The 72,089-nt window shown below is 42.6% G+C and overlaps 1 protein-coding gene across 1 annotated transcript; it reads right to left on the reverse strand.

Annotated features, from left to right (window-relative positions):
• Nucleotides 1-4,484: 4,484 nt before the first annotated feature.
• On the reverse strand, nucleotides 4,485-48,376 carry LOC142651695 (serpin B6-like). The gene is made up of 8 exons (XM_075826702.1): nucleotides 48,295-48,376; nucleotides 47,897-48,080; nucleotides 35,896-35,943; nucleotides 33,303-33,440; nucleotides 30,801-30,918; nucleotides 20,905-21,047; nucleotides 19,566-19,733; nucleotides 4,485-4,913 (listed from the first exon to the last, which is right to left on the reverse strand). The coding sequence occupies exons 2-8, from the start codon at nucleotides 48,059-48,061 to the stop codon at nucleotides 4,509-4,511; spliced, it is 1,185 nt and encodes a 394-aa protein (XP_075682817.1). The 5' UTR covers nucleotides 48,062-48,080; nucleotides 48,295-48,376; the 3' UTR covers nucleotides 4,485-4,508.
• Nucleotides 48,377-72,089: the final 23,713 nt, after the last annotated feature.

Below are 72,089 nucleotides of genomic sequence, written 5' to 3' on the forward strand. Positions count from 1 at the left end.
TTTTACATCAGTATTTGGAAGCCAAAACCAGGATTGGAAAATAAAAAGAGAGAAGTATAGTGGAAAGATTTGCACCTCTTTTGTATTTTGGACCCATTCCTGGTTTTGGCTTACAAATACTGATGCAAAATACTGACCAGAATACTGTGAGGGTATGTGCACACACACTAATTACGTCCGTAATTGACGGACGTATTTCGGCCGCAAGTCCCGGACCGAACTCAGTGCAGGGAGCCGGGCTCCTAGCATCATACATATGTACGATGCTAGGAGCCCCTGCCTCTCCGTGGAACTACTGTCCCGTACTGAAAACATGATTACAGTACGGGACAGTTGTCCTGCAGCGAGGCAGGGACTCCTAGCGTCGTATATAACTATGATGCTAGGAGCCCGGCTCCCTGCACTGTGTTCAGTCCGGTACTTGTGGCCGAAATACGTCCGTAAATTACGGACGTAATTAGTGTGTGTGCACATACCCTGACGGTGTGAAAGAGAGCTTAGACTTACACACTTTATTCTCCAGTGCTCACGTGGTCATCAAGTACCTCTATTTGTTAAAAATAAAATTTGAGTTTTGTTGCCATATTCTGAGAGTCATAACTTTTTTATTTTTCCGTTGATTTAGCGGTTTTAGGGCTTATTTATTGCGGGACGAGCTGTAGTTTCTATTGGTACCATTTTGGGGTACATGAGACTTTTTGATCACTCTTTATTTAATTTTGTGTGGGAGATGAACTGACCACCAAACAGCAATTCTGACGTTTTGAATTTTTTTATTTTTTTACGGTGTTCACAGTGCGGACTAAATATATTGTAATAGTTCAGACTTTTACGGATGTGTCGATACCAGTTATGTTAATTTTAAATTTATGTGGATCCTGGAATTAGCACAGACTAGGAAACTATTACTTTAGGGGTGGTTAGGGCGCTTCAAGGAAGGGCAACTATATTCAGAATTGGTGTAGTTAGGCTATGTTTACACATTCAGACATTCAGGATCTATCGTATACTTGTTTTTATGAAAAACGTGATTCTGAGCATAATAGATACTAGAGCATTGCTTATCAACCACTTGGCGATATCCGCCGTATATGCACAGAAGATGTCACAGGGGGAAGTATGAAGGGGCCTCAGGAGCTGAGCCCACTTGCAGACTGTATGTTACATCTGACACCCTGCTCTAGCAGCCGGGATCAGGGACAATTCCGATTTCGAGCATTTAACCACTTAAGTGCCATGGTCAATAGCAACCACGGCATCTAAGCAATTAGACAGAGTTGAGCCCCCTCAATTAGCCCTATACCCACCTGGTGACTCAATCGCGGGGTGCTGATGGGTTTATCGTGGCAGCCGGGTGACCTAGTCTGCCATCTTAGTATTCTTACTAGGGGTTAAGCCAGATGTGGTGGATTTACCACAGCAATTTTCAGTCCAGTACAAGTGGGTGGCGGAAAAATCTGCACTAAACGCAGAGCATGCTGTGTAACTGTGTAAAGGCCCATTTACACCGGCCGATAAGCGTCTGGTACAGCGAGCACCGATCAACGAGACATTGGTGATCGGCGCTCGTTTGCTCCTGTCACACGGAGCCATAGATGGGGACGAGCGGTCGTTACTCCGATCGCTCGTCCCCATCAATTATTATCATGTCGGCAGCGCGTCTCCCTGTTTACACAGGGAGATGTTCTCCCGACAACGATAATATTTCACTTTTTTAAAACGATGCGACCAGCTGATGATCAAGCGTTTACACAGGACAATTATCAGCAACGAGTGTTATACGAACACTTGTCTGCCCGATAACCGTCCAGTGTAAAACCCCCGTAAGCCCTTAATAGGATAACGCTCAGAGGACAATACATTGCAATACAGAAGTATTGCAGTATATTGTCCAAACGATCGCATGTTCAAATTAAGTGCCCTTGTGGGACTAAACAAATGTAAAAAGATGTTTAATAAAGTTTTCAAGAATTTATAAAAAAATTTTTTTAAAAAAGTACTTTCCACATTTTTTGTAAAATAATGTAAACAATATAAAAATAAGCATAATTGGTATCGCCGCATCTGTAATGATCTGAACTATTAAAATATAACATTATTTGTCCCACAAGGTGAACGCTGAAAAAAAATGCTAGAATTGCTCCACCTCCCCAAAAAAAGGAATAAAAAGTGATCAAAAGTTCCACAAAAGTTGCATGGTACCAATAAAAACTACTTCTCGCCCCATAAAAACAAGCCCTCACTCCATTCCATTAAGGGAAAAATAAAAATGTTATTGTTCTCAGAATATGGAGACACAAAAAAAAATTCATTTTTTTTACAAAGTGTTTTTATTTTGCAAAAGTAATAAACAAATATATAAAGTTGGTATCACCGTAATCGTACTGACCCGCAGAATAAAGTTAACATGTCATTTATACCTTACAGTGAATGCCGTAAAATCAGAACAAAAATAGAAGATTTGCTGTGGTTTTTTTTTTAATTTCAACCTCACAAAAAAAAAAATTTTACATTTTCAGTTCATTATATAGTATCTTAAATTGTGCCCTTAATATAGAAGTACTGATTCGGCTATATCGACGAAAAATAAAAAAGTTATGGCTCTTGGAAGGCGGGGATGAAAATATTAAAATAAAAAAAACAAAAAACTGCCTGCAGCGCCAAGAGGTTAATCAATAGTACAATTCATTAGTGTAGGTTCACTATAATAAAATGTGCACTGAACCAATCGATATGATCTTTAGGCTGGGTTCACACGACCTATTTTCAGACGTAATCGAGGCGTATTATGCCTCGTTTTACGTCTGAAAATAGGGCTACAATACGTCGGCAAACATCTGCCCATTCATTTGAATGGGTTTGCCGACGTACTGTGCAGACGACCTGTTATTTACGCGTCGTCGTTTGACAGCTGTCAAACGATGACGCGTAAAAATACAGCCCGGTCAAAAGAAGTGCAGGACACTTCTTTGGACGTTTTTGGAGCTGTTTTCTCATAGACTCCAATGAAAACAGCTCCAAAAACGGACGTAAAAAACGCCGCGAAAACGGCGCGAAAAACGCCGCAAAAAATGCGAGTTGGTCAAAAAACGTCTGAAAAGCAGGGTCTGTTTTCAGTTGAAAACAGCTCTGGATTTTCAGACGTTTTTGGTCACTACGTGTGCACATACCCTTAAAATGACACATTAAATGTATGTTAGGGCCTGTTCACATCAGCGTTTGCCTTCCGTTTCGGCTTTCTGTTCATCTGTTCCATCAGAGGAATCGTTTCCGTTTGCCTTACCATTAATTTCAATGGTATTTTTTTGCTTTCAGTTTGTTCCAGTTTGCGTCCGTTCCTACAGGTTTCCGTTTTTTTTTCACTGAACATATGAGCGGAAATCCCAAAAGGAAGGCAAATGCTGATGTGAACAGGCCCTTAAATGGCGTAAGTTATACAATAATTTCAAACAATGATACAAAAAACAAGTGTCATATGTCGTAAATGGAGTGAATATTTAAGAAAACATACACGTAGTAAACATAATAGCAATACGTGCAAACAAAATAGTTTATTAATATTTTTATCTTAATAATGAATTATAGTATATTGATAGAATAATAATAATAATAATAATATTGCTATATTGAATTTGCAAGCTACATATTCTCTTTAAAGAGGCTCTGTCACCAGATTTTGCAACCCCTATCTGCTATTGCAGCAGATAGGCGCTGCAATGTAGATTACAGTAACGTTTTTATTTTTAAAAAACGAGCATTTTTGGCCAAGATATGACCATTTTTGTATTTATGCAAATGAGGCTTGCAAAAGTCCAAGTGGGCGTGTTTAAAGTAAAAGTGCAAGTGGGCGTGTATTATGTGCGTACATCGGGGCGTTTTTACTACTTTTACTAGCTGGGCGTTCTGACGAGAAGTATCATCCACTTCTCTTCAGAACGCCCAGCTTCTGGCAGATCACGCTGTGACGTCACTTCCCCAGGTCCTGCATCGTGTCAGACGAGCGAGGACCCATCGGCACCAGAGGCTACAGATGATTCTGCAGCAGCATCAGTGTTTGCAGGTAAGTAGCTACATCGACTTACCTGCAAACGCCGATGCTGCTGCAGAATCATCTGTAGCCTCTGGTGCCGATGTGTCCTCGCTCGTCTGACACGATGCAGGACCTGTGAGTGATGTCACAGCGTGATCTGCCAGAAGCTGGGCGTTCTGAAGAGAAGTGGATGATACTTCTCGTCAGAACGCCCAGCTAGTAAAAGAAGTAAAAACGCCCCGATGTACGCACATAATACACGCCCAGTTGTACTTTTACTTTTAAACACGCCCAGTTGTACTTTTGCAAGCCTCATTTGCATAAATACAAAAATGGTCATATCTTGGCCAAAAATGCTCGTTTTTTAAAAATAAAAACGTTACTGTAATCTACATTGCAGCGCCGATCTGCTGCAATAGCAGATAGGGGTTGCAAAATCTGGTGACAGAGCCTCTTTAAGTGATTATTTTGCAATATTCTATGGGGAGGAAAATTTTCCAAGGAAAAGTATGGTATTTGTCTTGTTATGTTTTATAAGAAACAGAAAAGGGTGATCTCCGTGGAATTTCTCCACAATAGGGAGCATTCTGTTCATCATAATGGCGGCTGTAGCTGCAGCGGCCTCTGTTCCTTCTTCATTAATTTCCACAAATGCTTTGTGAAATATCTCTGACACATAAAAGTTGCCTTTATCGGATATCCCTGTGAGATCAGCTTTATCTGCATTGAAAAGGTCACCAAGTCCCATTTCAGTGAGGTATGATTTCAGGTCGTAGTTCTCCTCAAGAAGAATGCGCGGAAGATAAATCTCCACTTCAGTTTTGTCCATCATGTCAGCATTGGTCCAGTCTTTCAGCTTCTCATAGCTCAGTTCCTTTTCAAGCTAGTTGTTTTTGAGACAAAAATTAGTAAATACAAGCATCTTTGTGGAATATTATCATAACACATTCTTCCTTATATATGTTAGTTTTCCTTCACATCTGCGTCAGGATTTCGTTCATGGGTTCCGTTAGACCTTTCCATCAAGGCTACCCATGAACGGAAAGACAAACGGAAACCATAGCTTCCGTCTGCATTACCATTGATTTCAATGGTAGTGCTTCTGTTGCAAATGGTTTTTGTTTGTCTCCTTTCAGTAAGGTTTCCTTTTTTTTTTCAGAAACAATAGCACAGTCGACTACGCTATTGTTTCCGCCCAAAAAACTGAAACCTTACGGAACGGAGACAAACGGAAACCATTTGCAACAGAAGCACTACCATTGAAATCAATGGTAATGCAGACGGAAGCTTTGGTTTCCGTTTGCCTTTCCATTCCAGGGTTCCTCCGACAGAAAGGTCTAACGGAACCCATGAACGGTGGCACTGATGTGAACACACCCTTATAACTGTAATGGACATTACAGATTTTTATTTATACAGGGTACTGATGAGCCCAATAAAACTTAGAATTTTCAGAAAAGTTATTTTTTGTACAGTTTCCCAGGTGGATCGTGATAGCCTGGGATTTGAGCGAAGGGAACAGGTAAGAGTGCTTCCAATCCAGGACACCCCTTGTCTCTTCTCCTGCACCACACTATTACCCGGAGCGGACAGCATCACCAGTCAGAATACGGTGATGCCTGATCCAATCAGATGGCTATCTTAACCTGTTAGTGTCTGGCAATACGCCTTTTTACAGTGGTCACTAACGGGCTTTATTCTGATGCAGTAGCCTTTTTACGGCGCATCATCAGAATAAATATGCGCTGCTGGGAGCAGTTAAAGCTCCCTGTTCTCAGCTATCGAAAGTAGCTGAGGGCTGGGAGCAGAACTGCTCGAGCAGACTGGATTGAAATCAACATCGATCCCACCCATTTAACCCTTTAGATGCGGCGGTCAATAGCAACCGCCGCATCTGAGTGGTTTTAGAGAGAGGGAGCACCCTCTCTCACCCCATCGGCACACCCGTGAAGAGATTGCGTGGTGCCGATGGTTTCTATGGCAGCCGGGGCCTAACATAGGCCCTAAGGTCTGCCTGTAGTGAATGCCTGTTAGGTCTAACAGATGACTTTCAGTTTTACACTGACAGGCAATAATACACTGCAATACACAAGTATTGCAGTGTATTATAAAAGCGATCAAATGATCGCATAGTGCAGTCCCATAGTGGGACTAAAAAAAGGTAAAGAAAAGTTTAAGAAAGTTAATAATAAATAAAGAAATAAAAAACCCAAGTTAAAAAAATTAAAAACTTTTCCCCTTACAAAATGCTTTATTATGGAAAAATAAAAAAGTTACGCATATTTGGTATCGCTGCGTCTCTAACGACCCTAACTATAAAATTATTACATTATTTAACCTGCACGGCGTACATCGTAAAAAAATAAAATAAAAAACTATGTTGACGCAAAAAATAAAAAAAGTTCTAGCTCATTGAATGAGACCATTGAAAAATTAAAAAAATAGCTTGGTCATTAAGGCCTAAAATAGGCAGGTCACTAAGGGGTTAATAATACTACTGGAGTGTAGTTGCTTTTCATACCAATGTAGTAATCACCCTGATTGTTAATATAGATCAGATAATTATTAAATATGTCCTCTGGAGGAGATACACTTTATCTGAATCCAATTAGATAATAATAATATTATCATCATTATGTTAATTCCATAATATTAGGTTGAGTTATATTAAAGTATTTTATTCTAGTAAATATATATTTAAATATTTATATCAACATTCTAATTTCCTCATGTTTTCATATGACTTTATACAAGTTCAAGAGTTCTTCAGGACCTAGAATATTCTATATTTAAAAGCTGTCATTTTAACAGTGACCTGTATGTGGCAGTGTTTACCCAAATGAATATATAAAATAGTTCTCTAAATATAATAGTAATGGTTAGCCCAAACATAACAAAGTGATAAAAAAAAATATTTTAGATGCTAATTTGGTCTATTTATCAAGCATGGTGTCGCATTGCATGTAAATAGTCACATACACATAAGGACAAAGTGGTTAGGTTCTTATATTTAACCTACCGTCCTGTTTTTCCTGCACAGAGACAAAAGAGCTGAAATAGGACACTAGGGTAAGAATTTTTATCTTACAGAAAAAAAAGAAAAGTACCCATTGCAAAACATTTTTAAAGCTCTGCCCACAATATACAGGAGACATATATACAGACATATATATACAGACTATATACAGACATATGACAGGCCTTTAACCCCTTCCTTCTTTAGCCACTTTTGACCTTCCTGACAGAGCCTCATTTTTCAAATCTGACATGTGTCACTTTATGTGGTAATAACTCCGGAATGCTTTCACTTATCCAAGCGATTCTGAGACTGTTTTCTCGTGACACATTGCACTTTAAGTTACTAGCAAAATTTGCTCGATATGTTCAGTATTTAATTGTGAAAAACACCAAAAATTAGCGAAAAATTGCAAAAATTAGCATTTTTCTCAATTTAAATGTATCTGCTTGTAAGACAGGCAGTTATACCACACAACATTGTTGCTAATTAACATCACCCATATGTCTACTTTAGATTGGCATCGTTTTTTGAACATTCTTTTATTTTTCTATGACATCACAAGGCTTAGAATTTTAGCAGCAATTTCTCACATTTTCAAGAAAATTTCAAAAGGCCATTTTTACAGGGGCCAGTTCAGTTGTGAAGTGGTTTTGAGGGCCTTATATATTAGAAACTCACAAAAAGTCACCCCATTTTAAAAACTTCACCCTCAAAGTATTCAAAACAGCATTTAGAAAATGTCTTAACCCTTTACACATTTCACAGGAATTAAAGCAAAGTAGAGGTGAAATGTAAAAATTTCATATTTTTTTGCAGAAAGAAATTTTTAATACAATTTTTTTTATAACACAGAAGGTTTTACCAGAGAAATGCAACTCAATATTTGTTGCCCAGTTTTTGCAGTTTTAGGAAATATCCCACATGTGGCCGTAGCGTGCTACTGGAATGAAGCACCGGCTTCAGAAGCAAAGGAACACCTAGGGGATTTTGGGGCCTTATTTTTGTTAGAATATATTTTAGGCACCATGTCAGGTTTGAAGGGCTCTTGCAGTGCCAAAACAGTAAAAATCCCCAAAAAGTGACCCCATCTGGGAAACTAGACACCTCAAGGAAATTATCTAGGGGTGTAGTGAGCATTTTGACCGCACAGGTTTTTTACAGAAATTATTGAAAGTAGGCCGTGAAAATTAAAATCAACATTTCTTCAAAGAGAAGTCCACAAGGACTAAAGGAGAAAAATCACATTTGTAAAGCAATTTCTCCCGAGTAAAACAATACCCCACATGTGGTAATAAATGGATATTTGGACACACGGCAGGGCTTAGAAGGGAAAGAGCGCCATTTGGCTTTTGGAGCTCAAATTTAGCAGGAATGGTTTGAGAGGCCATGTCACATTTACAAAGCCCCTGAGGGGACAAAACAGTGGAAACCCCCCACAAGTGACCCCATTTCGGAAACTACACCCATTGAGGAAATTATCTAGGGGTATAGTGAGCGTTTTGACCCCACAGATTTTTTGCATAAATTATTGGAAGTAGGCTGTGAAAATGATAATCTAAATTTTTTCAAAGAAAATGTAGGTTTAGCTAATTTTTTCTCATTTCCACAAGGACTGAAGGAGAAAAAGCACCGTAAAATTGGTAAAGCAATTTCTCCCGAGTAAAACAATACCCCACATGTGGTAATAAACGGATGTTTGGACACACGGCAGGGCTTAGAAATGAAAGAGTGCCATTAGGCTTTTGGAGTTCACATTTAGCAGGAATGGTTTGCGGAGGCCATGTCACATTTACAAAGCCCCTGAGGGGACAAAACAGTGGAAACCCCCAACAATTGACCGCATTTTGGAAACTACACCCATTGAGGAAATTATCTAGGGGTATAGTGAGTGTTTTGACTCCACAGGTTTTTTGCATAAATTATTGGAAGTAGGCCCTGAAAATGACAATCTAAATTTTTTCAAAGAAAATGTAGGTTTAGCTAATTTTTTCTCATTTCCACAAGGACTGAAGGAGAAAAAGCACCGTAAAATTTGTAAAGCAATTTCTCCCGAGTAAAACAATGCCCCACATGTGGTAATAAACGGATGTTTGGACACACGGCAGGGCTTAGAAGGGATGGAGTGCCATTTGGCTTTTGGAGTCCACATTTAGCAGGAATGGTTTGCGGAGGCCATGTCACATTTACGAAGCCCCTGAGGGGACAAAACAGTGGAAACCCCCCACAAGTGACCCCATTTTGGAGACTACACCCATTGAGGAAATTAGCTAGGGGTATAGTGAGCGATTTGACCCCACAGTTTTTTTGCAGAAATTATTGGAAGTAGGCCCTGAAAATAATAATCTACATTTTTTCAAAAAAAATTTAGGTTTAGCTAATTTTTTCTCATTTCCAGAAGGACTGAAGGAGAAAAAGCACCACAAAATTTGTAAAGCAATTTCTCCCGAGTAAAACAATACCCCACATGTGGTAATAAACGGCTGTTTGGACACACGTCAGGGCTTAGAAGGGAAAGAGCACTATTTGGCTTTTTGAGATCACATTTAGCAGGAATGGTTTGCGGAGGCCAGGTCACATTTGCAAAGCCCCTGAGGGGACAAAACAATGAAAACGCCCAAAAAGGGACTCCATTTAGGAAACTACACCTCTTTAGGAATTCATCTAGGGGTGTAGTAAGCATTTTGACCCCACAGATGTTTCATAGAATTTATTAGAATTAGGCAGTGAAAATAAAAACAGTCCTTTTTCTTCAATAAGACGTAGCTTTAGCGCAAATTTTTTCTTTTTCTCAACAAATAAAGAAAAAAAAGAACCCAACATTTGTAAAGCAATTTCTCCCGAGTACGGCAATACCCCATATGTGGTCATAAACTGCTGTTTGGGCAAACAGCAGGGCTCAGAAGGGAAGGACCGCCATTTGGAGTGCAGATGTTGCTGGATTGGTTTCTGGGCGCCTGTGGGCCCAAAACAGTGGAAACCCCCCAGAAGTGACCCCATTTTGGAAACTACACCCCTCAATGCATTTACCAAGGGGTGTAGTAAGCATTTTAACCCTGCAGGTGTTTTGTAGAAATTAGTGTTCACTCGATGTTGCAGAGTGAAAAAGGGATTTTTTTTCCATAGATATGCCAATATGTGGTGCCCGGCTTGTGCCACCATAACAAGACAGCTCTCTAATTATTATGCGGTGTTTCCCGGTTTTAGAAACACCCTACATGTGGCCCTAATCTTTTGCCTGGACATATGACACGGCTCAGGAGTGAAGAGTACCATGCGGAGTGGAGGCCTAATTTGGCGATTTACAAAGTATTGGTTCACAACTGCAGAGGCTCAGATGTGAAATAATAAAAAGAAACCCCTGAGAAGTGACCCCATTATGGAAACTGCACCCCTCAAGGCATTTATTAAGGGGTGTAGTGAGCTTTTCCATAAATGAATGCACTGCGGATGGTGCAAATTAAAAATTTATATTTTTCCCTAGATATGCCATTCAGTGGCAAATATGTCATGCCAAGCTTATGACGCTGGAGACACACACCCCAAAAATTGTTAAAAGGGTTCTCCCGGGTATGATGATGCCATATATGTTGAAGGAAACTGCTGTTTGGGCACGCTGTAGGGTTCAGAGCCGAGGGAGAGCTTTTGGAGAGCGGATTTTGCTTGGTACTATATTTGTTTGAGTATTACTGGTGTTTCCATTTATAATGTGGGGGTACATGTAAGCGGGGCGGAGTATATAAGGGGCATAGTCAGGTGGTATAAAAAAAAAAAAAAAATCCATAGATGTGTGTTACACTGTGAAGCAATCCTTTCTGCACAGGCCGGTGTCGCACTGATAAATGGTGTCATTTCTTATCCCCCTTTTGGTCCACACTCCGCACCTTTGTAGTTTGGGGAATTTTGCTGGGAAAGTGTTGTCCTGGTATAATACGGGCACCGTCGCTTCCAGCGGATATGTTTGGGCTCTCCCCTTCCTGGTTCCCTAATTTTAGGTCCTTGATAAATCGCCTCTTGAAACAGAAGAAATGTTCCCCTCGGGCACAACTGCATATTTTTTTATTTCCTGACTTATTGGAGCCATAACTAATTTTATTTTTCATAGACGTAGCGGTATGAGGGCTGGTTTGTTGCGGGACGAGCTGTAGTTATTATTGGTACCATTTTGGGGTACATGCAACTTTTTGATCACCTTTTATCCTATTTTTTGGGATGCCAGGTAAACAAAAAAATGCAATTCTGGCACAGCTTTTTTCGTTTTTTTTATACAGCGTTCACCATGCGTTATAAATTACATGTTAACTTTATTCTGCGGGTCAGTGCGATTCCGGCAATACCTATTTTATAGGACTTTTTTATGTTTTACAACTTTTTGCACAATAAAATAACTTTTGTAAAAAGAATGTATTTTTTCTGTCGCCAAGTTGTGAGAACCATAACTTTTTAATTTTTTTGTCGACGGAGGTGTATGAGGGCTTGTTTTTTGCGGGACGAGCTATAGTTTTTATAGGTACCATTTTTGGATACGTGCGACTTTTTGATCACTTTTTATTCTAATATTTGTAGGGCAAAGTGACCAAATAACAGAAACTCTGGTAAAGTTTTTGACGTTTTTTTTTTACGCTGTTCACCGCGTGCAATAAATAATATTATATTTTGATACCTCAGGTCGTTACGGTCGTGGTGATACCAAATACATATGGTTTATTATTATTTTTCAATAATAAAGGACTTGATAAGAGTAAAAGGGGGATTGTGTTTTATTTGATTACTTGAAACTTTTATTGTTTTCAAACTTTTATTTTTTGCACTTTTTTTTACACTTTTTTTTACACTTTTTCTCTAGTCCCACTAGGGGACTTGAAGGTCCAACGGTCAGATTTTTTTTTTTATAATACATTGCACTACCTATGTAGTGCAATGTATTAGATCTGTCAGTCATTCACTGACAGCAAGCCGATTAGGCTTCGCCTCCCGGCGGGGCCTAAATCGGCTTCCGTAATGGCAGAGCAGGAGACCATTGTGTCTCCTGATGTCATAACAGCAGTCACCAGTCCTGATTGCCTGACAGGGCTGGCGATCTGCTAGTAACCGCTACGATGCAGCAATCGCTTTCGATTGCTGCATCGAAGGGGTTAATGGCAGGGATCGGAGCTAGCTCCGTTTCCTGCTGTTACAGGTGGATGTCAGCTGTAACATACAGCTGACTTCCACCGCTGATGACGCCGGATCAGCTCCTGACCCGGCGCCATCTTGCCGGCAGCTACGGAAGCCGATCAGGCTCCGCCGCCGGGCGGATCTTGACCGGCTTCGGTGCTAGGCAGACCGGGAGGCCAGTATTAGGCCTCCGGTTGCCATTGCAGCTACCGGAACCCCGGCAATTTCATTGCTGGGGCTCCGATGAGCTGCAAACACCTTAAGTGCAGCGATCGCGTTTGAGCGCCTCACTTAAGGGGTTAATGGCGGGTTAATGGCCGTGACAGTCGGATGTCAGCTGTAAGATACAGCTGAGATCCGACGATGATGGCACCGGCTCAGCTTCTGAGCCGGTGCCAAACATTTGGCGTAAATATACGACATTTTGCGGGAAGCACTGGCTTTCCATGACGTATATTTACGGCAAATGTCGGGAAGGGGTTAATAATTTAATCTCTCTTGTTGTATCAATTTTTATAACAAGTTCAATTTCCCCAGTACTGGATTCACAATTTAGGCACAGAAAGCATGCCGCCGTGGAAGTGGCCGAAAATTCCCACCAAGACTTGCAACAAGATCCACGTGTGTTACATCAAGATTTTGCTTGGATTTTGGTGAGGATATAGAAGCGGAGTTTACTCTTAGCAATGAATGAAATCCACAGTTAAAATCTTCGGCATTTCCACAACAGATAGATGATGCTGCGTATTTTAAATTCGCAACATGCCTAGAATCCACTACGGATTTTTTATGCTGTGAGAATGGGGTTTCTTAAATAATAATAATAATAATAATAATAATAATAATTGTCTTTATTGTTTGGTTCATTTTGTAGGCCTCAAACAACTGTCTACAAGGCTTCGGTCACATCGGTGTTGTAGGGTCCGTTAGGAGCTTCTGTTGCAGAATCCACCAATAACAATGGAAACCATAACGGAAACACAACAAAAGCCATTAAAGTCAATGGATTCCATCAGTTTATTTTCGTTTTAATGTTCCTATGACGGAATAGAGAAACTGAAATATCAACGCAAATGTGAACATATCCTAAGGTCCACAATTCAAATTATTTAGGTTTTGGCATTGTTGTGAAAACCGTTATTTTGGACCCAGAGATTTTACTGATCATAAAGGATAACGTACATTTTCTGTCACCTCATTTAATTTTTATTTTTTTTAGGTTTTTCCTTGGTACTGGCATTTGAGTCATTGCGTTTTTCAATAGTAGGAGACTGCATAAGGGCTCATGCACACGAGTATATTAGGAGTTAGCACCTATAGACTTTTATGTGGTCCTACTGTAGCTCTGTATGCCTGTAAATTATTTTTTTTCAGATGCCATATGAATCCAACAGAAAAAAAATGGCGTGCTCCATAGGGCTCAGTATATACAGAGGTATTCTACCATAGAAGCATTTCTTTACGGGAGAATAACCCCATAATATGGCGCTATAAAGCGCACCATACAACAGCACACAGAGTGCCTAATGCTTCATAATATGGCACTAAAGGGTCTCGGTGTGACTCTGTACAGCCTCCTACACATACTGTAGCTCTGTCGTGTGCATAGGGCATAAGGGTTTCTATATACTTGCCCTCAGTCCATTGAGTGGGGCCACTTGGACAGGTGAGTTTTTTCTCTTAGGGTATGTGCACACGATGAGAGGCTTTTACGGCTGAAATGACAGACTGTTTTCAGGAGAAAACAGCTGCCTCGTTTCAGCCGTAATTCCTCCTCCTCGCATTTTGCGAGGCTTCTCTGACAGCCGTAAATTTTGAGCTGTGCATCATTGAGTTCAATGAAGAACGGCTCAAATTACGTCTGAAAGAAGTGTCCTGCATATAATGTATATAAGTGTCCTGCATATAATGTATATAAGTGTCCTGCACTTCTTTTGACAGCTGTCAAACGACGACGTGTAAATTACAGGTCGTCTGCACAGTACGTCGGCAAACCCATTCAAATGAATGGGCAGATGGTTGCCGACGTATTGTAGCCCTATTTTCAGACGTAAAACGAGGCATAATACGCCTTTACGTCTGAAAATAGGTCGTGTGAACCCAGCCTAAGGGGGGATTCACACGAGCGTGTATTCGGTCCGTGCGGGCTGCGTGGTTTTCACGCGGCATGCATGGACCAATACAAGTCTATGGGGCAGTACAGACAGTCCGTGCTTTTTGCGCAGCGTTTGTCTGCTGCGCAAAAAGCGCGACAGGTTCAATAACTCTGCGTATTTCGCGTATCACGCACCCATTGAAGTCAATGGGAGCGTGAAAATCACGCGCACCACACGGAAGCACTTCCGTGGGACGAGCGTGATTCGCGCAACAGCAGTGAAAAGGATGAATGAAAACAGAAAAGCACCACATGCTTTTCTGTTTCCGAACATCCAAACGGAGTGTCTTTGCGATGAGCGAAGCCGGACAAGCGAACCGAACTTCACCGGGTTCGGCCGAACTCGTTTTGGCCGAACCCGGCAAAAAAATTATCGGTACGCGACGTCAGGAGATAGTCACTGTCCATGGTGCTGAAAGAGTTAAACTGTTTCAGCACCATGGACCGTGACTTCCAATCCCAATATACATGAACCTGTAGAAAAAAAAACGAAGTTCTGACTTACCGCTAACTCCCGGCTTCTTCCTCCAGTCTGACCTCCCGGGATGACAATTAAGTCCAAGTGACAGCTCCAGCCAATCACAGGCCAAGCACAAGCTGCAGCGGTCACATGGACTGGCGCGTCATCCAGGGAGGTGGGGCCCGATGTCAAGAGAGGCGCGTCACCAAGGACGCGTCACCAAGGACGCGTCACCAAGGCAGCGGCCGGTAAGTTCTCGGTAAGTACGAACTTTTTCTCTTTTTTCTACAGGTTTTGTGATATTGTGTTCGGCATTCACTGTCGAGGGTGCTGAAAGACACTGGCGTAGCTATAGGGGTCGCAGCGGTCGCAATTGCGACCGGGCCCCGAAGCCAGGGGGGCCCACGGCCCCCCGCACCACATCAATAAAAAGTTACTATAGTAACTCGGGCCGCGGGCCCCTGTTACTATAGTAACATACTTTACTTACCTTCCTGGTTCCGGATCGCAGCGGAGGTCCTGACGTCAAGCGCTGTGCGCAGCGCATGACGTCACAGCGCTATGCCGCCGCGCACAGCATCGAGACTACAGAACTCCCACCGCGGCCGAAGAGGAAGGTAAGGTTAGCCCTGACTGGCGGGGTCCGACTCCCGGGACCCGCCAATCAGCTGTTTTGAAGGGGCCGCAGCACTCGTACGAGAGCTGCTCCCATTCATTCCGGTCACTTCATTCCGGTCACACTGTGAATCCGTGTCGGCGATTCACAGTGTGGGCGAGTAGTGAAATGAAGGAGAAGCAGCTCTCGTACGAGTGCTGCGGCCCCTTCAAAACAGCTGATTTGCGGGTCCCGGGCGACACATCAGCTATTGATGGCCTATCCTGTGGATAGGCCATCAATGTTTAGGGACTGCACAACCCCGAAGCCTACGATGTAGCAGGCTTAGGGGGCCCATGAGACAGGATCACAGATTGTGTGATCCTGTCTGCTGGGCCCTGTATCTAAGCCAATCACATGGTAGGCTTAGATACATGGCCCATGCGTGATCCTGTCTGCTGGGCCCTGTATCTAAGCCAATCACATGGTAGGCTTAGATACATGGCCCATGCGTGATCCTGTCTGCTGGGCCCTGTATCTAAGCCTACCACACTGTAGGTTTAGATACAGGGCCCCAGCACACAGTAATCTTATACTGTATAAGATTACTGTCTGCTGGATCCTGTATCTAAGCCTACCTTGTGGTAGGCTTAGATACAGGGTCCCACAGACAGTATCACACATGGGCCCTGTATCTAAGCCTTAGGGTATGTGCACAGACACTAATTACGTCTGTAATTGACGGACGTATTTCGGCCACAAGTACCGGACCGAACACAGTGCAGGGAGCCGGGCTCCTAGCATTATAGTTATGTACGATGCTAGGAGTCCCTGCCTCGCTGCAGGACAACTGTCCCATACTGTAAACATGTTTTCAGTACGGGACATTTGTCCGGCAGCGAGGCAGGGACTCCTAGCGTCGTACATAACTATGATGCTAGGAGCCCGGCTCCCTGCACTGTGTTCGGTCCGGTACTTGCGGCCGAAATACGTCCGTCAATTACGGACGTAATTAGTGTGTGTGCACATACCCTAACACATGTGTTACTAATCATTTTTTGTGTGTTTTCTTACAGGTTCGGTCGCTGGACTACGGCGGATTCCAGGACTACTTCGATGACAGCTTTTTTTTTATTAATAAAATGGTTAATGAGGGTTGTGTGGGTTTTTTTTTTATTTCAATAAAATATTTTTTCTATGTCTTTGTGTTTTTTTTTAAACTATATTACTACCGCCTTAGTAATGGCCGCCGGCTGATTGACAGCATCCATTGCTAAGGCGGGGCTTAGTGTTAGCGGATGCAGAGGCTAACACTAACCCCCTTTATTACCCCGGTACCCACCGCCACCAGGGGTGCTGGGAAGAGCCGGGTACGATCCAGTAACTGACCATCTGTAGTGATGGTCGGACACTGGGGTGGCCGCAGGCTGGTATTATCAGGAGGGGAAAGGCCAAAAACAGTGGCCCTTCCCATCCTGGTAATGCTGCCTGCTGCTGCTTTATTGTATCTGGCTGGTTATGAAAATGGGGGGGACCCCACGTCATTTAAAAAAATAAAAATACAAAAATAATTGGAAAGAACGATGTCGGGTCCCCCCCAATTTTCATAACCAGCCAGATACAACACAGCAGCAGCAGGCAGCATTACAAGGGTGGGAAGGGCCACTGTTTTTGGCTTCCCCAGCCTAATACTACCAGCCTGCGGCCACCCCGGTGCCTGCCCGTCACTACAGATGGTCGGGTACTGGTTTGTACCCGGCTCTTCCCAGTACCCCTGGTGGCGGTGGGTACCGGGGTAATAATGGGGGTTAGTGTAGCCTCTGCACCGGCTAACATTAAGCCTCGCCTTAGTAATGGAGGTTGTCAATCAGCCAGCGGCCATTACTAAGGCGGTGATAATAAAGTTTAAAAAGATACAAGCACATAGAAAAAATATTTTATTGAAATAAAAAAACACAACCCACATTAACCATTTTATTGAGAATAAAAAAAACGCCGTCATTGAAGTCCTCGTATCCGAAGTCCAACAACCAAACCTGTAAAAAAAACACAAACACACAAAAATAATCAGTAACACATAAAGAAGCAAAATTGTTATTCTTACCTATCCTTGGTCCAGCGCTGGAGCCGCAATGTCAGCGAGCTGGGCCCTGTATCTAATCCTATCATGTGTGATACAGTCTGCTGAGCTGTGTATCTAATCCAATCATGTATGATACTGTCTGCTGGGCCCTATATCTAATCCGATCATGTGTTGTACTGTCTGCTGAGCCACTGTATCTAATCCTATCATGTGTGATACTGTCTGCTGAGCCACTGTATCTAATCCTATCATGTGTGGTACTGTCTGCTGAGCCACTGTATCTAATCCTATCATGTGTGGTACTGTCTGCTGAGCCACTGTATCTAATCCTATCATGTGTGATACTGTCTGCTGGGCCACTGTATCTAATCCTATCATGTGTGATACTGTCTGCTGAGCTGTGTATCTAATCCTATCATGTGTGATACTGTCTGCTGGGCCACTGTATCTAATCCTATCATGTGTGGTACTCTCTGCTAAGCCACTGTATCTAATCCTATCATGTGTGGTACTGTCTGCTGAACCACTGTATCTAATCCTATCATGTGTGATACTGTCTGCTGAGCCACTGTATCTAATCCTATCATGTGTGATACTGTCTGCTCAGCCACTGTATCTAATCCTATCGATAGTTTATAGGGTCGTAGTGCTATAGATATGCTATGCTGTCTCATATACACACTTTTTTTTGGGGCGGACACATATGTATTGGGGCTATTTCCCGGACATTTTAAGCCCTGAGGGTATGTTCACACGGCAGCGTCTGTTACGGCTGAAATTACTGTGCTGTTTTCAGGAGAAAACAGCACCGTAATTTCAGCCGTAATGGCATGTGCAGGCGTCTTTCGCTGCGTCCATTACGGAAGTAATTGAAGCTGGTTTTCCATGGAGTCCATGGAAAACGGTTCCATTTACGTCTGAAGAAGTGACAGGCACTTTTTTACGCGCCGCCTTTTGACAGCGGCGCGTAAAAAAAAATGACCGTCGGCACAGAACATCGTAAGACCCATTCAAATGAATGGGCAGATGTTTTCCGACGCTTTTGAGCCGCATTTTCGGACGTAATTCAATGCTAACACGCCCGAATTACGTCCGTAAATAGGGCGTGTGAACCCAGCCTTAGTGACGCCCCCGGCTGCTAGTGCTGCATTGTTGGGTCACTTGGGAGACCCAGCGATGCAGCTGAAAGCGGACCGTCGGCCATGAGACGTTTGCGGGGGGGGGGGCCAGTAAGAATTTTTGCATCGGGGCCCATGAGCCTCTAGCTACGCCCCTGCTGAAAGAGTTAGCTCTTTCAGCACCTTGGACAGTGACGGCCGTCGACTAGCCTCATCTCTATGATGGCGGCTGCGCGAAAATCACGCAGCCGCACATCAGACACGGATGACACACGCAGCTGTCAAATGGTTTTTGCGCAAAAAGGCAACGTTCGTGTGTATCTGCCCTTAGACAGGTGAGCTTCTCTGTTACAATAATGCTTGAAATAGGCCACTGTTTGATCAAAATGTGTGCTAGGAACCTCATGTGATCCTCAAAAACTGGCGGCATTGCAAACAATTTTTTTTTTAACAAAAAGAAGAAATGAAAAAAACTACCCTCTGCCAAAAGTACACTCTGTTGCCATACATATGTCCCATATAAACCAACTAGAATCCCACAGTATATATTTGTGTACTTTTTTTTTGTATACGTCAGATACTGTGCATTAGTAAAACATAGTGTGAACATAGCCTTCTTTCCTTCACTGCCAATACTGAAAAATTTACACTGCGGAACCAGTATTGTTAGTCATAGAAAAGAAACCCCACCTTGCGCCATCCAGCTAAAGTAGCTCTCTAGTGTCATACAACACCCCATATCTGAACTTTCTGGACCACTGTGAAATGACTTGTGAATTACTAGAATTTCCAGATTTTATTTGAGCGGGACTTCTTTACTAACGTGGCATAGATCATTTGCGGTCCTCTAAAACGGCTACTATAGTAAACAGATCACTATTATTTTTATATTCTTTGAACTTTGTACATTGTATATCTGAGCAATTAAGCATCAAAATATCTTTGTCTCACCTGTTCTAGTCCAGTAGAGTTGTCTTTAATCTCATCTGGTAGTAATATTATCATGCTTAGTTCATTATTAACATAAGGCAGTTCCAACACCTTTGTCTCAAGCTCTTCAATATAAAAAATATTAAACTTATTCTTTTGGAACATCATTGGCACCGGTTTACTTTTTGTCTGTGCAAAATAAAAAACACATTTTATTTCTTGAAGTGGGAGAATTGCTTTAGTAAAAAAAATTGTGTTCCCCATCAAATAAAAATTTGGGAGCATTTTTTCCTACAAATCTGCATTGTGCTGTTTCCCTATTAATTCTAAGGGTATGTTCACACGCAGTGACCAAAAACGTCTGAAAATACAAAGCTGTTTTCAGGCGAAAACAGCTTCTGATTTTCAGACGTTTTTGTAGCAACTCGTGTTTTCCGCGGCGTATTTTACAGACGTTATTGGAGCTGTTTTTCAATGGAGTCAATGAAAAACGGCTCCAAAAACGTCCCAAGAAGTGACATGCACTTCTTTTTTCGTGAGCGTCTTTTTACGCACCTTATTATTTTGACAACGACGCATAAAATAACACCTCGTCGGAGCAGAACATCGTAAAACCCACTGAAAGCAATGGGCAGATGTTTGTAGGCGTAATGGAGCCGTTTTTTCAGGCGTAATTCGAGGTGTAAAACGCCCAAATTACGTCTGAAAACAGTGCGTGTGAACTTACCCTAAAAATGCATTAATAAAATAATGTTAGTGTTATCATTCCCCTTGTCAATAGGCTGTGTCCCTAAACAATCTTCCACTGTAATCACTGATTATACGGTGCCAGAGTGTGTAGAGACATGCCACTTTGACAAGAGGAAAGGTAACATCCAGTTGTCAATTTATTCATACATTTCCAGGAGGAATAGAAGAGGGACGGCACAACGCAAAGTTGTAAGAATAGATGCTAAACAATTGTTATATCATGGTTATTGCAATTATTTAGTAAAACAGACATGTATGACATTTTATATTTAATATTTTTAAAATTAAATTTTTCACACATCAAAGCGTGCCAAATTAAAGGGATTGTCTTTCTCCAGTGGTTTGAGTAAATTTCACAGTGATTGGCTGACCTGTTGTTAGGATGCCCTACAATCACATGTTAGCACTGGGATAGCCACTAGGGGATTGATCCCTTTTCCTGTAGTAACACTTTTGGGACAATAAAGCATTTCATGGTGCCCATTGAATTACAGGTGTCAATTTAACACAGACAAACCAGACATCCTCCAGCGTAAGAGCCATAATTTGCTTAGACGCCAAACGGAACAAGACTTTAAAACGTGATCACTATTATAAAACATATTCTTACCTTGCTCATTTTAAATTGTCTTTGTTCTGTGTTTTCTTCTGGAAATTTTTTTTCCCAGTTTCCTTTAAAGTAAATTGCGTTTACCAAGACTAGCTTTGTGAGTGAGTCAATGGAGCCTGGTGCCAAGATGTCTTTTATTTTACCTAGAAGAGTAAACTGCATTCAAATATGTTTTTTACATTGACCTAAACATATTCTTTCATTTTCTTCTCATGTAAACTAAGATATGGTTATTATGATGGCTGAAAAAATTGATTTTGAGGAGCAATTGTTTACTGGGACAGATTTAGCAGTGTGTTATAAATTAAAACTGGCACAAGAGAGTCCTGAAAATTGCTAAAGGTAACCAGCCACATTTATTTAAGTGATTGATATGCCCTATTAATTATGGACTTCATTCAGAAACCCACTCTATAACGCCTAATGCACAAGACCGTGTGTGTGCCACCCGAGTCCCGTCCCTGATTTGTGGAAATATAGGTCATGTTCTATCATTCCACAGATCAGGGAGTGAAAACGGACCCGATTCACCCACTAAACGGCCCGATTGGCACTCGGTCGTGTGCAACTGGACTAAGCTAAGAGTGGCAACCAGCTCAAAATATATTTCTTCCAGGTAACTGGTACTAAAAGTGATTTTACATTTGATTTACGGGTACCTTATCTTTATGACAATGATATTTGTTTTATGTTACCTACATGCTCCACTCTATTGGCCTCAAGGACGCGGCTCTCTCTTGGTTTTCCTCCTATCTCTCTGACAGCTCATTCAGTGTGTCATTTGCTGGTTCCACTTCTTCTCCTCTTCCCCTTGCTATCGGGGTTCCTCAGGGATCAGTCCTAGGTCCGCTGCTCTTTTCTCTCTACACAGCTCCTATTGGACAAACCATCAGCAGATTTGGCTTCCAGTACCATCTCTACGCTGATGACACCCAATTATATACCTCTTCCCGTGACATCACCCCTGCTCTAATACAGAACACCAGTGATTGTCTGTCCGCTGTCTCTAACATCATGTCCTCTCTCTATCTGAAACTGAATCTTTCTAAAACTGAGCTCCTTGTGTTCCCACCATCTACTAACCTCCCAAAACCTGATGTCTCCATCTCAGTGTGTGGCACTATCATCATTCCTAAGCAGCACGCCCGCTGTCTCGGGGTTATTTTTGACTCAGATCTTTCCTTTACTCCTCACATACAATCACTTTCACGCTCCTGTCATTTTCACCTCAAAAACATCTCCAGAATCCGCTCTTTTCTTACGGAGGAAACCGCCAAAACTCTCATTGTTGCTCTGATTCACTCTCGTCTTGACTACTGTAACTCATTACTAGTCGGTCTTCCCCTCACTAAACTCTCCCCGCTCCAATCTATCCTCAATGCAGCAGCCAGGCTCATCTTTATGACCAACCGCTACACCAACGCCTCTAATCTGTGCCAGTCACTGCACTGGTTGCCCATCCCCTTCCGAATAAAATTCAAACTTATTACTCTCACCCACAAAGCTTTCCACAGTGCTGCACCTCCTTACATCTCCTCCCTCATCTCTGTCTACCACCCTACTCGGGCTCTACGTTCTGCCAACGACCTTAGATTGAAATCCTCCATAATCCGAACCTCCCACTCCCGTCTCCAGGATTTCTCTCGTGCTGCACCCGTCCTCTGGAATGTGCTACCCCAGACAATCCGATTAATTCCCAATATCCACAGTTTTAAACGTGCCCTGAAAACACATCTATTTAGACAGGCCTATAACATTCCCTAATCTGACTCCTTTCCATGGCCCTCCTTTTAGATTAGTCATCAGAATAAGATTCCCTCACACTCCTTCTCTTCATGTCTGTCATACACGGATACTGGCTGGTGACCGGCTCATGCAGCTTTATGTCACCACCGCATGTGTATAAAAATGGCCGGACCATTGAACAGAACAAACACTATTACACTTTGTGTCTCCCTTATGTCCTCATAGATTGTAAGCTCTTGCGAGCAGGGTCCTCACTCCCCAGGTTTGAATTGTAAATGAACTTTGTCACTATGTAATGTCTGATATTGTTTGTTTCATGTCCCCTCTAAATTGTAAAGTGCTGCGTAATATGTTGGCGCTATATAAATAAAGATTATTATTATTATTATTATTATTATTATTATTATTATTATTATACACAAAGGATGTAGTTATTTAAAAAAATTCTTAGATGTCATAGAATAACGTAAGAACTTCTTATTTGTGTGGGCGCTTTAACCCAATCTATAAACTAGAACGAAGAGGCGGCAGAATGCAACGCCAAACTTTCCATAGACATGCATTACAGTCTCTGGGCTGTCTGTCTCCTGAATTTAGGAAAAGTGAAGCAAAGGGGAGTAGAAAGGGTATATTGCTCTGTACACATCGCAGCCACTTCATTCTTTCTATTATTTCCTAGAATCTATGTCCTAGAATCTCTTCTATGAAAAACTACAATCACAGTACCATATGTAAATGTTCCGATCATAGTTTATGGACAGTTTTACAGTTTCCAAACACACAAAAATTGCAACAATCAGGGCTTTGCGCATTTTTGGGAAAACTCTGTGAACCTTTAACACGTGCGGATGCTTATGATCTACAGCAGAACGCAAAGGTCTGATCCCAGTCTAAGGCCATATTCAGACATGGTGAATTTGTTGCAGATTTTCTGCAGCAATCTCCAACAAGTTAGGCTTGGTTGCCAGGTAGCGTATATGTGGCATAATTTCCGCAAAAGAATTCTGTGCGGAAATGTCGCAGCATTTGCGCTAGATATAGAGATGGAGTCCAGGTTGTGAATGGGGTTTTCAAAACCTCATTCACACATAGTAAACAAAATCTAGGTTTTAGGGCATGCTGTGGATTTTTAAATCTGCAGCATTCCTATTATGATACGGATTTGTCCTTTTGTAATGCAAAGGGTGCAACCTGCGGCAAAATCTGCATGTAACACGTTCATTTTGCTGCGGATTTGCAGGTCATGTACTCATGTACGTAACGGTTTTACGCTTCTGTTTTGTACTGAGCTGTTAGCCATAGGGTTGCCATAGAGGCCCATGGGACCTCTACTGTACCACCGTAATCCACTGTTTACATACTGGATTTCCGTACAAATCTACCTTAAAAAAAACATGGAATATTCCATCGGACTCTATATTATTTCAAAACTGTTTTTATTGATTTTTCTCAAAAAATTACATACAAAAATATGTCATTCAAAATGATAACATGTTGTACAGAAAACTCACATCCATCAGGAATCACATTTGGATTTTCATCATTGCAGGAAATGAGTGTGATCTTGAGCAGTGTAAATTCCATTAAGAATGTGGAACATATATTGATTTACATATCTTCTGATCAACAAGAAGGGAGGGAAAGGGGAGGTACGGGGGGGGGGGGGGTAGGAAGGTGGACTGGTGTTGAATTTAGCTAACATAGATGTTATTTATGATATTGATGAAGGCAAAGTATACTAATCCCATTGTGTATGATATAGAAACTACTTTCCTACAATTACTCTTACCTAGTTCAAATTGAAGTTGCCCTTTCCATGGTCCCCATATTTTAAGATACTTCTTTCTAGTTAGCAGTTCCCAATGTGGCAGTTCCTCTAGTCTTTCTAATTCTGATACCTTGTTCACCCAATGACTCAACTGTGGGGGTTCTGTTGATCTCCAGCAACTTGGTATTAATAGCTTAGCTGCTGTGAGCAACAGGGTTGGAAGACAATGCTTCTTGGGGGTAAAACTGGGTGTCGGTTTCCACAATAGGATTAACTCAGGTGTTAAAGGGAATGTGTTGCCCGAAAAACATGTTTTTTTTAAAAAAATTAAACATTTAGTGTGTGGGTGATTAAACATTGTTCAAATTTTTTTTATTTTTTTGCACGAGTCCAGGAAATATTATAAATTATTTCTAATTTATAATACTACCCATTTTTGGTCACTAGATGGAGCTGTTCCCAAAATTGCAGCATTGCAACGTTGGGTTAAAAGCCCTCGCTCTAGTGAGCTCTCAGCATTCCCCCCTCCTTTATCCTGGCTAGTGCCGGGATAAACGAGGGGTTTGAACGATGTAACCTCCTACACTGTGTGTCGCCATTTTTTGAGGTAACCCACAGTGTAGTAGGTTTACATACAGTAGTAAACACACACAAACACTAACATACATTGAAATCTCTTACCTGCTCCTGCCGCCGCGGCTCCCTCCGGCCCGTCCGCTCCCTTTGCTGCCGCTGTTCCATGTGCACAAGTCCGGAAGCCGCGACCGGAAGTAGTAATATTACTGTCCGGCCGCGACTTCCGGTCCACAGGAAAATGGCGCCGGACGGCGCCAATTTCGAATAGGACTGTGTGGGAGCGGCGCATGCGCAGTTCCCACACAGACGCCGTACACGGCAGTCAATGGGACGGGAGCCGTTCGCAGTCCCTATGGGACTGTGGCTGCCGTATTCCATGTCTGTGTGTGTCGTTAATCGACACACACAGAAATGGAACAAAAAATGGCAGCCCCCATAGGGAAGAAAAAAGTGTAAAAATAAGAAAAAGTAAAACACAAACACACAAATGAAAATAAACGTTTATATTAAGGCACTAACATCTTTAACATATAAAATTATTTGGGATGACACTGTTCCTTTAAGTGTAAGTTTGTAGAGCAGATGTTATTAATTTTCTGCTCTATTTGCTGCCAAAAAGGCACAATAAGGGGGCATGTCCACCATATGTGTAAATAAGTACCCCTTGAGGTGTTACATCTCCAACACCGGTCCGTAACTTCTTGATCAATAGCATGTAGGACCACAGGCGTCTTATACCACCTAGTTAACAGTTTGTAGGAGCTTTCCTGTATTCTAGTACACCTAGAGAAACCTAATGCGTTAGACAGTATGAACCTAATTTCGGGCTCGGTCAATGATATATGGAGGTCTGTCGACCACTTTTCCATATAGCTTGGAGTCGGTGGGCAAATCAGTGAGATCAGATGATTATATGAGGTAGATAGTATCTTACGCTGGGGTATAGAGCTCATGAGCATCTTATCTAACCAATTCTGAGGAGATGTTTGGATGGGTAGGGAGTTAAGCATAGCCGTGCAACATTTCATAAAAGTGTGTTTAAAGAGGAAATCACGAGACTTTATTCCTAATTTATCAAATACCGTGGGGACACTTCTCTGCGGAGTATCAGTCATCAGGACGGAAAGTTTCATGTGGTGTGGTATGTCCCACGGATCTGGTATTAGTGTAGAATCCCGATGTACATAGCAAGGCACTAAACGTAAAGGCATATGTGGTGAAGGCATCCCGAGCAAGTTCAATCTATTATGTGTGTCTTGCCACACCAGGATGGTTCCCTTTAAAAGAATCCTAGAGTATTGGTCAAGGTGTGAACTTTTAGCGAGACTCCACAGGGCCCTCTGTTCCCAGCTAAGCATAAGAGTATTCTCTACTTCCGTATAAAGAGAAGTCTGAGAGGGATGTTGCAGCTCAACCCATCTATTCAAGTGATTAGCAATATAATATGTGTGTATGTCGGACAGTCCCATACCTCCCATTTTAACCGAGTTAATCAGTTGTATGTGCCTCTGTCTTGGTCTGTTCTTGTTCCATAGAAAATTCGAGAATATACGCTTTAGGGAGAGGAAGAATAATTTTGGTAGCCACAGTGGTAACGTCTGAATCAGGTATAAAATTTTTGGGACTATAAAAGTCTTTAGGAAATTTTTCCACCCCATCCATGACATAAACGGGAACTTCAAGGAATCTAGTTGACGTTTAATAGCCGCCACTAGAGGTATATAGTTGAGGGTATACAATTGTGATGGGCAATTAGAAATGGTAATGCCTAGGTACGAGATTGATGTAGAAATCCATCGAAACTGAGATGTTCCCGTCACCGCGGCAACTACCTGTTGAGGTACAGAGACATTAAGGATCTCAGATTTACTATAGTTAATTTTAAAATTAGATATTGCACCAAATTCCGTAAAAGCTTGTGTTATGTTCCGAAGGGAGACAGACGACTTAGTCACCAACAGTAGCAGATCGTCCGCAAAGGCAGCCGTTTTATGCGTGAATTGACCTATCTTCAGGCCAGCTATATTGTCATCTTGGCGGATCCTTTGTATCAAGGTCTCCATCACCATCACAAACAGTGTAGGTGATAGAGGGCATCCTTGCCTAGTACCATTTGAAATTTGAAAGGAATCCGACAATATGCCATTCACTCTGACTTTAGCACTCGGATTATGATAGAGTGTCAATATAGCTTGTATGAATTCAATAGGGATCCCAAATTTTGACAAGGTAGCTACCATATATTGCCAGCTCACCCTGTCAAAAGCCTTTTCGGCATCTGTGCTAAGTAGTGCCATTGGGGTGTGTGTCGAGCGAGCGTGTTGAACTAACCTAACTACTCTTGTAGTATTATCCTTACCCTGACGCCCTCCCACAAATCCCGTTTGTTCTGGGCCAATGAGTTTGGGCAGAAGCTTCCCCAATCTAGTCGCCAAAGCCTTTGCCCACCATTTCAGATCCGTGTTTAGTAAAGATATAGGTCTATAGCTACCACATAGTGCTGGATCCTTCCCGTCCTTTGGCAGGACTGTGATGTGAGCTTCCAAAGATTGGCGAGTCAATTGAGCTCCCCCCATCAATGAGTTACACATAGATGTGAAATGGGGCAACAGAATACCGCTAAATGTCTTATAGTACTGAATCGTATAACCATCTGGGCCAGGACTTTTCCCGGATGGTATTGTTTTAAGAATTTTATGAAGTTCTTCCGTGGTAAAGGGTGCAGTAAGTGCTAGTTGATCTTCCTGTGTGAGTTGAGGTAAGCTAAGTTTATCTAGAAACTCCCTAGTGCTATCCCCCAGGTTACCCTGCGGACTATCCCCACCTTTAAGATTATATAGGCCATGGTAGAAATGAGTAAAGGCCTGTGCTATGTCCTTCGATTCAGTAGCTCTAACACCTGAAGAAGTCAGGATCTCAGAGATAAAAGATTTCTCATGTTGTTGTTTAAGCAGTGCAGCCATGATTCTGTTGCCCCTTTCCCCATGCGCATAGTGTTTAAATTTGGTATAGTGAAATGTATTAGCAGCTTTTATATTCAAGGCATTTTTAACCTCTTCCCTTAACTCCCCAAGCTCAACCTGGGCTGCGGCTGCTTTCGTACGTTTGTGAATAGTCTCAAGCGTAGATATTCTCGAGAACAGATCGTTCAGTCTTGCTGACCGTTGTTTTTTGATATGTGAGCATAGCGATATCAGTTCTCCTCGTATTACTACTTTATGCGCTTCCCATCTAATAACATCCGATAAATCCGGAGAGGAATTTATATCAAAATATTTCTGAATATTATCCTGTATCGCAGAGGAATGTTGGGGGTCACTCAAAATCGTATTGTTCAACCTCCACAGTCTGTCTCCCCTCGGAACACTATTTAGCTTCATAGATACAAACACCGGTGCATGATCAGAAAGGAGAAGGTTTCCTATTCCTGCCGACAGAACCATCGGGAGGAGACTATCCGACAACAGAACATAGTCTAATCTAGTATATACATTATGTGCTGCAGAGTAATAAGAGAAATCCTTTGTGGTGGGATATAGAAGTCTCCACGCATCAGTGACCTGTAGGTCTCTAAGTACCCTGTGGAGTCTCGATCCAGCTCGATGGGACATTTTAACCTTGCCAGTGGAATCTATAATGGGATTAAGTGGGATGTTAAAGTCCCCGCCTATAATTCTAACACCTTCCGCAAACAACTTAAAATTCTCTAAGGTCTGAATAATCCACGATATCTGATCCGTATTGGGTGCGTATAAGTTGGCTATAGAGAACAAATCTGTACCAATGTGAGCTTTTATAAAAAGATATCGACCGTCAGGGTCTTTCTGCATTGACAGTAATTTAAAAGGTACGTTTTTCCGTATCAAAATACTCACTCCTCTGCTAGCAGTAGAGTAGGTGCTATGAAAGGCATTTGAGAAGATAGCAATAGATAGCTCCATAGTTTTATTATGCTTGTAATGTGTTTCCTGGAGAAGGGCTATATCAGTATTATCTTTTTTCAATTGTTGGGCAATCTGGTATCGTTTACGTGGAGTATTCAGACCTCGTACATTATACGATGTTATCTTAATATCAGACATGGTGAAAGATAGTATACATCAGCATATATGTCATCACAGTATTCAGAACACCAGTAGGAGGGAGGGGGGTTGTAATACAGGGAAGAGTGAGATTAAAGTAAAGATATGTACTGCCCCAATGTATAGAGCATGTACCTGGGGAGGGGGGGGGGGGGAGTTAACTGTTAACAACAGTTGTGTAGTTGGCATAACCCGCATGCCAGCCAAAACCCAAGTAAGAACAGTGTAAAACAATAAGAAGCGATAGGATAGAATCGCCCACAATAGCAACAATAAAGTCACTTCAAAGTATACTCTATTTCTTGATCTTCTCCAGCTACAGTGACTAGCTCCTACTCACGGATCCAATTCGAAAGGAGAAGTGACGTCCGTCAATCCGAATGCTGGAGCCGTGTGGAGAACAGTCCCCGCAATATTGGCAGTGCCTTTCAATTTTCCATCGCTCCAGATCTTAGCGCCGGTTTTTTATTCTTAGGCGATTTCAGTTTCCCCACCACTTTCCACGGCATAGGTTCCAGCAATGGAGGTAATTTCAGCTCCGGAGGTACCATCATCCACGGCGAGATTTCCATAGGCGGTATACCCAGGGTTTCCCATGCATGGGTCAGGTCTTCGTGTTTCCTGATGGTGATTTGGCGGCCATCTTTTTGTATCGCAAGGCAAACAGATATAGCCAGCGAAAAGGCGTCTTGGAGGCGCGTAGCGCATCAAGGAGAGGTCGGAAAACTTTCAGTTTTTGTAGTGTGGAGGACGCTATATCTTGATAGAGGTATATTGTTGTTCCTTAAAATTCAATTGTACCTTTCATCCTTGCAGCCTTTAGAATCTCCGCTGTATCAGTGTAGCTCAGCAGACCACATATAATGTCGCGGGGGGGATCATTAGAGCGAGGTTTTGGGCGGAGTGCTCTATGGACACGTTCTATCCGAACTGTATCATGGCTGTTTACTCCTAGAACTGAAGAGAATATGCCATGAGCAAGTTTGCCCAAAGTCTCATGTGCGTATGACTCAGGTACTCCCCGCAGCCTGATATTCTTCCTCCGACTCCTATTTTCCTGGTCTTCTGTCCGCATAAACATCTCATTCAATTGATCTTGTTGTGAATGTAGAATGTCCCGCACTTTGTCATGATAAACTCCCATGTCTGTCTGTACCGCTTCAAGCGTCTCCACCCGTGATCCTATCTGACGTATATCAGTGCTTATCTCTGACAGTTCTTTAGTAAGAGGAGTCAAGGCTTTGTATAAGATCCTCTTCATAAACCCCCGTGACACTGGTGCTAAATCATTAGTGTCTCCCGACTCAGATTGCTCACCTCCACTCTCCTCATCTGAATCGTCATCTCGGCACTGTGGAGCAGCATGCACGGTGGCCATCTTAGATTTCCGGGCCGGATATTCTTCATGCCTTTTATGGAGAAATTTCTCCATGTCTGCTTGTGCTTTCCCCGGTTTGGGTGTGCCAGTGTGATCTTTAAGTTTCTCCTTTGCCGGTTTAACCATTTTCTAACAATGTGGGTCGATATAGCTCGGGTTTTGGCTGGTATCAGTGAGGAGCTCTGGTCTCAAGCTGCCATCACGCTGCACGGCTACGCTCTGCCCCCCATCGGACTCTATATTATATGTCGTTCTATGGGAGTAAATCTCCGTATATGCCGAACCTGACAGAGCCCATACGGCAGAGCACGGAGGCTGTGCACTCCATGTGGATGATAGTACTCACCATCTGTCTGTCCTTCCACCCAGGTGTTAATTGACTTTCTGCTCCTTTCTGCAGCTTGCAAGAAATCCACAGCTTGAATTTCAGATTGGAAATATTTCTCAATTAGTTGTGAATATTGCTAGCAAGAAAGAGAGACTATTAGTTTATTTATTAAGATATTTTTATTAGCACACAATACATCATATTAGACCAGGGGTCTCAAGCATCCCCCTGGGGCAGTCATCTGCGACCCGCGGGACACAGAGCCGCTAGTACAGGCTCTGCTCCGGGACTCTGTGGAAGTCCCTAACATCGCTGTCCATATATGGACAGTGTTGTCAGGGTCTTCCCCAGAGCGGAGTTCGAGCAGAGCGCTAGTACAGGCTCTACGCTAGTACAGGCTCTGCTCCGGGACTCTGTGGAATTCCCTGACATTGCTGTCCATATATAGACAGTGTTGTCAGGGTCTTCCCAAGAGCGGAGTCCCGAGCAGAGTGCTAGTACAGTCTCTGCTCGGGGACTCTGGGGAATCCCCTGACATCGCTGTCCTCATATTGACAGCGATGTCTGGGGCTTCCCCAGTGCTGGAGTCCCGTGCAGAGCGCTAGTATCGGCTCTGCTCCGGGACTCTGTGGAATTCCCTGACATCGCTGTCCATACATCGACAGGGATGTCAGGGGCTTCCCCAGAGCAGGAGTCCCAGTGATGTCAGGAGCACAGCTGGAGTCCCAGGAAGAGCCTACTAGTGCTCTGCCCGGGACTCCAGCTCTGGGGTTGCCCCTGATATCATATTTCCGTCCAGGAGAATCCCCTGACGTTACAGTGTATGGACAGTGACGTCAGGGGCTCCAACAGCAGAGGAATCCCTAGCCAAAACGTCGGCAACGCTCTGGCTGGGGATTCCACTCCTAAAGGGAGCGCCAATGGAGCTATCTACTTGGGGTGTGTGCGGTATTATCTGCGGAGGGCACTGTGGCAGCATCTGCGGAGGGCACTGTGGCAGCATCGACGGAGGGCACTATGGCAGCATCTACGGAGGGCACTGTGGCAGCATCTACAGAGGGCACTGTGGCAGCATCTACAGAGGGCACTGTGGCAGCATCTACAAGTGGGTGTGTGGCAGTATCTGCAGAGGACACTGTGGCATTATCTATGGGTGTGTTGCATTATCTACAGAGGGCACTGTGGCATTATCTACAGGGGGCACTGTGGCATTATCTACAGAGGGCACTGTGGCATTATCTACAGGGGGCACTGTGGCATTATCTACAGAGGGCACTGTGGCATTATCTACAGAGGGCACTGTGGCATTATCTACAGAGGGCACTGTGGCATTATCTACAGAGGATACTGTGGCATTATCTACAGAGGGCACTGTGGCACTATCTAAAAAGGGGCTGCCCAATCTTGACATGTGTGTCTGGCAAACGCTGCCAACTGAGCCGCCGGACTGCATTTAGCGACACTTAAACTGGAAAACTGGATTGTTGAAATAAGCACGTGGAGAAATATCTCAAATTTTAAACCTAGCGGTATTATTATAGTAATGTAGTATTAGTATTATAGTAATATAGTATTATAGTAGTTCAAATAACTAATTGATTAACAATAATTTTGTATTGTATCAAATTTGAAAGCAATGCGGCCCGTCAACTTCCCATTTTTTCTATATGTGGCCCACTTACCCGGTCGAGTTTGAGACCCCTGTACTAGAGGGATATATTAAAAGCTCTATGTTGGCTTTCAGGTAATATTCTATATACAGTACTAGAGGATATCTCATACTGTAATTCTCTCATTTCTTAGCCCAGGTACTTACAGTTTAGTACAAGGCAAATTCTATATAAAAAAAATGTAGTCCTATTTGTTAAAAAATAAATCTTAGTTTCTACTTAGGCAGCTGTGGATGTATATTAGGTGTAGTGCAGACAGAAACTGTGTGTCTAACCTCCATACTTCTGGGCTTTTTCCTTTCCTTTGCACTTTCTGTAAATGCACATTTTCTATTTTCATGCTTGCTGAGTGCGCTAGAGAGGTCTGAGTAAATCAGACGCCGCTCTCCCTCTCATCTCACAGCATGCGGTTTCTCTTACGCACATACACACACAAACATAAGATGGTTTTATATATAATGCAGATATCGCTCACTCACCGAGGGAGAGACGCTGCAGCTGCACCCCTTCATTACTTGTCTTAAAATTACAGTTTACGTTAGATAGATTTTTTGGTGACTGAGAAGGATTACAGGAGGTTAGATTTATCAATGTATGTGCACCAGTTTGGTATTCGGGCCAAATGCCATATTTATACATATATTCATAAAATTATGAGGCCCTGTGACACTTTTTGTTGGAAAAAGTGTACCGGTCTTTACAGTGGCACTGACCTGGTGATGTTATAAGACTACAGCAGATTCATTAACAGGGCGTACACCCTCTATTAACTGACTATTCGTACTATTAACTGATAATTTTCAGTTTAAGAAATCAATTATGTTAATTATACATGTGTCATACAACTTACCTGAATGATTTGGAAGCTCTTTTCACTGAACACCCTGTTAGCCGTTTTCATAGTGTAACTATCCGAGGATTGATTGATGCTTGTAGAAAATTCATCAAAAACTTGGGGGATATTTTGTATTTGAATAGCATCTGACGTCTGCTGAGAATTTTTTTGTTATAGTATTCATAATTGTACACTGTACTCTAGTACATCAAATAGGCAAATTAATGTTGATGTTGTATACATTTTTTCAAGGGTTCAGATAGAAAAAGCTGGTGTTATTATATTTACATAATGATGTATAAAGTAGTTTGTAAGCTACTGGCATATCACAGTATTGAATATAGTGAAACCTCCTTGTGCCAACTATCCAAAATTGCACAGAAAAATGATACACAGAATTCACGTTAAATGTGTAATGCAGTCAGCAAACATGTACAGCACACAAATAAACAGCCCTCCCATTCTTAGTCCCCAGAATGGCTACTCCTCTCATTGTTAGTCCCCAGAATGGTTCCTCTCTCATTCTTAGTCCCCAGCATGGCTCCCCTCTGATTATTAGACCCCAGCATGGCTCCACTCTGATTCTTAGTCCGAGTATGGCTCCCCTCTCATTCTTAGTCCCCTGGATGGCTTTCCCTCTCATTCTTAGTCTCCAGCATGACACCCCTCTCATTCCTAGTCCCTAGCATAGCCCCCTCTCATTCCTAGTGCCCAGTACGGCCCCCTCTGATCTCTTGTCCCCAGCATGGCTTCACTCTAAATCTTGTTCCCCAGCATAATTCCCCTCTTGGACCCCAGCATGGATCCCTTCTTATTCCTGGTCCCCATTAGGACTTCTCTTTTCATTCCTAGTCCCCGTTAGGGCTCCCCCTCTCACCCCTGGTCCCCAGCATGGCCTCCCACTTTCCTGGTCCCCAGCATGGCTCCATTCTAAATCTTATTCCCCAGAATGCACACAAGTGTGTGCATTTTGGCTTCTAATATAGTGCGCAATTCTGTATTGCCCACTCTGTTGCCAGCACAACTATTCTGTATTGGTTTCTATATCTCGAACATTATACTAAGCATAGACTAGTCCTTCTCAGTGAATTAGAATATCATCAAAGAGTTAATTTATTTCAGTAATTCAATTCAAAAAGTGAAACTCATATATTATATAGATTCATTACACACAGAGTGATCTATTTCCAGCATTTTTTCTTCTAATGTTGATGAGTATAGCTAACAGTTAATGAAAACCCCAAATTTAGGGTCTCTGAAAATTAGAATATTATATAAGCCCAATTTAAAAAAAGAATTTTAATACCGAAATGTTGGCCTACTGAAAAGTATGTACAGTATATGCACTCAATACTTGGTCGGGGCTCCTTTTGCATGAATTACTGCATCACTGCGGTGTGGCATGGAGGCGATCAGCCTGTGGCACTGCTGAGGTGTTATGGAAGCCCAGGTTGCTTTGATAGTGGCCTTCAGCTCGTCTGCATTGTTGGGTCTGGTGTCTCTCATCTTCCTCTTGACAATACACCATAGATTCTCTATGGGGTTTAGGTCAGGCGAATTTGCTGGCCAATCAAGCACAGTGATACTGTGGTTATTACAACAGGTATTGGTACTTTTGGCAGTGTGGGCAGGTGCCAAGTCCTGCTGGAAAATGAAATCAGCATCTCCATAAAGCTTGTCAGCAGAGGGAAGCATGAAGTGCTCGAAAATTTCCAGGAAGACGGCTGCGCTGACTCTGGACTTGATATAACACAGAGGACCAATACTGCTGCTCAGTGTCCAATGTTCTATTTTCAGATGAAAGTAAATTTTGCATTTCATTTGGAAATCTCGGTCCCAGAGTCTGGAGGACGAGTGGAGAGGCACTCAATCCAAGTTGATTGCTGTCCAGTGTGAAGTTTCCACAGTCAGTGATGGTTTGGGGAGACATGTCATCTGCTTGTGTTGGTTCACTGTGTTATCACAGCAACCTGGTCTTCCATAACACCTCAGCAGTGCCACAGGCTAATCGCCTCCATGCCACACCGCAGTGATGCAGTTAATTCATGCAGAGTCGGAGCCCACGACCAAGTATTGAGTGCATATACTGTACACACTTTTCAATAGGCCAACATTTCAGTATTAAAAATCATTTTTGAAATTGGCCTTATATAATATTCAAATTTTCTGAGACACTAAATTTTGGGTTTTCATTAACTGTTAGCCATAATCATCTACATTAAAAGAAAAAAATGCTGGAAATAGATCACTCTGTGTGTAATGAATCTATATAATATATAAGTTTCACTTATTGAATTGAATTACTGAAATAAATTAACTTTTTGATGATATTCTAATTCATTGAAAAGGACTAGTATATATAAATATGTATTTGTGACAAAAACGTAAAAAAAAAAAAATAGCAGAAAAATGTAATTTGAAAGAAGGCTGTCTGCTTCCTGTGTTTCTCTAGGCGACAACGTCCCATTATCCATTATCTCATTATTATACAAAGTAGCAGACTGTTAGAGCATCCTGGGACTTTTACAACAGTTTCACGACAGCATGTGATAGTGCTTTATAATTATAATCACCCAATATACGCAATTTTCATAGAACATAGATTTACCTGTGAATGACAGCCTTGTTTCCCTGATGCTTTTCGGAAGTTTAAAACCTAATATGTAATCAGACAGAGAAATAAGTGTATACATTAACAAAGGACATTCACTGAAAAAAATAAGAGTACAAGTAGTTGTAAGCAGACAAACTTACTACAGAAACACACAGAATCACAACTTTTTCCTAGACCATGTGTAGAACATGTATTTACTGTAAAATCTATTATCCTCACCAAAGGGAGATTAAATGACATACTGGAGATTTTTTCTACCACGAATTTTGCAATAACGAATCTGGAACAAAATTCACATACATTACATGCAGATTTTGGTAAAGATTTCTCCCTATGCATTGGAAAGGGTGAAATCCGTGGTGAAAATCCATGACAAATGCACAACAGAATAGCTATATAGAGGATTAGAAAATCTGTATCGTGCCTTTAATTCCACACAGATTTTTCTGCTACATGTGTTCAAACCCTGTTCACACATATATATATATATATATATATATATATATATATATATATATATATATATACAGGGGCGTAGCTAGGGGGGGGCAGGCGGGCATGTGCCCCGGGCGCAACTAGGTGGTAGGGAAGGGGGGGCGCCGCAGAGCAGCTGATCGCTGCTGATTCGCGCCCTGTATGTCGGGCACCTGCAGCAGCGATTAGCTTTAGGAAGAGCCAGGAGATCATGCAGCGGTGTTCTGACTCGGGTCTGGGACGGCCAGCGAGTGGACCAGTCCAGTCACCTGACCTATCACCTGATCTCACGTCAGTGACATGAGGTATGATGACTCAGGTCAGGTGACTGAACTGGTCAACTCCCGTGCTGCAACCTCCCAGCATGTAGGGGGCGCCACTGGGCTCTGCCTCTACTCTGTGCTCTGCACACACACGGAGTAAATAACAGCCGAGAAGCAGAGGAGGAAGCTCTGCTCACAGCCCGTCCTGCAAGAAACCTGTTATCCTGTCAGCAAGGATACATGGTGAGTGTCCATGTGTGTCTGTGTGTATATTGTGTATACAGTATGTGTCTCTGTGTGTGTATACAGTATGTGTCTCTGTGTGTGTGTGTGTGTGTATACAGTATGTGTCTCTGTGTATACTGTATGTTTTTCTGTGTTTGTATGTGTATATGTTACAGTGTGTGTGTCTCTGTGTGTATACAGTATGTGTCTCTGTGTATACTGTATGTTTCTCTGTGTTTGTATGTATATGTTACAGTGTGTGTGTGTGTGTGTGTATATGTCTCTGCATGTGTTTATGTCTCTTCGTAAAAGTGTGTGTTCAATATTAAAGTAGAACAGATAAAATGCAGATATCTGTGCTGCCTCCTATATATCCTGCTTCCTCCTATATACCCTGCTGCCCCTATATACAATCCTGCCGCTATATACCCTTCTGTCCCCTATATATCCTGCTGCCCCTTATATACCCTGTTCTCCCATTTATACCCTGCTGCCCTTATACATGCTGCTGCCCCTATATACCATGCTGCCCCTATATACCATGCTGCCCTTATATACGCTGCTGCCCCCTATATAGCCTGCTGACCCCTATATACCCTGCTGCCCCTTATATACTCTGTGTGTGTGTTTATATGTGTCTGTGGGTATAGTTATCATCTACTACATTATCTGTACTCCGAGAGTTATCACTGTTTGTTATCAGCGGTGTTACATAGGACTGCACGTGAAATCTACTACATTATCTGTACTGGGTATATATTGGTCTGTTTGTGAATGTGTCTTTTTGCTTGTATATATGTGCCTTTTATGTATTTGTATATGTTCCTGTCTGTGTTTTTATCTGCCGGTGTGTATGTGTGTGTGTGTGTATATGTGTCTGTACGTCTATATATTTACCTGTATGTATATATTCCAGATGTGTGTATGTATATTTGCCTGTATGTCTAAATATCTGACTTTATGTATGTACAATATATATGTTCCAGCGTGTCTATATATGTGGTTAATTTTAGTTTTTGTAGGGCGTCGCAATAGAGAGTTCCATACAGGGTGCCATCTAACCTTAAGGCTGGCACTGGCTGTCACCAAACCTTGTCAGAAGGAATTCCGCCGCTGCTTGCGCCGCATGACCTCCTCAGCTCCTCCGGTAAGTCACGTCAGGCAGAGCGGAGAGTGGTAGTGGTAGGCTACCGCTCATCGCTCTGTTTACAGTGTGGCGCTAAGTACAAGGGGGGAGTGTGCCGCTATTTACAAGGGAAGGCGGGCTGTGTCTGGCCTTATCTACAAGGGGGGCTGTGTGGCGCTATTTACAAGGGGGGCTGTGTGTGGCGCTATCTACAAGAGAGGGGCTGTGTGTTGCACTATCTACAAGGGGCTGTGTGTGGCGCTATCTACAAGAGAGGGGCTGTGTGTCGCACTATCTGCAAGGGGCTGTGTGTGGCACTATCTACAAGAGACGGGCTGTGTGTCGCACTATCTACAAGTCGCTGTGTGTGGCGCTATCTATAAGGGGGGATGTGTGTCGCACTATCTACAAGGGGGGATGTGTGTGGCACTATCTACCAGAGAGGGGCTGTGTGTGGCGCTATCTACAAGGGGGGCTGTGTGTGGCGCTATCTAAAAGGGGGGTTGTGGGGCGCTATCTACAACAGGGGGGCTGTGTGGCATTAACTACAGGGGGGGCTGTGTGTGGCGCTATCTACAAGGGGGTTGTGTGGCGCTATCTACAAGGGGGGCTGTGTGGCGCTATCTACAACAGGGGGGCTGTGTGGCGTTAACTACAAGGGGGGGCTGTGTGTGGCGCTATCTACAGGGTGCTGTGTGTGACCTCTTTCATTTATGTTCTTTTAATTTATTTTTATGTTAACTACGTTATATAACTATTTTGCTTGTAAAATGTAGAAATGCTTTTATGCTCGAGTCACATTAAAAAAATGGTGGAAAAAAAATGACACCATCGATTGGTAGAGAAAACAAACATAGCGAGGGGGAGGGAGATGTCGGGAAATAAGTTGGGGGGGGGGGGGGGGGTGCCAATCTGAATCTTTGCCCCGGATCCAGGAGAAACTAGCTACGCCTCTGATCTATATATATATATGTATATTGTACTGTAATTTGCTAGAATCCGCGCTGAAAATCTGCCGCAATTCCACAGCGTGTGAAATAACCCTTACTAAGCAAATGTGCCCGAATAATGACGTAAATTGCACCAAAAAATTCAGTAGATGGCATGTGCCAAATTTAGTATGTGTTTTTGATACGTTTTACACCTACATCAACAGTTTTAATAAGTGGCGAGAAAAAAGGGGCTGGGCGTTATACATTTTTATTAACTTTCAATAAATAAATTCTGGTCACTCATCTTTACTTTTATAATTTCTACTATAATGTCACATTTTTTATTTCACTCCATTGCTTAGTTAAAATAATTTTAACTCTTTTTCATTTTTTGATGAAGTTAAATTTTACCTGACCACATTTTAAATAGCAATTTAGGGTATGTTCACACGTAGTCAACCAAAACGTCTGAAAATCCAGAGCTGTTTTCAAGGGAAAACAGACCCTGCTTTTCAGAAGTTTTTTTACCAACTCGCATTTTTCGCGGCGTTTTTCGCGCCGTTTTCGCGGCGTTTTTTACGTCCGTTTTTGGAGCTGTTTTCATTGGAGTCTATGAGAAAACAGCTCCAAAAACGTCTGAAAGAAGTGTCCTGCACTTCTTTTGACGAGGCTGTATTTTTACGAGTCGTCGTTTGACAGCTGTCAAACGACGACGCGTAAATAACAGGTCGTCTGCACAGTACGTCGGCAAACCCATTCAAATGAATGGGCAGATGTTTGCCGACGTATTGGAGCCATATTTTCAGATGTAAAACGAGGCATAATACGCCTCGTATACGTCTGAAATTTGGCCGTGTGAACATACCCTCAAGATAACATTGGGTCGACCTGTCTACACAGCTCAGAGATCTGAACTTCCGCAAGCCTAAAGTTAATGTACAGTACATCAATGTGGTTAAACTTAAACTCACAGAGTCTGATGAGAGACAAAAGGGCACATCATCCCAAAAAGCGTTGCAGACCCTGTCTGCTGAAGATCAGCGATTGGTAGGGTCTCAGCATTTCGAGACCTAGAACTACCTCGTCTCTATGACATGTTAGTAAATCTTGTCATTCTCTACCTTTTACTGCCACATTAACAATATTTTGGTAAAAAATTAATTTAGGTAGAAAACATTTTTATTGTCAAGAGTGAAATACTTTAACATTAAGCCAAGTGCCCCAGAAAACAAAAGCTTCTAGAAGAGAACACCTTTCCATGTTTTAGGCAGGTACAACGTCTTATCTTATTTATTAGTCTGAAATAATGCACTAATTATTTGAAAGCAGTTTTTACGACAAAGACTATTATGAATAACTAATGGGTTCTCTTGGTTGTTTCCAAATCTCCCATTCACTGTAAAGTAGAGTGAGCTTTCTTGCTTTGCCAATTTTTCACTGGGAATGAGGACCTCCATTCTCAGGTTCAGTGGGGTCCCAGTAATGAGCCTTTTATGGCATATTATGGGGAAAAATATTTTTTTCTGTTGGTAGGGGCTACATTTTTCTGATATATAGTTCTATATGTTGTCATGTGTGTGTACATGGGAAATATCATTATTTCTGAACATTATATGACTTGTATTGAGTATTTTTTAGTAGTTTTCTCCTCTGTGTGCTCTATCTTTGATTCTCAGTTTTCTTTGAGCTAGTGGGTGGACCTTTACTGCTATCATGCACTGGCGTAGCTATAGGGGTCGCAGCGGTCGCAATTGCGACCGGCCCCCGAAGCCAGGGGGCCCACAGCCCCCCGCAGCACATCAATAAAAAGTTACTATAGTAACTCGGGCCGCGGGCCCCTGTTACTATTGTAACAGACTTTACTTACCTTCCTGGTTCCGGATCGCAGCGGAGGTCCTGACGTCAAGCGCTGTGCGCAGCGCATGACGTCACAGCGCTATGCGCCGCGCACAGCATCGAGACGACAGAACTACCGCCGCGGCTGAAAAGGAAGGTAAGATTAGCCCTGACTGGCGGGGTCCGACTCCCGGGACCCGCCAATCAGCGGTTTTGAAGGGGCCGCAGCACTCGTACGAGAGCTGCTCCCCTTCATTCCGGTCACACTGTGAATCGGTGTCGGCGATTCACAGTGTGAGCGAGTAGTGAAATGAAGGGAAAGCAGCTCTCGTACGAGTGCTGCGGCCCCTTCAAAACAGCTGATTTGCGGGTCCCGGGAGACACATCAGCTATTGATGGCCTATCCTGTGGATAGGCCATCAATGTTTAGGGACTGCACAACCCCTAAGCCTACGATGTAGCAGGCTTAGGGGGCCCATGAGACAGGATCACAGATTGTGTGATCCTGTCTGCTGGGCCCTGTATTTAAGCCAATCACATGGTAGGCTTAGATACATGGCCCATGCGTGATCCTGTCTGCTGGGCCCTGTATCTAAGCCAATCACATGGTAGGCTTAGATACATGGCCCATGCGTGATCCTGTCTGATGGGCCCTGTATATAAGCCTACCACACTGTAGGTTTAGTTACAGGGCCCCAGCACACAGTAATCTTATACTGTATAAGATTACTGTCTGCTGGACCCTGTATCTAAGCCTACGTTGTGGTAGGCTTAGATACAGGGTCCCACAGACAGTATCACACATGGGCCCTGTATCTAAGCCTAACACATGTGTTACTAATCGTTTTTCTTGTGTGTTTTCTTACAGGTTCGGTCGTTGGACTACGGCGGATTCCAGGACTACTTCGATGACGGCTTTTTTTTATTATCAATAAAATGGTTAATGAGGGTTGTGTGGGTTTTTTTTTATTTCAATAAAATATTTTTTCTATGTCTTTGTGTTTTTTTTTTAAACTATATTACTACCACCTTAGTAATGGCTGCCGGCTGATTGACAGTATCCATTGCTAAGGCGGGGCTTAGTGTTAGCCGGTGCAGAGGCTAACACTAACCCCCTTTATTACCCCGGTACCCACCGCCACCAGGGGTGCTGGGAAGAGCCGGGTACCATCCAGCACTTGATTATCTGTAGTGATGGTCGGCCACTGGGGTGGCCGCAGGCTGGTATTATCAGAAGGGGAAAGGCCAGATGCAGTGGCCCTTCCCACCCTGGCTGCTGCTGCTTTATTGTATCTGGCTGGTTATGAAAAATGGGGGGACCCCACGTCATTTAAAAAAAATAAAAAAAAATAATAATTGGAAAGAACGATGTCGGGTCCCCCCCAATTTTCATAACCAGCCAGATACAACACAGCAGCAGCAGGCAGCATTACCAGGGTGGTAGGGGCCACTGTTTTTGGTCTTCCCCAGCCTAATACTACCAGCCTGCGGCCACCCCGGTGCCTGCCCGTCACTACAGATGGACGGGTACTGGTTCGTACCCGGCTCTTCCCAGCACCCCTGGTGGCGGTGGGTACCGGGGTAATAATGGGGGTTAGTGTTGGCCTCTGCACCTGCTAACATTAAGCCCCGCCTTAGTAATGGAGGTTGTCAATCAGCCAGCGGCCATTACTAAGGCGGTGATAATAAAGTTTAAAAAGATACAAGCACATAGAAAAAATATTTTATTGAAATAAAAAAACACAACCCTCATTAACCATTTTATTGAGAATAAAAAAAACGCCGTCATTGAAGTCCTCGAATCCGAAGTCCAACAACCGAACCTGTAAAAAACACACACACACACACACACACACACACAAAAATAATCCGTAACACATAAAGAAGCAAAATGATTATTCTTACCTTTCCTGGGTCCAGCGCTGGAGCCGCAATGTCAGCGAGCTGAGCCCTGTATCTAATCCAATCATGTGTGATACTGTCTGCTGGGCCCTGTATCTAATCCTATCATGTGTGATACTGTCTGCTGAGCCACTGTATCTAATCCTATCATGTGTGATACTGTCTGCTGGGCCCTATATCTAATCCAATCATATGTGATACTGTCTGCTGAGCCACTGTATCTAATCCTATCATGTGTGATACTGTCTGCTGGGCCCTATATCTAATCCAATCATGTGTGATACTGTCTGCTGGGCCCTATCTCTAATCCTATCATGTCTGATACTGTCTGCTGAGCCGCTGTATCTAATCCTATCATGTGTGATACTGTCTTCCGAGCCACTGTATCTAATCTGATCATGTGTGATACTGTCTGCTCAGCCACTGTATCAATCCTATCATGTGTGATACTGTCTGCTGAGCCACTGTATCTAATCCTATCATGTGTGATACTGCCTTCTGAGCCACTGTATCTAATCCTATCATGTGTGATACTGTCTGCTGGTCCACTGTATCTAATCCTATCATGTGTGATACTGTCTGCTCAGCCACTGTATCTAATCCTATCATGTGTGATACTGTCTGCTGAGCCAATGTATCTAATACTATCCATAGTTTATAGGGTCGTAGTGCTATAGATATGCTATGCTGTCTCCTATACACACTTTTTTTTTTGGGCGGACACATATGTATTGGGGCTATTTCCCCTGACATTTTAAGACCTGAGGGTATGTTCACACGGCAGCGTCCGTTACGGCTGAAATTACTCCTGAAAACAGCACCGTAATTTCAGACGTAATGGCATGTGCAGGCGTTTTTCGCTGCGTCCATTACGGACGTAATTGGAGCTGTTTTTCCATGGAGTCCATAGAAAACGGCTCCATTTACGTCTGAAGAAGTGACAGGCACTTCTTTGACGCGGGCGTCTTTTTTACGCGCCGCCTTTTGACAGCGGCGCGTAAAAAAAATGACCGTCGGCACAGAACATCGTAAGACCCATTCAAATGAATGGGCAGATGTTTGCCAACGCTTTTGAGCCGCATTTTCGGACGTAATTCAATGCTAAAACGCACGAATTACGTCCGTAAATAGGGTGTGTGAACCCAGCCTTAGTGACGCCCCGGCTGCTAGTGCTGCATTGTTGGGTCACTTAGGAGACCCAGCGATGCAGCTGAAAGCTGCGGACCGTCGGCCATGAGAAGTGTGCTGGGGGGGGGCCCAATAAGAACTTTTGCATCGGGGCCCATGAGCCTTTAGCTACGCCCCTGCTATCATGTCTTCTATGCACTGCACAAAGAGAAGAGGTGAATCTAGCTTCATTCTCTCTATCTGTCACATATATAGAAGCAGCAGCAGCATGGAGGATATTATACAGCATACTGCTGAGTCTTAGTGCATCCTATGTGATGCAGCTCAGGCCTCTCCCCTCTGCCTCCTGCTAGTGATAGATCAGTGACATAGAACTTCTGCCCTCACACTGCAAATTATCGTGTATCTTATGTGATTCAGCTTCAGCATATCTCCTCTGCCTTCTGCTTGTGATAGATTTTTCTCTGTGAGCTGACAGAAGCAGGAGGCTGTAAGGAGCATCATCCAATATAAATACTCTGGACTATCTGCACACAGCATTCACAGATAGTATAGGCAGTGTGAGCTTTACAACTGCAGCTAATCATTGTAAGGAACACTGACGCCTAATTGCCAAAGGCAAAATATAACTTTAAAATATTCAATTTATGTGGTTGTTAATAATTGTTATTGAATAAAAGTTATATTTTAGTTGTATATCAAAAAAATAGTAGGTATCTGGGAAAAAAGCCTATTTTTGTTGGGTTTGGCAATTAGGTGTCAGTGTTTCATAATTCCTGCCCGCCAGTTACCTGGGTCCACCAATGGAACTAGTATAATCATTGTAAGGACACACCTTTTACATCAGGGCACTCCTGGTATGTACCTTAGATAGTGCAGAAATGATCTCTTCAGCAGCCCTTTATGCATGAAGGGTTATGCCTCCTGACGAAGGAGATGTGAAACGTGTATTGGGGTAGCACAGCAGACAGCGATTATAGGTTAAGGGATCGTCAGAGTACCATTATTGCTGTTTCCAGTTTGGCAGGCTGTTACTACATTAGTGTTCTCGTGGGGACTTATGTTTAGATAAGGTTAGTATTGGCCAGGTGCTGAGCTTTATTAGGATGCGGTTCACTTTTTAGGAGTCATACATGCATCGCTCCTTACCTATGTCAACTTAATCTGTGTGTTAGTTACATGTTAATGTGATCTGCTGATGCCAGTTGTTTCCGCTTATAATATAAAAAAATTATGCTTTTTATATGGGAAACTACTCAGAGATTTTTTTTATAGGTGATATATATTTGACCACGAGTCTAAGTTCCTAGTTTCCATTTTCTGTGGCATATATTTTTGGTTTAATGATGTAATCCTGTAGTTTACAGGAAGTCAGCCAGACATGAAAGAACAGCTGCCCATATTGAAATAGTTGAAAATGTATGGATGCAACTGAGCTGAAAAGAAACAAATGACACTGCTGGAGTATTGCTGGTGAATGATATTTGCAAAAAAAATAATAATAATCCGGAGTGCTTTTTTAAATTACATGGGGCTGCTTGCAGCTATCACTGGGTGGAGTTAAAGACCTTACTACACATGGTTTATTAATGTAACTAAAACATAAAACAAAATGCAGAAAGCTCCAGAGCTACACTATATGCACAAAAGTATTGGGACACACATCGTAAACATTAAATGTCGGTGTTTTATTCAGTCGCATTGAGACAGGTGTATAAAATTAAGCACCTAGTCATGCAGTCTGTCTTTACAAACATTTATGAAAGAATGGGTCGTTCTAAAGAGTTCACTGAATTTGAGCGTGGTACTGGAATAGGATACTACTGTTGTAAAAAGTCAAATTTCTTCCCTCCTAGATATTTCCTACGATCAACTGCCAGTGGTATTATTGCAAAGTGGAAGAGTTTAGTAACCACAGCCGTGAAGTGGGAGACCACGTTAGGTTAGAGAGCAGGGTTACCGAGTGCTGAGGAGCATAGTGGATAAAAGTTGCCAACGCTCTGCTGACTCAATAACTGCAGCGTTCCAAACCTTCTCTGGCACAAAACCTGTGCGCTTAATTCTTCATGGCATGGGTTTCCACAGCCGAGTAGCTACATGCAAGCCTGACACCACCAAGCACAAGGCCAGTTGTCGGATGAAGTGGTGTAAAGCACGCTGCCACTGGACTCTGGAGCAATGGAAACATATTCCGTGGAGTGACGAATCACGCTTGCCTATTTTGCAGTCTGATGGACAAGTATACGGTTTGGCGAATGCCAAGAGAACATTACCTGCCTGCATTGTGCCAAATGTAAAGTTTGGTGGAGGAGCGCTAATGCCATGGGCTTGTTTGCCCCTTAGTTCCAATAACGGGAAATCTTAGTGCTTCAACATACCAAGATATTTTAGACAATTGTAATTGTATGCTTCCAAGTTTATGGGAACAGTTTGGTTTGCCTTTTTCTGTTCCAGCATGACTGGGCCCCAGTGCACAAAGCAAGGTCAATAAAGGCATGGTTGAGTGAGTTTGGTGTGGAAGATCTTGACTGGCGTGCACAGAGATGTGACCTTAACCCTATTGAATACCTTTGGTATGAACTAGATCAGAGATTGCGAGTCAGGTCCTCTCGTCCAACATCAGTGTCTGATCTCGCAAATGTTCTTCTGTATTAATGGGCAAAAATTCCCTCAGACACACACCAAAATCTTTAAAAATACGTTCCCAGAAGAGTGGAAGCTGGTTTAGCTCCAATGTGGACCAGCTCTATATTAATGCTTATGGATTTAGAATGGGATGTCATAATTGCTCCTGAAGGTGTAATGTGTATTTGTCCAAATTCTTTTGTCCATATAGTGTACCTGTATTGATGGTGGAAGGTAGCCAGATTTTTTTTATGTCTATGCAGATGATTGGGAGCTCTGTATCAGACAAACCAACCTCAGGCCGCGATAAAGATACATTAAGAAATTAATCAGCAAATAATTTTGGACCTAGTTCGAATAAACAAACATAAGATTTTCAAAGGTGGACATTTACTTTAAGGCCATGTTAACAGTCCAGATTTGCTGCAGATTTAGCATGTATTTAAGTCAAAACCAGAATTGGATTCAGGAGAGCAGACCTATAAGGCCTTCCTTTACATATGTTTCTTATGTTTAGGCCCGGTTTTTCGTTTTGGCTTACATGCACAATCTGCAGCAAATCTGCGGTGTGTGAACAAGGCCTTAAGGTCTATGCCAAGACTGATTCTACTACCTGCTTCCCTGCCTGCTTCCCACCTTGTATTAAAATGGGTTATACAAAAAGATTGAATTATAGAATTAGCTGGATTATTAATGAACATTCAGCTCCTGCCTATATATAACATTATCAATATGATGGCACATATCTCCATCTCTTAGGCCTCATGCCCACTTCAGTTATTTTCTTCAGGGTGCTATCCATTTTTTTAACTGATAGCACCCTGACACATTAATTTCTATGGGGCCATGCACACCTCCACTGTTTTGACGGTTCCGTTCTTCAGTTCCTTCAAAAGTAGAACATGTCTTACTTTTGTCCATGGTTCAGTGTCCGTCTCGCCCATTGAAGCCTACGGGTCTGTCAAAACAATGGGCGGCACACGGAAGGCATCTGCATGCCATCTGTTTTTCATGGATCCGTTGCCAAGCAACAGCAGGGCATGCCAAAGTTCCCTGCATTCAACACACAAGATGGATTTTAATGGACCGTTAAAAAAGGAAGACAAACTGTAGCATCACGTCCGTTTAAAACGGAACAACGGAACGGATGTGGAGTAAACGGAAACCACACGGAAGTCGTAACGGACATACGGATCCATTTTAAATGGACATAAAAATGGTGGAGGATGTGTGCATTAGGCCTTAGAGAACAGGAAAGAAGAATGACTGGGGGACCGATTGTTAAAAGATAAACACAAGCTATGTGTAATGAATCAATTTGATTGCTACCGTTACTTTTATTATGGCAGATACTCATTAGAATGGTTATGTAATAATCCATAATGTATTCATCTAGTAAGGTATATTCAGTGCAAGACCACAATTAAATTTTTTTTAAATTATCTTTCAACGTGCAATAGTTGTAATAATAAATACTGACTTACATTTGCCATCTGGAATTCAGTATTGCCATTGGTACCAGGAAAAATCATGGTTAGGGCAGATGCAATGCTCATAGGAGAAAAAAATATGTTTTTGTCATCATGTTCAATCAGTTTCTTGTACATGCTCACAGCAAATGTATTATATGATGTAATCAAGGCCTCCATTGTTCTCTTCTTAATAGATCTAAAAGAAAAAATTTACAATTTTTAGGACGGTATATTTTACTGCAAATAAATATAGTAATATTACCAAATAAAAAAATTAACAACAATATTTCACATAGGAAATCATTATTCTGTCATGCAGTTCAATATTGAATAGCAATGCTAAGTAAGCACATAAAGTTATATGTAACTTAAACTTTGCAGTCGAGGCGTATACTATCATATATTACTACCTGAACGTAAGAATGCAGATTCTTCAGTGAAGACTGTTACTCTTTGCTGTTACACCCAGATTTAAGGCATTATTTCTTCATCAAGTAAAGCAACAAATGTTTCCTGAAAACTTTAATCTTTGCTTCAACATGTACTGTTACATACTGACAGAAGGGAAATAAATGTGCCAAGAGCCGTGAATCATAGAACAAGAGCATAGGAGGCGGCCAACATGCTTCTGCAAATAGTGACTGTTGTAAAAACATCAGAGGATCTGGGGTGAGGAAAGAAAGACTATGTATGTAAAATATTTTAAGAGAAGGACATGTCTGCTCTTCTGACATTTCCATTTTAGTTATACTTGCATTCCGCATAAATTATCAATTCTGAAGCAACTTTTCTTAGAAATCTGCTGTGGCTATTCCCTTTATTCCTCCTGGAAATGTATGAATAAATAGTCAACTAGGTGTTAGCATTCCCCTTGTCAATAGGATGTGTCCCTACACACTGACACTGTCCAATCATCGCTGTTTGAGATCCAAAGAGATCTCTGAAACTTTCAGAAAGTAGGTTATAGATTCTGTTGTCTAAATTTAAAAATATTATCAAACTTTTGGATATCACTTATTCCACTGTCCAGAAAATTATCTACAAGTGGAGGAGATTTTTAACAACTGACAACTTGCCCAGGCCAAGCTGTTCCAACAAGTTCAGGTCAAGAGCAGAACGCATGATGCCGAAATAAGTCGTTATGAGCTATAGAAGTTCATCCAGAACCTACATGTAGCTCCTTCCATGAGTCTACCATTAGAAAGAGGCTGCACATATCTACAGTACATGGGAGGTGTGCAATGAGGAAATTTTTGATGTCTATAAAGAACATCAGGGCAAGACTAAAGCCTTGTGCAACAATGTGCTCTGGGCAGACAAGTTATTTGTCCAAACTTCCATAAGACAAATATGGCAAAGTTAGCATTTCACCAGGAGAACCTGATAAACTGTAAATCATAATGGTGAAAATGGTATGGCATGGGGCTGCTTTGATGCATCAGGGCCTGAACAGTTCACCATCTTAGAATCCACTACCACCATAGAATCCACTATGAATTTATCGTGTCAGAGGGTGCTTAAAGAGGTTCTGTCACTAGTTTAGTAATGCCCCATCTCCTAGCTAATCTAATAGGCGCTGTCAGACTGATAATGCTAGTGAAAATTATGTCCGAAAATGTGTATTATTTTAAAAGTTATGAGCTTTTTTTCTAAATGTGCAAATTAAGCTATACTAGACAAGTTGGTGTCAATACCAGCGATTCTCCTGAGGTCTAGCTACCTCACAGCCAGGGATCACTTCAAATAGCCATATATCCGGCTGTGGACCACCTGGAACTGTGGTTCTGTTGGCATATGAAAGATGAGATTCTACCTTTGATACCTTTAGCTGTGAAACAACCGGAGGTATCACCAGTTTAAAACACAGTCAGGAATGGAAGCTGTATACTATATGATCACACTGTGTTGCTGGGCTGGGAAGAAGAGAACTGTATGATGCTGATTGGACACCGCCCAGAGTGAAAACTACAAGTAACCTCCCATTTGGCAAGTATAGTCAAATTAGCATATTTAGAAAAATGCACATAACTTTGCAAATAATAAAAGTTTTTGAAAAAAAATTACACTGTAGTTATCAGCATCATAGCGCCTGTTGGATTAGTTAGGAGATAGGGCATTAATAAACTAGTGACAGATCCTCTTTAAGGATAACGTGTGACCATCTGACAGAATAATTTAATCTCAAACAAAAGTAATGGCTGAAAAAAATTCAAATGGAAGGTTCTTGAATGCTAAAATCAAAGCCTGAATCTCAATCCCATTGTTATGACCAGCAAGTTTGTGGATCCACTGAGCTACTCCACCGGTTTGGCTTAGGGACACCTCTAAGGAGGTTATCTAAGTAGCCTCCCCGATCTTCACCCTTTAACCCCTGTACATGGATCTGGTCTTTGCTGTGGGGAGGCTACGAGGTCGCTACCTCTTGAGGCGGTCCTGGCGGAGTAGCTGCTAGCCAAAGAGACAAGAAATAGGTACTGGCAGTTGGGACCTTGAAGGATGGAAGCTGATATCGGCTCATTGGTCACAGGTGTAAGCATATAGCTAGACACAGGCAAGTAGTGGGTAGCTGGACACTGGCAGGTAGCGGGTAGCTGGACACAGGCAGGTAGCAGGTAGCTGGATACCAGCTGACAGCTAATAGCATTAGCGGACTGGATACGGGCTGGTAATGGATAACCAGATACAAGCTGACCACAGATAGAATTGCGGACTGGATACAGGCTGGTAATGGATAACCGGATACAGGCTGACCACAGATAGAAATAGCAGACTGGATACAGGCTGGTAACAGTTAACTGGATACAGACTGACAACAGATAGCAATAGCAGACTGGAATCATGCACACAGGAACCTTTGCAGGATAACACTAGGTTGTTCCAATGTTTCTCTTGCACCAGGTAGGTAGTGGAGGTGCCTTTAATTAGTCCTGGAGGTAAAAAGGATTGGTTTAGTGGTTTTTGAATTTCACGCGCTGTCCTTTTAATAGATAATTGGCACGCGCATGCACTAGGGCCAGTGTGGCCGCGAGTGGAGGACAATAAAAGACGTCAGCTGCCAGGGAGAGAGGCAAGCCACCAGAGGAGGTATGTGACTTGGGGACTGTTGGCAGGAGCTGCACCCGTCGCCAGCATTGAACCCATTAAGATGCTGTTGAGGGATTTAAAGGGGTTAAAATGTATGGCCTCCTCGATAGGACACATGGAAAGGAGTTGTAATCATGACAATCATAAGTCCTTCACAAAAGAAGTTTCTTATACTTGTCTTCCAGTTTCTGCTATTGACTGACTGAAATTTTTTCCCACTTTTCTAAGAAGAATTTTATTCAGCTATCAGATGTGTTTAGGGGTTTATTGCATGTAGGGATTATCCGGAGATACAAAATGTATGGCCTTCAGGACCCACAGACTCAGGCCCAACATGAGTGGCATCACTCACTTGCAGCTCAACAGTTTGCTCTCCAATACTCCACGCTCTCTCAGCAGTTCTCTCAGCAACACTAGGTTCTCTCCTCTCTTCCACCTGAACTGAACACTCACTGGTGTGAACACTGACGTTTTTTAGAATAGACAGCGCCCCCAGCGTCTATATGCGTCACAGTCACCCTGCTTTTCCCCAGCACTTTTATAGTACAATAGAAATTATGTGAGATAGATTCTAGGCCACACATCCCGTCGCCAAGCAATTTAGTTTGCCATCATACTTCCTGTACAAAATAAACGGTTACAACGTTACAGTTGGGTAAACATAAGCGCAACATAAGTACACAAGCCGGACTTGCCACATAAGTGCATACCTCCCAACCATCTTGGATTCAGCGGGACAGTCCCACTCTCCCGGGTGGCCGATGGTATGTCCTCAGGAAGCAGATATAGTTTAACCCAATGCTGAATCAAGGAACCATCAGCACCCTGCTTTAGCACTAGTACAGAGCGGAGGAGCAGAGGGAGCTCCTCCATTAGTCGAGGACTCCCCGGGCACCGCGATACTTTAAGCGCTGAGCCCGGGTAAGCCCTTGACATCACTGTCCATATATGGACAGTGACATCAGTGGCTCCTCCAGGAGCAGAATCCCCTCCAGAGCATTGCCGTTGCTCTGGCCGGCAATTCCACTCCTAGAGGGAACCCCTGACGGCACTGTCTATATATGGAGAGTGACGTCAGTTGATCCTCCAGGAGCAGAATCCCCTGCCAGAGCATTACCACATATGGACAGTGACGTCAGGGGCACCTCCTGGAGCATAATCCCTTTCCACAGCATGTCCGATGCTCTGGCTGGGGATTCCATTCCTAGAGGGAGCCCCAATGGCACTTTCTACAGGGGGGTAGCGCTATCTACAGGGGGGTGGTGCTATCTTCAAGGGGGTGCGGCACTATCTGCATGGGCACTGTGGCACTATATAGGAGCACTATCTATAAGGGACACTGGCGCTATCTACATGGGCACTGTGGCACTATCTATGTGGGCACTGGCACTTTATATGTGGGCACCGGCACTAGTGGCAGTTAAGGGGCATTATACTTTATAGGGGCAGCTAAGGCAGTATTATGGGGTCAGTTATGGGGCATTATACTGTATGGGGGAAGCTACAGGGGCATTATACTGTATGGGGCAGCTGTGGGGCAATATACTGTATGGTGGCAGCTAAAGGGGCATTATACAGTATGTTGGCAGCTATGGGGGCATTATAATGTACGGTGGAAGCTATTTGGCATTATACTGTGTGGGAGGCACTATGGGAGCTTGATACAGTGTGGGCTGAACCGGGTGTGTATGGGCCAAGATTGGGTGGGATGAGTGGTGTGGCTAAAAAGGAAAAAAATTGTCGCTCTACGTGCACCGCATCGGTTCTCCCTCTATGCGATACTTGAAAGTTGGAAGGTATGGGAGTGCAGTTGGCCAGACAGGCCTCTCATCATGTAGATCACCACCTATGGGTAAAAACAGCAAAAAACATTCAGTAATAGCGTATGTTAACCCCTTCGCACCATTTCACGTACAGTTACGTCATGGGAGATGGCCTTTTCCCGCATCTCCACGTAACTGTACGTGAAGGAGATGGAGCTGGCTCAGAAGCTGAGCCAGCGACATCACCGCCGGGTGACAGCTGTATGTTACAGCTGGCACCCTGAGGTATCGGCCAGGACCGGAACTAGCCTCCGATCCGACCGATTAACCCCTCACATGCTGCGTTCAATAGAGATCGCAGCATGTGAGGCGTTTATAGCCACTGGCGCCCCAGCAACGTGATCGCTGGGTTGCCGGTGGCTGCAAAGGCGATCGGAGGGCTAATGCTTACCTCCCGGTCTGCCAGTAACGGAATCCTCCTATGCCCCGTAGTCGGCGGGGCCCAGGAGGCTTCCGGTACCATCGGCAAGATGGCGCCGGCTCAGCTTCCGTCTCAGAAGCTGAGCCGGCGTCATCAGCAGTGGGTGTCCGCTGTATGTTCCTGCCATTAACCCCTTCAATGCAGCGATTCAATGCAATCGCTGCATAAAAGTGGTTTGTATGCAATCGGCAGCCTTGCCATGCGATAAAAAGTGATCAAAAAGTCGCATGTACCTAAAAATGGTACCTATAAAAACTATAGCTCGTCTCGCTAAAAACAAGCCCTCATACAGCTCCGTCGACGTAAAATGTAAAACCGTTATGGCTTTCACAACTTGGCGACAGAAAAAATCCATTCTCTTTACAAAAGTTATTTTATTGTGCAAAAAGTTGTAAAACATAAAAAGTGCTATAAATTAGGTATTACCGGAATCGGACTGACCCGCAGAATAAAGCTAACATGTAATTTATAATGCGTGGTGAACGCTGTATAAAAAAAACGAAAAAAATATGCCAGAATTGCTGTTTTTTGGTCACCTTGCCTCCCAAAAAAAAAAGGATAACAAGTGATCAAAAAGTCGCATGTACCCCAAAATGGTACCAATAAAAACTACAGCTCATCCTACAACAAACCAGCCCTCATACCACTACGTCTATGAAAAAATAAAATTAGTCAAGGCACCAATAAGCCAGGAAATAAAAATATACAGTTGTGCCGGCCCGAGGGGAACGTTTCTTCTGTTTCAAGTGGCGAATTATCAAGGCCCCTAAAATTAGGGAACCAGGAAGGGGAGGGCCCAAACATATCTGCTGGAAGTGAGGGCGCCCATATTATACCAGGACAACACTTTCCCAGCAAAATTCCCCAAACTTCAAAGGTGCCGAGTGTGGACCAAAATGGGAATAAGTAAAGACCATTTATTAGTGCCACACCGGCCTGTGCAGAAAGGATTGTGTCACAGCATAACACACATCTATGGATTATTTTATTGTTTTTTTTTACCCCACTATACCACCTGACTATGCCCCTTATATACTCTGCCCGCCTTACATGTACCCCCACATTATAAACGGAAACACCAGTAAGACTCAAAACAAAACTACTACAAGCAAAATCCATGCTCCAAAAGCCAAATGGCGCTACCTCCCTTCTGAACCCTACAGTGTGCCCAAACAGCAGTTTACTTCCACATATATGGCATCGCCATACCCGGGAGAACAATTTTAACAATTTTTGGGGTGTGTGTCTCCAGTGGCACAAGCTGGGCGCCACATATTGGCATATCTATTGAAAAACCATTTTCACTCTGCAACATCGAGTGCACACCAATTTCTGCCAATCACCTGTGGGGTTAATATGCTCACTACACCCCTAGGTGAATACCTTGAGGGGTGTAGTTTCCAAAATGGGGTCACTTCTGGGGGGTTTCCACTGTTTTGGTCCCACAGGGACTTTGCAAATGCGACATAGCGACCAGAAACCAATCCAGCAAAATCTGTACTCCAAAAGCCAAATGGCGCTCCTTCCCTTCTGAGCCCTACTCTGTGCCCAAACAGCAGTTTATGACCACATATGTGGTATTGCCGTACACAGGAGAAGTTGCTTTACAAGTGTTGGGGTGCTTTTTTTCATTTATTTGTTGAGAATATGAAACATTTTCAGCTAAAACTACATCTTATTGAAGAAAAAGATTTTTTTTTATTTTCACTGCCCAATTCTAATAAAATCTATGAGACACCTGTGGGGTCAAAATGCTCACTACACCCCTAAATGAATTCCTCAAGGGGTGTAGTTTCGTGAATCGAGTTACTTTTGGGGAGTTTCTACTGTACTGGTACCTTAGGAGCTTTGCAAAAGTGACATGGTGTCAAGAAACCAATTCAGCAAAATCTGTGCTCCAAAAGCCAAATGGCACTCCTTCTCTTCTGATCCTTGCCGTATGCCCAAACAGCAGTTTATGATCACAAATGGGGAATTGCCGTACTCCAGAGAAGTTGCTTTACAAATGTTGGGGTTCTTTTATTCCTTTATTTGTTGAGAAAATGAAAAATTTTGCGCTAAAGCTACGTCTTATTGGAAAAAAAGGATTTTTTTTATCTTCACTGCCCAATTCTAATAAAATCTATGAAACCCCTGTGGGTTCAAAATGCTCACTACACCCCTAGATGGATTCTTCAAGGGGTGTAGTTTCCTAAATGGAGTCACTTTTTTGGTGTTTTCACTGTTTTGGTCCCTTAGGGGCTTTGCAAATGCGACGTGGTCTCCGCAAACCATTCCTGCTAAATTTGAGCTCCAAAAGCCAAATGGCTCTCTTTCCTTTCTAAGCTCCGCTGTGTGTCCAAACAGCCGTTTATGACCACATGCAGGGTATTGTTTTACTCGGGAGAAATTGCTTTACAAAAGTAGTGGTGCATTTTCTCCTTTTAGTCCTTGTGGAAATTAGAAAAAATTAGCTAAACCTACATTTTCTTTGAAAGAATGTAGATTTTCACGGCCTACTTCCAATAATTTCTGAAAAAAACCTGCGGGGTCAAAATGCTCACTATACCCCTAGATAATTTCCTCAAGGGGTATAGTTTCCAAAATGGGGTAACTTTTGGGGGATTTCCACTGTTTTGGCGCTGCAAGAGCCTTTCAGACCCGACATGGAGTCTAAAATATTTTCTAATAAAAAGGAGGCCCAAAATCCTCTAGGTGCTCCTTTGCTTCTGAGGCCTGTGCTTCAGTCAATAAGTGCACTAGGGCCACATGTGGGGTATTTCTAAAAACTGCAGAATCTGGGCGAAAGATATTGAGTTGCGTTTCTCTGGTAAAACTTTCTGTGTTACAAAAAAAATAGCTCTGTGGCTTGAAAAAACAAGTGGGTTGTAGATCAAGTGGAGTTCCAAAAACCGGATTGACTTACTGTGTTGTGTGTGATAAAGTGGGGGGCCATTGTATGTGATATATGTATTGATTGCTTGCTTGCTACAAAGTTTGCAAAAGTGACATTATTTAAAACCATTTTTCCTTTGCAGTTTCCTTCCTGAGTAGCTGACTAAGGGGGAGGGGTTAGCTGGTACCAGGTGGTATAAATCAGGCCTCAGTACTCTGTAGAGCCTGCTCTGTGGCTTGAAAAAACAAGTGGGTTGTAGATCAAGTGGAGTTCCAAAAACCGGATTGACTTACTGTGTTGTGTGTGATAAAGTGGGGGGCCATTGTATGTGATATATGTATTGCTTGCTTGCTTGCTACAAAGTTTGCAAAAGTGACATTATTTAAAACCATTTTTCCTTTGCAGTTTCCTTCCTGAGTAGCTGACTAAGGGGGAGGGGTTAGCTGGTACCAGGTGGTATAAATCAGGCCTCAGTACTCTGTAGAGCCTGCTCTGTGGCTTGAAAAAACAAGTGGGTTGTAGATCAAGTGGAGTTCCAAAAACCGGATTGACTTACTGTGTTGTGTGTGATAAAGTGGGGTGCCATTGTATGTGATATATGTATTGATTGCTTGCTTGCTACAAAGTTTGCAAAAGTGACATTATTTAAAACCATTTTTCCTTTGCAGTTTCCTTCCTGAGTAGCTGACTAAGGGGGAGGGGTTAGCTGGTACCAGGTGGTATAAATCAGGCCTCAGTACTCTGTAGAGCCTGCTCTGTGGCTTGAAAAAACAAGTGGGTTGTAGATCAAGTGGAGTTCCAAAAACCGGATTGACTTACTGTGTTGTGTGTGATAAAGTGGGGGGCCATTGTATGTGATATATGTATTGATTGCTTGCTTGCTACAAAGTTTGCAAAAGTGACATTATTTAAAACCATTTTTCCTTTGCAGTTTCCTTCCTGAGTAGCTGACTAAGGGGGAGGGGCTAGCTGGTACCAGGTGGTATAAATCAGGCCTCAGTACTCTGTAGAGCCTGCTCTGTGGCTTGAAAAAACAAGTGGGTTGTAGATCAAGTGGAGTTCCAAAAACCGGATTGACTTACTGTGTTGTGTGTGATAAAGTGGGGGGCCATTGTATGTGATATATGTATTGATTGCTTGCTTGCTACAAAGTTTGCAAAAGTGACATTATTTAAAACCATTTTTCCTTTGCAGTTTCCTTCCTGAGTAGCTGACTAAGGGGGAGGGGTTAGCTGGTACCAGGTGGTATAAATCAGGCCTCAGTACTCTGTAGAGCCTGCTCTGTGGCTTGAAAAAACAAGTGGGTTGTAGATCAAGTGGAGTTCCAAAAACCGGATTGACTTACTGTGTTGTGTGTGATAAAGTGGGGGGCCATTGTATGTGATATATGTATTGATTGCTTGCTTGCTACAAAGTTTGAAAAAGTGACATTATTTAAAACCATTTTTCCTTTGCAGTTTCCTTCCTGAGTAGCTGACTAAGGGGGAGGGGTTAGCTGGTACCAGGTGGTATAAATCAGGCCTCAGTACTCTGTAGAGCCTGCTCTGTGGCTTGAAAAAACAAGTGGGTTGTAGATCAAGTGGAGTTCCAAAAACCGGATTGACTTACTGTGTTGTGTGTGATAAAGTGAGGGGCCATTGTATGTGATATATGTATTGATTGCTTGCTTGCTACAAAGTTTGCAAAAGTGACATTATTTAAAACCATTTTTCCTTTGCAGATTCCTTCCTGAGTAGCTGACTAAGGGGGAGGGGTTAGCTGGTACCAGGTGGTATAAATCAGGCCTCAGTACTCTGTAGAGCCTGCTCTGTCGCTTGAAAAAACAAGCGGGTTGTAGATCAAGTGGAGTTCCAAAAACCGGATTGACTTACTGTGTTGTGTGTGATAAAGTGGGGGGCCATTGTATGTGATATATGTATTGATTGCTTGCTTGCTACAAAGTTTGCAAAAGTGACATTATTTAAAACCATTTTTCCTTTGCAGTTTCCTTCCTGAGTAGCTGACTAAGGGGGAGGGGTTAGCTGGTACCAGGTGGTATAAATCAGGCCTCAGTACTCTGTAGAGCCTGCTCTGTGGCTTGAAAAAACAAGTGGGTTGTAGATCAAGTGGAGTTCCAAAAACCGGATTGACTTACTGTGTTGTGTGTGATAAAGTGAGGGGCCATTGTATGTGATATATGTATTGATTGCTTGCTTGCTACAAAGTTTGCAAAAGTGACATTATTTAAAACCATTTTTCCTTTGCAGTTTCCTTCCTGAGTAGCTGACTAAGGGGGAGGGGTTAGCTGGTACCAGGTGGCATAAATCAGGCCTCAGTACTCTGTAGAGCCTGCTCTGTGGCTTGAAAAAACAAGTGGGTTGTAGATCAAGTGGAGTTCCAAAAACCGGATTGACTTACTGTGTTGTGTGTGATAAAGTGGGGGGCCATTGTATGTGATATATGTATTGATTGCTTGCTTGCTACAAAGTTTGCAAAAGTGACATTATTTAAAACCATTTTTCCTTTGCAGTTTCCTTCCTGAGTAGCTGACTAAGGGGGAGGGGTTAGCTGGTACCAGGTGGTATAAATCAGGCCTCAGTACTCTGTAGAGCCTGCTCTGTGGCTTGAAAAAACAAGTGGGTTGTAGATCAAGTGGAGTTCCAAAAACCGGATTGACTTACTGTGTTGTGTGTGATAAAGTGGGGGGCCATTGTATGTGATATATGTATTGATTGCTTGCTTGCTACAAAGTTTGCAAAAGTGACATTATTTAAAACCATTTTTCCTTTGCAGTTTCCTTCCTGAGTAGCTAAGGGGGAGGGGTTAGCTGGTACCAGGTGGTATAAATCAGGCCTCAGTACTCTGTAGAGCCTGCTCTGTGGCTTGAAAAAACAAGTGGGTTGTAGATCAAGTGGAGTTCCAAAAACCGGATTGACTTACTGTGTTGTGTGTGATAAAGTGGGGGGCCATTGTATGTGATATATGTATTGATTGCTGGCTTGCTACAAAGTTTGCAAAAGTGACATTATTTAAAACCATTTTTCCTTTGCAGTTTCCTTCCTGAGTAGCTGACTAAGGGGGAGGGGTTAGCTGGTACCAGGTGGTATAAATCAGGCCTCAGTACTCTGTAGAGCCTGCTCTGTGGCTTGAAAAAACAAGTGGGTTGTAGATCAAGTGGAGTTCCAAAAACCGGATTGACTTACTGTGTTGTGTGTAATAAAGTGGGGGGCCATTGTATGTGATATATGTATTGATTGCTTGCTTGCTACAAAGTTTGCAAAAGTGACATTATTTAAAACCATTTTTCCTTTGCAGTTTCCTTCCTGAGTAGCTGACTAAGGGGGAGGGGTTAGCTCAGGGGTGGGCAAACTTTTTGACTCGCGGGCCACAATGGGTTCTAAAATTTGACAGAGGGGCCGGGCCAGGAGCATTTGGAGGGAGTGTTTGGGCCGGATATACTAAAGCATTAAATGTAGTGTGTGCAAACCTCATAGCACAGTAAGAACACTACAACCCAATTTATTAACTGTCTTTCAAATGTGAAAAATAGCCCTTATCAGTTAATAAATTTGTCTCAAGGAATATGCAAGATATGGCATTTACATACTATTTCGCAGATACTGGGAGGAGGAAATGTAAATAGATTAAAATAACATACGCACTGTGATTTATCAAGAAAAAAGTTCTGTTGACTCTGTAAATTAGCTGCCAACCTCTGAGCAGTAGCCGCCCGTTCTTGTGTTGACTGCTTGCTAGCATAGTTTGCATGCTTCGTGGCAAAGTGACGGCTGATATTGTACTCTTTGAAAACCGAAGGGCTTAATGGTGACGTGAAACGAAGTGAAAATTAAAGTGAAATAAAGAGAAATACGTGCCACATTAACCCCTTAATGACCGGGCCATTTTGCACGTTAATGACCAAGGATTATTTTTTGTTTTTTCATGGTCGCATTCCAAGAGTCGTAACTTTTTTTTTATTACGTCGACATAGCCGTATAAGGGCTTGTTTTTTGCGGGACGAGTTGTATTTTGTAATTGCACCATTTTTAGATGCTTACAATATATTGATTAACTTTTATTAACTTTATTTTAGGAGAGAATTGAAAATAAGCAGCTATTCCAGCATTAATTTTCACGTTATAAATTTATGCCCTTTACTATGCAGCATAAATAACATGTTACCTTTATTCTACGGGTCGGCACGATTACGAGGATACCAAATATGTAAAGGTTTTATATGTTTTACTATGTTTGCACAATAAAAACCCTTTTAGAAAAAAATTACTTGTTTTTGCATCGCCGCGTTCCAAGAGCCGTCATTTTTTTATTTTTCCGTCGATGTGACCGTATGTGGGCTTGATTTTTGCGGGCCAATGCGTAGTTTTCATTAGTACTATTTTGGGGTACATAGGACTTATAGATTAACTTTTATTTTATTTTTTATGGAGGGAATGGGAGAAAAGAGAGAATTTTGCCGTTGTTTTTTGCGGGTTTTTTGGACGCCGTACATCCGGCGGTTTCATTAATGTGTTCATTTTATTGGTCAAGTTGTTATGATCGCGGGGATACCATATATGTGTATGTGTTATTTGTTTTGACACTTTTACTGAATAAAACCACTTTTTGGGCAAAAAAAGTAGTTTTATTTGATTTTGACTGTAATTATTTTATTTTTTTTCAACAAACTTGATTGACATTTTTTTTTTAAGTCCCACCAGGGGACTTCACTATGCGATGTGCCGATCGCATATATAATGCTTTGGTATACTTAGTATACCAAAGCATTATTGCCTGTCAGTGTAAAACTGACAGGCAACCTGTTAGGTCATGCCTCCGGCATCGCCAAACAGGCAGTTGCGGAAGACAGACCTGGGGGTCTTTGTTAGACCCCCGGCTGTCATGGAAACCCGACGGCGACCCGCGATTTGTTTGCGGGGGCGCCGATCGGGTGACAGAGGGAGCTCCCTCCCTCTGTCAAACACATTAGATGCCGCTGTCACTATTGACAGCGGCATTTAATGGGTTAAACTGCCGGAATCGGAGCGCGCTTCGATTCCGGCAGTTGCAGCAGGAGCCAGGCTGTGTATAACAGCCGTGCTCCTGCCGCTGATCGCGTGGGTACACTGGCAGTACCCGCGCCATCACAGGACGGATATATCCGTCCTCCTGCGCGAACTAGCAGCTGCTGAGGACGGATATATCTGTCCTTCGGCGTTAAGGAGTTAACAATGGTCAATGTGTTTTGAGTGCGCCATCTATTGGGAAAACGTGGGCATTGCAGGGAAAGGGGAAAAAAAAGGAGGTTTTTACTATGATTTGGACAAGTTCGGCGGGCCGGATTAAAAAGCCTAACGGGCCGTATGTGGCCCGCGGGCCGTAGTTTGCCCATGTCTGGGTTAGCTGGTACCAGGTGGTATAAATCAAGCCTCAGTACTCTGTAGAGCCTGCTCTGTGGCTTGAAAAAACAAGTGGGTTGTAGATCAAGTGGAGTTCCAAAAACCGGATTGACTTACTGTGTTGTGTGTAATAAAGTGGGGGGCCATTGTATGTGATATATGTATTGATTGCTTGCTTGCTACAAAGTTTGCAAAAGTGACATTATTTAAAACCATTTTTCCTTTGAAGTTTCCTTCCTGAGTAGCAGACTAAGGGGGAGGGGTTAGCTGGTACCAGGTGGTATAAATCAGGCCTCAGTACTCTGTAGAGCCTGCTCTGTGGCTTGAAAAAACAAGTGGGTTGTAGATCAAGTGGAGTTCCAAAAACCGGATTGACTTACTGTGTTGTGTCTGATAAAGTGAGGGGCCATTGTATGTGATATATGTATTGATTGCTTGCTTGCTACAAAGTTTGCAAAAGTGACATTATTTAAAACCATTTTTCCTTTGCAGTTTCCTTCCTGAGTAGCTGACTAAGGGGGAGGGGTTAGCTGGCACCAGTTGGTATAAATCAGGCCTCAGTACTCTGTAGAGCCTGCTCTGTGGCTTGAAAAAACAAGTGGGTTGTAGATCAAGTGGAGTTCCAAAAACCGGATTGACTTACTGTGTTGTGTGTGATAAAGTGGGGGGCCATTGTATGTGATATATGTATTGATTGCTTGCTTGCTACAAAGTTTGCAAAAGTGACATTATTTAAAACCATTTTTCCTTTGCAGTTTCCTTCCTGAGTAGCTGACTAAGGGGGAGGGGTTTGCTGGTACCAGGTGGTATATATCAGGCCTCAGTACTCTGTAGAGCCTGCTCTGTGGCTTGAAAAAACAAGTGGGTTGTAGATCAAGTGGAGTTCCAAAAACCGGATTGACTTACTGTGTTGTGTGTGATAAAGTGAGGGGCCATTGTATGTGATATATGTATTGATTGCTTGCTTGCTACAAAGTTTGCAAAAGTGACATTATTTAAAACCATTTTTCCTTTGCAGTTTCCTTCCTGAGTAGCTGACTAAGGGGGAGGGGTTAGCTGGTACCAGGTGGTATAAATCAGGCCTCAGTACTCTGTAGAGCCTGCTCTGTGGCTTGAAAAAACAAGTGGGTTGTAGATCAAGTGGAGTTCCAAAAACCGGATTGACTTACTGTGTTGTGTGTGATAAAGTGGGGGGCCATTGTATGTGATATATGTATTGATTGCTTGCTTGCTACAAAGTTTGCAAAAGTGACATTATTTAAAACCATTTTTCCTTTGCAGTTTCCTTCCTGAGTAGCTGACTAAGGGGGAGGGGTTAGCTGGTACCAGGTGGTATAAATCAGGCCTCAGTACTCTGTAGAGCCTGCTCTGTGGCTTGAAAAAACAAGTGGGTTGTAGATCAAGTGGAGTTCCAAAAACCGGATTGACTTACTGTGTTGTGTGTGATAAAGTGGGGGGTCATTGTATGTGATATATGTATTGATTGCTTGCTTGCTACAAAGTTTGCAAAAGTGACATTATTTAAAACCATTTTTCCTTTGCAGTTTCCTTCCTGAGTAGCTGACTAAGGGGGAGGTGTTAGCTGGTACCAGGTGGTATAAATCAGGCCTCAGTACTCTGTAGAGCCTGCTCTGTGGCTTGAAAAAACAAGTGGGTTGTAGATCAAGTGGAGTTCCAAAAACCGGATTGACTTACTGTGTTGTGTGTGATAAAGTGGGGGGCCATTGTATGTGATATATGTATTGATTGCTTGCTTGCTACAAAGTTTGCAAAAGTGACATTATTTAAAACCATTTTTCCTTTGCAGTTTCCTTCCTGAGTAGCTGACTAAGGGGGAGGGGTTAGCTGGTACCAGGTGGTATAAATCAGGCCTCAGTACTCTGTAGAGCCTGCTCTGTGGCTTGAAAAAACAAGTGGGTTGTAGATCAAGTGGAGTTCCAAAAACCGGATTGACTTACTGTGTTGTGTGTGATAAAGTGGGGGGCCATTGTATGTGATATATGTATTGATTGCTGGCTTGCTACAAAGTTTGCAAAAGTGACATTATTTAAAACCATTTTTCCTTTGCAGTTTCCTTCCTGAGTAGCTGACTAAGGGGGAGGGGTTAGCTGGTACCAGGTGGTATAAATCAGGCCTCAGTACTCTGTAGAGCCTGCTCTGTGGCTTGAAAAAACAAGTGGGTTGTAGATCAAGTGGAGTTCCAAAAACCGGATTGACTTACTGTGTTGTGTGTGATAAAGTGGGGGGCCATTGTATGTGATATATGTATTGATTGCTTGCTTGCTACAAAGTTTGCAAAAGTGACATTATTTAAAACCATTTTTCCTTTGCAGTTTCCTTCCTGAGTAGCTGACTAAGGGGGAGGGGTTAGCTGGTACCAGGTGGTATAAATCAGGCCTCAGTACTCTGTAGAGCCTGCTCTGTGGCTTGAAAAAACAAGTGGGTTGTAGATCAAGTGGAGTTCCAAAAACCGGATTGGCTTACTGTGTTGTGTGTGATAAAGTGGGGGTCCATTGTATGTGATATATGTATTGATTGCTGGCTTGCTACAAAGTTTGCAAAAGTGAAATTATTTAAAACCATTTTTCCTTTGCAGTTTCCTTCCTGAGTAGCTGACTAAGGGGGAGGGGTTAGCTGGTACCAGGTGGTATAAATCAGGCATCAGTACTCTGTAGAGCCTGCTCTGTGGCTTGAAAAAACAAGTGGGTTGTAGATCAAGTGGAGTTCCAAAAACCGGATTGACTTACTGTGTTGTGTGTGATAAAGTGGGGGGCCATTGTATGTGATATATGTATTGATTGCTTGCTTACTACAAAGTTTGCAAAAGTGACATTATTTAAAACCATTTTTCCTTTGCAGTTTCCTTCCTGAGTAGCTGACTAAGGGGGAGGGGTTAGCTGGTACCAGGTGGTATAAATCAGGCCTCAGTACTCTGTAGAGCCTGCTCTGTGGCTTGAAAAAACAAGTGGGTTGTAGATCAAGTGGAGTTCCAAAAACCGGAGTTGAAAAGAGGAGTTAAAGCCCCAGTAAGTACTCTTCTACTTTTTCTTTTTGATTAACACCTGTTCGCTGTTTTTTTTTGTAACTTGGATAATGGATAGCAAGATTGAAGGTTTTCTTCAGTGCACAGTTTGCCATATGTATGCACGACTGGAGCCGGAGTTCCAGGGTGAATACCTCTGTGGCAGATGTGAGCATGTTGGTCACCTGGAAGCTCGTATTAGAGATCTGGAGGAGCAGAATGCAACACTGAGGAGGATAGACAATCTTGAGCTGAGCTTGCTGCTCACGGAGCATGCAGTTAGTGGGTTAGAACTGGAGGGTGAAGACATGGGTGAGCAGGATCAGGTAAGTAGCTGGGTTAATGTAGTTAGGGGCAGTAGAAAGGGGTCAAAGAAAAGGAAGGCCGATCCGGTTTCTGACATTCCAGGCAAAATTGCCAAGTTGGGTGATGATGCGAGGGTGTCAGTCTCAGAAATGGCAGCCCTAGTGGATACTGATCTCTCTAACAGCCGGGAGAACAGCCCATCTAGTAGTCGGTGGGATGGTAATGCAGGTAAGCCAAGACAATTGATAGTCGTAGGGGATTCTATAATCAGGAACACGGATAGAATAATTTGTCGCCAAGACCACCTCAACCGAATGGTTTGCTGTCTCCCTGGTGCCAGGGTTCGGCATGTGGTGGAACGGGTGGACAAATTGCTGGGAGGGGCTGGTGATGATCCAGCTGTCGTGGTCCATGTCGGTACCAACGACAGAATAAATGGTAGGTGGAGGAGCCTTAAGAATAATTTTAAAGAACTAGGATACAAGCTGAAGGGAAGGACCTCCAAAGTAGTATTCTCAAGAATACTGCCTGTGCCATGCGCATCACAGGAAAGACAGCGGGAGCTCAGGGAGTTAAATGCATGGCTGAAGTCTTGGTGTAGAGGAGAAGGATTTGGGTTCCTAGAGCACTGGGCTGACTTTTCATTGGGGTACAAACTGTATTCTGCAGATGATTTGCACCTAAATGGAAGGGGGTCCGCTGTGCTGGGGGAGAGAATTCTAGGTGGGGTGGCGGAGTATTTAAACTAGGGCTGAGGAGGGAGGTCAATGTAGAAAAAAAAGGGGTAGCCAGGTTAGAGAGGGGTCAGACTATATTGGTGGGGGGAGAAACAGAATGTGGGGAAAGGACTAGACAACAAGATAAGGAGATCCTTTCGTTACAAAACATCAGTGTAAATAAAAAGGCCCGATTAATGTCAAATCACATTTCTGATAATATAAGTGAAAAACTGACAGGCAAGTTAAAGTGTATGTTCACAAATGCCAGAAGTCTAGCAAGCAAAATGGGGGAGCTGGAGGCCTTGATACTGGAAGAAAATATAGATATATATTTGGTGTTGCTGAAACATGGCTAGACTCTTCACATGACTGGGCTGTAAATCTACAGGGTTTTACACTTTTTCGGAAAGACAGGACAAATAGGAAAGGCGGTGGTGTATGTCTGTATGTGAGAAATGGTATGAAGGCGAGTGTGAAAGAGACAATAGTGGGTGAATACTGTGAGGAGGTTGAAACCTTGTGGGTGGAACTAGAAAGGGAGGTAAACACTGAAAAAATTACTTTTGGTGTAATCTATAGACCCCCCAATATAACTGAGGAGATGGAAGTTCAGCTATATAAACAGATGGAGAGGGCTGCACAGGCGGGTACTGTAGTGATAATGGGAGATTTTAATTTCCGGGATATTAATTGGTGTCATGGTTCGGCTTCAACTGCAAAGGGGAGACATTTCCTCAACCTGTTGCAGGAAAATTTTATGGGCCAGTTTGTGGAAGACCCGACTAGAGGTGAAGCTCTGTTGGATCTGGTCATTTCTAATAATGCAGATCTTGTTGGGAATGTCAATGTTCGTGAAAACCTCGGTAACAGTGATCACAATATAGTTACATTTTACCTATACTGTAAAAAACAAACGCAGGCTGGGAGGGCAAAAACATTTAATTTTAAGAAAGCCAATTTCCCCAGGATGAGGGCTGCAATTCAGGATATGGACTGGGAAGAACTAATGTCAAATAATGGAACAAATGATAAATGGTAGATTTTCACATCTACTTTGAGTTATTATAGTGCAAAATTTATTCCTATAGGTAACAAGTATAAACGACTCAAATTAAAACCCACATGGCTTACACCTTCTGTGAAAGGGGCAATACACGACAAAAAAAGGGCATTTAAAAAATACAAATCTGAGGGTACAGCTGTAGCCTTTGTAAAATATAAAGAGCTTAATAAAATCTGTAAAAATGTAATAAAATTAGCAAAAATACAAAATGAAAGGCAGGTGGCCAAGGATAGTAAAACAAATCCCAAAAAATTCTTCAAGTATATAAATGCTAAAAAGCCAAGGTCTGAACATGTAGGACCCCTAGATAATGGTAATGGGGAGTTGATCACAGGGGATCAAGAGAAGGCTGAGTTACTAAATGGGTTCTTTAGCTCTGTATATACAACAGAAGAAAGAGCAGCTGATGTAGCCGGTGCCAGTGCTGTTAATATATTAGTTGATATGCTGAATTGGATGAATGTAGATATGGTCCAAGCTAAATTAAATAAAATAAATGTGCACAAGGCCCCGGGACCAGATGGGTTACACCCTAGAATTCTTAAAGAGCTTAGTTCAGTTATTTCTGTCCCCCTTTTCATAATATTCAGAGAATCTCTAGTGACTGGTATAGTGCCAAGGGACTGGCGCAGCCCAAATATGGTGCCTATTTTCAAAAAGGGCTCTAGGTCTACCCCGGGTAATTATAGACCAGTAAGCTTAACATCCATCGTGGGGAAAATGTTTGAGGGGCTATTGAGGGACTATATACAGGATTATGTGACAATAAATCTCATTATAAGTGACAGCCAGCACGGTTTTACTAAGGACAGAAGTTGTCAAACTAACCTAATCTGTTTTTATGAAGAGGTGAGCAGAAGTCTAGACAGAGGGGCCGCTGTGGATTTAGTGTTTTTGGACTTTGCAAAGGCATTTGACACTGTCCCCCATAGACGCCTAATGGGTAAATTAAGGACTATAGGTTTAGAAAATATAGTTTGTAATTGGATTGAGAATTGGCTCAAGGATCGTATCCAGAGGGTTGTGGTCAATGATTCCTACTCTGAATGGTCCCCAGTTATAAGTGGTGTACCCCAGGGTTCAGTGCTGGGACCACTATTATTCAACTTATTTATTAATGATATAGAGGATGGGATTAATAGCACTATTTCTATTTTTGCAGATGACACCAAGCTATGTAATATAGTTCAGTCTATGGAAGATGTTCATGAATTGCAGGCAGATTTAAACAAACTAAGTGTTTGGGCGTCCACTTGGCAGATGAAGTTTAATGTAGATAAATGTAAAGTTATGCATCTGGGTACCAACAATCTACATGCATCATATGTCCTAGGGGGAGCTACACTGGCGGATTCACTTGTTGAGAAGGATCTGGGTGTACTTGTAAATCATAAACTCAATAACAGCATGCAGTGTCAATCAGCTGCTTCAAAGGCCAGCAGGATATTGTCGAGTATTAAAAGAGGCATGGACTCACGGGACAGGTATGTAATATTACCACTTTACAAAGCATTAGTGAGGCCTCATCTAGAATATGCAGTTCAGTTCTGGGCTCCAGTTCATAGAAAGGATGCCCTGGAGTTGGAAAAAATACAAAGAAGAGCAACGAAGCTAATTAGGGGCATGGAGAATTTAAGTTATGAGGAAAGATTGAAAGAATTAAACCTATTTAGCCTTGAAAAAAGACGACTAAGGGGGGACATGATTAACTTATATAAATATATTAATGGCACATACAAAAAATATGGTGAAATCCTGTTCCTTGTAAAACCCCCTCAAAAAACAAGGGGGCACTCCCTCCGTCTGGAGAAAAAAAGGTTCAAGCTGCAGAGGCGACAAGGCTTCTTTACCGTGAGAACTGTGAATCTATGGAATAGCCTACCGCAGGAGCTGGTCACAGCAGGGACAGTAGATGGCTTTAAAAAAGGGTTAGATAATTTCCTAGAACAAAAAAATATTAGCTCCTATGTGTAGAAATTTTTCCTTCCCTTTTCCCGTCCCTTGGTTGAACTTGATGGGCATGTGTCTTTTTTCAGCCGTACTAACTATGTAACTATGTAACTATGTAATTTCTGCAAAAAAAAAAAGAAATTTGAACATTTCACATCTACTTTGCCTTAATTCCTGTGAAACATCTAAAGGGTTAAGAAACTTTCTAAATGCTGTTTTGAATACTTTGAGGGGTGAAGTTTTTAAAATGGGGTGACTTATCGAGGGTTTCTAATATATAAGGCCCTAAAATCCACTTCACAACTGAACTAACCCCTGTAAAAATAGCCTTTTGAAATTTTCTTGAAAATGTGAGAAATTGCTGCTAAAGTTCTAAGCCTTGTGATGTCATAGAAAAATAAAAGGATGTTCAAAAAACGATGCCAATGTAAAGTAGACATATGGGTGATGTTAATTAGTAACAATTTTGTGTGGTATTACTATCTGTCTTACAAGCAGATACATATAAATTTAGAAAAATGCTAATTTGTGCAATTTTTCGCTACATTTTGGTGTTTTTCACAATTAAATACTTAATGTATCGAGCACATTTTGCCAGTAACATAAAGTCCAATATGTCAAAAGAAAACAGTCTCAGAATCGCTTGGATAGGTAAAAGCATTCCGGAGTTATTACCACATAAAGTGACACATGTCAGATTTGAAAAAATAGGCTGTGTCCTTAAGGCCAAAACAGGCTCAGTCCTTAAGGGGTTAAAGACACAGTGGATCATACTTGCATTTGTACAAAAATGAAACAATTTGGGCAGCAAAATCCTCTTTAAAGGTTGGAATTCTCCCCCACTCTCTTAAACACATTTAATCTGTGCCATATCTGAGACAGGCACAAACTCAAAACACAGGCCCGGCGGCCATACTGGCCTGACACCTACAGTGAAGGAAATAAGTATTTGATCCCTTGCTGATTTTGTACGTTTGCCCACTGTCAGAGACATGAACAGTCTAGAATTTTTAGGCTAGGTTAATTTTACCAGTGAGAGATAGATTATATAAAAAAAATACAGAAAATCACATAGTCAAAATTATATATATATTATATATTATATATATTTATTTGCATTGTGCACAGAGAAATAAATATTTGATCCCCACTGTCAAGCATGGAGGTGGAAACATTATGTTTTGGGGGTGTTTCTCTGCTAAGGGCACAGGACTACTTCACCGCATCAGTGGGAGAATGGATGGAGCCATGTACCGTCAAATCCTGAGTGACAACCTCCTTCCCTCCACCAGGACATTAAAAATGGCTCATGGCTGGGTCTTCCAGCACGACAATGACCCGAAACATACAGCCAAGGCAACAAAGGAGTGGCTCAAAAAGAAGCACATTAAGGTCATGGAGTGGCCTAGCCAGTCTCCAGACCTTAATCCCATCGAAAACTTATGGAGGGAGCTGAAGATCTGAGTTGCCAAGCGACAGCCTCGAAATCTTAATGATTTACAGATGATCTGCAAAGAGGAGTGGGCCAAAATTCCATCTAACATGTGTGCAAACCTCATCATCAACTACAAAAAACGTCTGACTGCTGTGCTTGCCAACAAGGGTTTTGCCACCAAGTATTAAGTCTTGTTTGCCAAAGGGATCAAATACTTATTTCTCTGTGCACAATGCAAATAAATATATATAATTACTATGTGATTTTCAGTTTTTTTTTTTTAGATAATCTATCTCCCACTAGTAAAATTAACCTAGCCTAAAAATTCTAGACTGTTCATGTCTTTGACAGTGGGCAAACTTACAAAATCAGCAAGGGATCAAATACTTATTTCCTTTACTGTACATCTTAAAACACCCAACCAAAATTAGAGAGTAAAAGAGCAAATACAATGTCCTAAATTGTTTCTGTCATCTCATGTAATCAACTTTCTTAAGGCTCTAAGAATACTGGCCTTGGGCTGAGTTTAGAGAAGGATTTTACATACAGATTTTGCGGAATATTTCTACTGATTTCAAAAGGTTCAAATCTGCTGCAAATCTGCAATACAATGTAATATAGTTTGTGAGATTAAAACATCAGCACCATAAATCACTCTCATGTCCTGATAATTTACTACAATGTACAAGTGCGTATTTAAAACTTTTTTTTTACACTATGTTCGTCATACATCCAGATAAATCTCCCGACGTATGCGCTGAACGCACACTAACGTTCAAAAGTTTATGGTCACTTAGAAATTTCCTTATTTTTGCAAGAAAAGCACAATTTTTTTCAATGAAGATAACATTAAATTAATCAGAAATACACTCTATACATTGTTAATGTGCTAAATGACTATTCTAGCTGCAAACGGCTGTTTTTTAGTGCAATATCTACATAGGTGTATAGAGGCCCATTTCCAGCAACCATCACTCCAGTGTTCTAATAGTACATTGTGTTTGCTAACTGTGTTAGAAGGCTAATGGATGATTAGAAAACACTTGAAAACCCTTGTGCAATTATGTTAGCACCGCTGTGAACAGTTTTGCTGTTTAGAGGAGCTATAAAACTGACCTTCCTTTGAGCTAGTTGAGAATCTGGAGCATTACATTTGTGGGTTCGATTAAACTCTCCAAATGGCTAGAAAAAGAGAGATTTCATGTGAAACTCGACAGTCTATTCTTGTTCTTAAAAATGAAGGCTATTCCATGCGAGAAATTGCCAAGAAACTGAAGATTTCCTACAACTGTAAAGGATTTGCCAGACACAGCTTCTGTGTCAATGCCCGTGGGCAATCAGTCTGCACCTGCTCCTATGTCTGTGAGACTGACTCCATCTTCCACCACTCAGGATGGCAGGCTTAGGAGTGGGAGAGCCTATCACAGCCTGGCCAGACGGAGCTAGTTCCCGCCCACTGTCTTTTTATACCTGCCTTTCCTATTCCTCCTTTGCCTGTGATTCTTCTATGCTTGTTTCCTGGTTTGCTGCTGCTGCTTGTAATACTCATCCTCCTTGTTATTGACCTTGGCTTTCTGACCACTCTCCTGCTCAGCGTTTTGTACCTCGCTCTCTCCTGGTTTGACTCGGCTCGTTCACTACTCTTGTTGCTCACGGTGTCTCCGTGGGTAGCTGCACCGTTTCCCTAGCTTCTGTGTACCCTTGTCTGTTTTGTCTGTCTTGCACTTACTGAGCGTAGGGACCGTCGCCCAGTTGTACCCCGTCGCTTAGACGGGTCATTGCAAGTAGGCAGGGACTGAGTGGCGGTTAGATTAGGGCTCACCTGTCTGTCTCCCTACCCTGTCATTACAACAACGGTGTGTCCTACTCCCTTCAGAGGACAGCACAAACAGGCTCCAACCAGAGTAGAAAGAGAAGTGGGAGGCCCCGCTGCACAACTGAGCCACAAGACAAGTACATTAGAGTCTCTAGTTTGAGAAATAGACGCCTCACAGGTCCTCACCGCAGCTTCATTAAATAATACCCGCAAAACGCCAGTGTCAACGTGTAATGATGTGGGTAGGGAAATGGACAAGTGAGCCCTAATCTACCCGCCACTCTGTCCCTGCCTACTTGCAACGACCCGCACTAGG

The sequence above is a fragment of the Rhinoderma darwinii genome, chromosome 5 (assembly GCF_050947455.1).
Source record: "Rhinoderma darwinii isolate aRhiDar2 chromosome 5, aRhiDar2.hap1, whole genome shotgun sequence".
Lineage (NCBI taxonomy): Eukaryota > Metazoa > Chordata > Amphibia > Anura > Rhinodermatidae > Rhinoderma > Rhinoderma darwinii.

Coding starts and splice junctions, on each gene's coding strand:
- LOC142651695 (XM_075826702.1), bottom strand. CDS start 48,061: ATGGAGGCCTTGATTACATCATATAATACATTTGCTGTGAGCATGTAC. Junction 35,944..47,896: donor CTGAATTCCAGATGGCAAAT/GTAAGTCAGTAT, acceptor ATTACATATTAG/GTTTTAAACTTCCGAAAAGC. Junction 30,919..33,302: donor AGAGCTTCCAAATCATTCAG/GTAAGTTGTATG, acceptor CTTTCTTGCTAG/CAATATTCACAACTAATTGA.